This window comes from Triticum aestivum, chromosome 2A (genome assembly GCF_018294505.1).
Source record: "Triticum aestivum cultivar Chinese Spring chromosome 2A, IWGSC CS RefSeq v2.1, whole genome shotgun sequence".
Classification (NCBI taxonomy): Eukaryota; Viridiplantae; Streptophyta; class Magnoliopsida; order Poales; family Poaceae; genus Triticum; species Triticum aestivum.
The window spans coordinates 612,680,322-612,752,410 of NC_057797.1; the positions used below are offsets into that span (position 1 = coordinate 612,680,322).

Below are 72,089 nucleotides of genomic sequence, written 5' to 3' on the forward strand. Positions count from 1 at the left end.
GTTGTTGTTTGGTTTCGCTTCGCTTCATTACCTTGGCCAACACATCCCCAACAGATTCAAAAATCACAAATCAGAATTCAACCTTTCCATGTACAACACATTCCCCTCGATCTGTTTCCTACGTCGATCGACAAGGACGCCCCAGCCGCCTTCGCGGCCCTCTTCGCCACCGTTGAGATCAGAGACGAGCCGCCGCCGCCGCCGTCGCGGATTTCCAGTGACGCCCCGCAGAGCGGCCCACACCCTCGCCAATCAATGGCATCAATCACGTATCAATCGTGCATCAATCACTCTCTACTCCTAATGTCTGAGTTAGTAGGATTGCGTCCACGGTTTACTTTCGTCTGGTTTATTTTCGTCTCACACCCCACCACCATATCTCATGAAGTTGTTTTTTTTACCTTCACAATAAAAACTTTCCTAACCTTTTCAAAGTTTCCTAACTAGACACGTTATAAACGGGAAGGAATTGATAGCACATTACCGATCAATAAAATTTAGTTTTATGACAATCAATTCCAAATCTTAATCTTTACTCTTAATGGAGCAGTTGGTAGGATTGCGTCCACGGTTTATTTTCGTCTGGTTATATTTCGTCTGGTTTATTTTCGTCCGGTTTATTTTCGTCTCATATCCCACCACCATATATCTCCTCACATTGATTTTTTTACCCTCACAATAAAAACTTTCCTAACTTTTCCAAAGTTTCCTAACTAGACACATTATAAACGGGAAGGAATTGATAGCACGTTACCAATCAATAAAATTTAGTTTTATGACAATCAATTCTAAATCTTAATTTTCCTAATGCATCGACCTTTGCCTTTTCTAAGTGGTTGTTTGCATAAGGAGAATTAGCCACGGGTATATCTCTACTCCTAATGAAGGAGTTGTTGTTTGGTTTCGCTTCGCTTCATTACCTTGGCCAACACATCCCCAACAGATTCAAAAATCACAAATCAGAATTCAACCTTTCCATGTACAACACATTCCCCTCGATCTGTTTCCTACGTCGATCGACAAGGACGCCCCAGCCGCCTTCGCGGCCCTCTTCGCCACCGTTGAGATCAGAGACGAGCCGCCGCCGCCGCCGTCGCGGATTTCCAGTGACGCCCCGCAGAGCGGCCCACACCCTCGCCAATCAATGGCATCAATCACGTATCAATCGTGCATCAATCACTCTCTACTCCTAATGTCTGAGTTAGTAGGATTGCGTCCACGGTTTACTTTCGTCTGGTTTATTTTCGTCTCACACCCCACCACCATATCTCATGAAGTTGTTTTTTTTACCTTCACAATAAAAACTTTCCTAACCTTTCCAAAGTTTCCTAACTAGACACGTTATAAACGGGAAGGAATTGATAGCACATTACCGATCAATAAAATTTAGTTTTATGACAATCAATTCCAAATCTTAATCTCTACTCCTAATGGAGCAGTTGGTAGGATTGCGTCCACGGTTTATTTTCGTCTGGTTATATTTCGTCTGGTTTATTTTCGTCCGGTTTATTTTCGTCTCATATCCCACCACCATATCTCCTCACATTGATTTTTTTACCCTCACAATAAAAACTTTCCTAACTTTTCCAAAGTTTCCTAACTAGACACGTTATAAACGGGCATGTACCGATAGCACGTTATCAATTAATAAAATTTTGTTTTATGACAATCAATTCCAAATCCTAATTTTCCTAATGCATCGATCTTTGCCTTTTTTAAGTAGTTATTTTGATAGGGAGGGTTTAGCCACGAAAATCATCCCTCCATCGTCGGCTGCATCCCTCACCCACGTCGCTGTTGCAGGATCTTCATCCGTCATCCTGAGCAATTGGGGCGGCGATGCGGGCGAGCTTCACGATAGTGGGGAGGACCAGGCCGCGATGAAGGCAGGTCATGCGCTCCTCACGCTCCACGAACGGAACCTGCGCACGGAGGCGGTAGCGCGGGGTGGCAGCCGGCAATGAGGCGGCCGCGCTACGTGACGAGCTGGTTATATTTCGTCTGGTTTATTTTCGTCCGGTTTATTTTCGTCTCATATCCCACCACCATATCTCCTCACATTGATTTTTTTACCCTCACAATAAAAACTTTCCTAACTTTTCCAAAGTTTCCTAACTAGACACGTTATAAACGGGCATGTACCGATAGCACGTTATCAATTAATAAAATTTTGTTTTATGACAATCAATTCCAAATCCTAATTTTCCTAATGCATCGATCTTTGCCTTTTTTAAGTAGTTATTTTGATAGGGAGGGTTTAGCCACGAAAATCATCCCTCCATCGTCGGCTGCATCCCTCACCCACGTCGCTGTTGCAGGATCTTCATCCGTCATCCTGAGCAATTGGGGCGGCGATGCGGGCGAGCTTCACGATAGTGGGGAGGACCAGGCCGCGGTGAAGGCAGGTCATGCGCTCCTCACGCTCCACGAACGGAACCTGCGCACGGAGGCGGTAGCGCGGGGTGGCAGCCGGCAATGAGGCGGCCGCGCTACGTGACGAGCTACGGGTCCCCCTTTGTGATGTTTTGGCATCGCTCCTTCATCGCACATCCTCAGGTTCCTCTTGCCCTTCCCTTCCTCTGTCCTCCTCTCCCATCTCTATGCTTTCACGTGCATCCAGTTTTGATTCCTCGTGTGATATATACCAAACATAGGTACGTCAATTCACTTCCTTCCCTTCCCTTCGTCCCTCGGTCCCACGCTCGTGGCGCTGAAGTGGTGGCAACAGGCGATGGCGGTGGTGTCGCTGATGGCGGCGAGGACAGCATGTGGCAGCTCCCGAAGCATGAACACGACCGCACCTCGGGCCTGCCGTCTGCCAAGATATGGGTGAGTTCTCGTGCTGCCAACCATAAACCCTCATGTCCTACAAATTCCTCAAACCCTACCGTCTTGATCCCGTCCACGCTCTGATCCAAAGGACGATGCAGCTCTGGCCGATTGACAATGGAGGTTTGGGATCCTTCCTCTCAGCACCCACTCCTGGAAGAATCAGCGGTGCGCCACGCCGATTGAACCCCGTCGAGATCACTCGCCAAGATTGCTATTCTGAAGTTTATTGTAAAGAAAGTGAAGAGTGAGACAGGATCCGTTTATTTTCAACCGGTTTATTTCCATCAAATTACCCCCACCCCCACGCCCACCCACCGAAACGCGCCCAGCGAACCGGGGAGAGATCCATTGATTTGGCTAAGGTAGGAAAGAATCTATTATTTGTTTGCTAAAGCAAATTGCATTAATGGGAGAGATCCGTTGATTTGGCTAAGGTAGGAAAGAATCTATTATTTGTTTGCTAAAGCAAATTGCATTAATGAAAGAGATCCGTTGATTTGGCTAAGATAGGAAAGAATCTATTATTTGTTTTCTAAAGAAAATTGCATTAATGAGAGAGATTTGTTGATTTGGCTAAGATAGGCGGTTTTGAGTAAAGTTATCTTTACTGTAGACATATAATGACAATTAATCAAGTATCAACATCATTGCATGCTTATTGTGTGGAATGTGTGTCCCAATGTTGACAGAAGGTATAAAAAGATTGTCTTGGAATTATTATTGTCTTGGGAAGATATTGCCCTGAATTCTCATTTCTCATCAGAAATTTAGTATCCATTTTCGTTGATCTTATTTGCAACATGTACAAGTCAGTAATAATCTAAGGGGGTGCCCTACCGGAGAAGATTATGATAGTTGGACAAGAAACTTGGTACTGTCGTGTAAGGTAAAGGTAGGAGAAATAGAAGATAAAAGCATGCATGGTGGGAGAAGGAAGTCGAATGTCGCGTGGTAGCTCAGACATGGAGTGTGGAAGAAAGACAATGACGAGATGTATGTATCTACTAGATCATGACCATGAGATATCATCCCATAGAAATGACCTTTGACTCTCATGTCACATGAATTTTCTCTTTGTATATATATATTTGTTAATCCGTGGCAACGCACGGACACTTAGCTAGTGTATCTTATAATTATCATTTGCATCATCAGACGGCTTCAGTTTCCTTTTTGTCCGAGCTTGAACATCCAAAGATTCCACCTTAGTTAGCTCTGATAGGCCTAATAACGTGGTGGTTTCGTCTTCTCGCGAGTCGGCATCCCAATACCCATCGGCTAGAAGTTCATAAGCGTGCGTGCATCCCAGGCACACGGTAGAGAAAAGGCTGCCTAGTCTTTTTCAAGTATTTACCGGCATGAATTATTCTAGAGATATTATTACGAGTTTCGATTGTTGAAGCAACAAATTAAAAGCATCGCTGTGGTTTCACCCTTCACTTTGTCTCTGTGGTAAAAGTTTCAACGTTCCTGTTGCAATTGCAGTGGCGGAGCTTGACCAAGGTCTTTTGGGGGGGGGGGGGGGGAGCCAAACACACAAAACTTCATAACCTAAGCTCCTTTTCAAATTATTTAAGCCTGCATCTGCCAATCTTTTATGTGTGTGTGTGTGGGGGTGGGGGGGGGGGCTCCGCCGCCTGTAGACTTGAAAAGGACCGAGGCTTGCAAGTTGGAACTGAACCATGGTCCATGAAACAAGTACGAGTAGAACCAAAATACTAGTCAACTAGACCATTGTTGCCGCGCGTTGCTGCACCCGTTTTGTCTCAATAGTTTAGTAGTTAAGGATAGAAAGAAAAATAAATATGTATCCATTTATTTATTATAATGCATTTTCTCACATCATTTTGCAATTTAAGTGACATGCTTCCATCTCTATTGATGTATTACTGGTTTCTAAAACAAAGATACACCAAATAGAATAAGAACTGAAAACTAAGGTCATATATAATGTTTTTTCATAGTTTCGTAGGATCGATTATTTGTCCAAGATTTCTATGATGAGCGCACTGTTACGCCCGTCCATTTATTTGATGGAATAATAGAATGTTTGTAAATATACATATGCAAGAAAATGGAATTAATTCTGGATAACTTATCCATATAATGATTAATAATAAAAATAGATTAGGAAGATAAAAGATTCCTTCTCAAAAATGCAACGCTTCTTGTTTAAAAAAATGATAAACATGTAAGGTTACTGATAATCACACAACAAAGATCTTTATCGAAACCATACAACCAAACACGAAACAAACAAATATTACTGACATTTCCAACAAAAGAGGTGATCAACTTTCTCCTTCGTGGTAACAAAAATATTTAGTACACACCACTTGTTTATTCAAATACCACACATAACTACACATCAGGAATTTCTGGTGGGGGGGGGGAGACTTCATGTGGCAATTCACATAATTGTAAAACTGAATGCATAATGCAAATAGTAAACACCCATTAAGCTTGTACTAATATCTAAGCATGCTAAAACGAGCATGATTCGAGTTGGCGAAAACACACTTAGCTATGACTGATTCCAAGATTTCAATTATAAATATACTTCTAAGGTAGAAGTTCAAGGAACCTGCACAATTTACTGAAAATTATATTGAATGATGATAGACATGAAGGCTCATTCAAGTTGAATAAAACAAAGTTTAACTATGACTCTGTCCAAGACTTCAATTCTGATTATGTACTTCTAAAGTTGAAGTTGAAGAAACCTGCTTCAACAACACCATGCATGGTAACATTTTTTACCTAAAATTATATTGAACCTCATCTCCCATCCAGGGATCACCAAAAATTCTTTATTACCCCTAGATTTTTTTCACACCAAGGTAAGAACAGAGGTTTATAATCCGTGTCAAGTGAGAATCACCAATCCCGTGTTCTACTTGCAATATGTCTTGCTACTCAAAGGCTTCATTTTCATCTTTTTGTGACGATACCATATAAACATATTCACTTGGCTGAATTTCTGTACCCATAATTGGAAGTTTATAAATATAAGAAGGGCATGGTTTAACTGAGAAGAGGTTCAGATGTTACCTTTTTAAGGATCCTGAGTTGAAATACTGTCCAAGCTAGCAGTTGGAATGAACAGGATTGAAAGTCGCATAGTAACTGATCTACAACACTATTTGCATAAAAAAAGAGGAAGACAAGGAACAAAATATTGACAGCTGAGAACCCATAGACAATAAAAGAAAATGTGTACCTTTTGATTTAGCAGTACCACCTTGGCGCTGGGTTCTATGCATTAAGCAACAACAAATGATTATATTCCTCGGTCAAGTGACTGTATGATCACAGGCATCGCATAATTCATGCATTATAAAAGCTTAGCAGATTCCATCAAATCTCTTGGCAGTTAAAAAATTATATTGATTACGCCTGCAATGGACCAACTCATACAAGTAACTAACAAATCGGGGGTCCAATCTAATTTAATTAGCCCTTGATTCAGTAGAAAAAAATTAGCTTACTCCATTAGCTAATCGGTGCCTGCACCGTGATCTGAACGCAGCAGAGAAGAGGCGCTTCCTTCCCGTATAACCCCACGCACGCCAAGAGAATGCAGAGGGAACCGGCTTCCTCTAGTCCTTGCACTGCCCATCCTACCTCCTCTACCTTTTTGACAGCCCATCACCGTCGCCCCTGACACATCTCAAAAGAGCCCCGCCTTCAACGGGTATTCCGCTACGGATGTAACCTGTCGCTTGTATCAACAAACAATACCATGGCATTCAGCGATAATGATACATAAACGTAATCAAAGCAATCATACGCTCTACAGGAATGGTAAATCATGAAAAGGTGAGGTATGGCTGTCCACGTGAAGTACTTACCTGGCCATCACACATTGAAGATTGAGTGAAAGAATTCTCCAATTTAAATTTTAGAATGAGTCTCCAAGATTTGCCCCAAATTGACCATAACTGGGATGAGAACCGCCTGTACAAAATTGGGATTGAGAAGATATTAACAAAATGTAATGGTTGGGTGAAAGAGGGATCGTAACAGGGAAGGAGAAAAATGCAGTTAGAGGGAAACTTTGACAAGGATCATCGGGGAGAGACACAGGAGACGAAGTGGCGGATATACTGAAGCAGATGCGGCCGGGAAAAGTAAATGCAGACCTTCACCGGTGAGTGCGCCCCTCAGTCGCGATGAATGCTCTTTGAAACTGACAATTGATTGCCTACTTCACTACTTCGACTCCAACGAATCAGTTTCTCTCCTAAGCTTCATCGACTTGTTTGGGGCTTGTCTTGTTGTGCCCCCAGCGATGATTTGAGACTTGCTTGTACTTTAAACCTATTTGTTGGATGATTGGTGTTGTTGGGGGGAAATCCTTTTTGTAGCTTCACCGAACAGTCATCTGTCGCTTCGCCTCTACATGCATCAGCGTCTGGTCCGGATGGCTCGAACAAGGCGATCGTATGGTTTCGCTCGTGATGGGGAAGGCCATGTGAGGTGTGACCGCATGGCCCGTGACGGCTTGCTTGCGTTGCCTCACCTCCGTATGGACCCAGTCATCCTCTCGCTGGATATGCCAACCAAGAAGACTGCTCTTCAACCCGCAGCCGGATGCATGTGTTACTGCTCGTACCGTTGCCAAGCGAGGCGCACCGTCTCGGTCGGACCCCAGCGCGGTCGCCATGGAAGTCACTCCGGAGCAGCGGCGGCGGCCGCCACGGGAGGGTTGCGTTCGTGCGGGCCAAAGGAGGGCCGTGTTTTTTTTTTTGAGTAATTAAAAGGAGCACCACGCGAGTCACGACTTGTCAGGCTTTCACATGGACGGGATTTTATAAGCCCATCAGCCCCAATTTAACACAAGGCGTCCAAAATTGCCACCAGAGCAGCGGCCCAGCATAGGTAGTGCTCGATGATAGTGAACGAAGCGCCAACGTGGGATTGAGGAAAATCTGATGACCCAAATTGCCCCAAAGAGAAGATCTGATGGTTGCGAGTGCTAATGGCTTGAGATGGTTGGAAAGATGTGCAGTTATAATATTTCTAAATTTCCCAACCGGCCAAATAAATTCTCGTAACAGTGCCATAAAAGCGTACAACAAAAAGAAGGAAATGCAATCTATACCACCTCAAAAGGAAACTACAAACTCTTGTACACGGTAAGCATAAGATTGCCACAGAGCTCTGGATTCCCATTCCACTCAATGTTCTTCCCCATCACACGACTCCCCTCGCATACTTAACAGCGTGATGCAGTGCCATTTCATGGTCTAGCATGTACAGTCAATATGCAGAGGCAGCATTGGTTCAGTGGCCTGCATTAGCCACACGTATTCATCCATATGGCCATATTTTGTATGCACCAACAGCTCAAGAAGGTTGTGCCCTAGAATGCCACATCGTCTAGTCATACGGCACCATATCTTGGCTTTTTTCGCAAATGGGCACTCACAACTAGTGACACACGACAGATTCTGGACGATTGTCGCATGATGCAGCAGATCAAACCATCCCTGCATCCGCATTGCTGTGAGAAGCAACCGATTATGGTGGACCTACCGGCAGGCGCGTCGTACAACAGACAGTCCACCAACTGCTATCGTGGCGGTATTCTGTCGTCTGTCACGCAGAACATCAGGACGGCCACCTCGCAGTTCAAGATGTACATCAACATTTTCTTCGTCGACGAGCATAGCGACCTCCAAGATGCCAATTGACTTAGCATCGGTGTGCCCGGCTACACATGTAGCAACTCTACCAATGTGGCCGCGACGAGGTCCAAGGTGGACAAGGAGTGGCACGAACAAGTTATGTGTAAACATTTTATTATTTCTTCTTGCCATATCTAAATAATGTTCACAAAATGTGATTTGTAGAACACAACGTCAACACTATTATGGGGTGGACAGGGGGGCTTTGCCCCCCCCCCCCCTCCGCCATCACACTTCATCAAGTTATATTTATTTAATAGTTGTTTATAGTTTAGTGCATGTATCTTATAATCATCATTTGCATCATTAGATGGCTTCAGTTTCCTTTTGTCTGAGCTTGAACACCCAAAGATTCCACCTTAGCTACCTCTGATAGGCCTAATAACATGGTGGTTTCGTCTTCTCGCGAGTCGGCATGACGGCATCCCAATACCCATTGGCAAGAAGTTGATAAGCGTGCGTGCATCCCAGGCACACAGTAGAGAAAAGGCTGCTTAGTCTTTTTCAAGTATTTACTGGCATGAATTATTCTGGAGATATTATTACGAGTTTCAGTTGTTGAAGCAGCAAATCAAAAGCATCGCTGTTGTTTCACCCTTCACTTTGTCTCTGCGGTAAAAGTTTCAACATTCCTGTTGCAATTGCAAGCGCTGTAGACAGTGGCGGAGCTTGACCAACTTCCTTGGGAGGTGTGTGGGGGGGGGGGGGGCAAACACAAACAACTTCATAACCTAAGCTCCTTTTCAATTATTTAAGGCTGCAGCAAAGCTCCGCCGCCTGTAGACTTGAAAAGGACCGATGCTTGCAGGTTGCAACTGAACCCTGGTCCATGAAACAAGTATGAGTAGAACCAAAAGACTAGTCAATTTGCCAACCGGCCAAATAAATTCTCGTAACAGTGCCATAGAAGCATACAACAAAGAGAAGGAAATGCAATCTATACCACCTCAAAAGGAAACTACAGACTTTTTTACATGGTAAGCATAAGATTGCCACAGAGCTCTAGATTCCCATTCCACTCAATGTTCTTCCCCGTCACACGACTCCCCTCGCCATACTTGACAGCGTGATGCAATGCCATTTCATGGTCTAGCATGTACAGTCAATATGCAGAGACATCATTGGTTCAGTGGCCTATATTAGCCACACGTATTCATCCATATGGCCATATTTTGTATGCACCGACAGCTCAAGAAGGTTGTGCCCTAGAATGCCACATCGTCTAGTCATACGGCATCATATCTTGGCCGTTTTCGCAAATGGGCGCTCGCAACTAGTGACACACGACAGATTCTGGACGATTGTCGCACGATGCAGCAGATCAAACCGTCCCTGCGTTGAGCAAAAGTGAACAGCGCCGTTCAATACTCCGTCGTGCGGAGTTCGGCGGCTACTGTCGTCCACAGAGCAGTTTCGAATTAGATGCCATAAGGATAAGAAATAAGATGGCCGATTTGCCATGCACTGTAAAGGAATGGATGAGTAGTGAAGATGTGTTTGGTCTGGAGTCTGGACATGATATATCTTCAAGTAGCAAAGAAAGCCAATGACACCAGCAAACAAGATCAGCAGGTCCCAAGGAATCTCATACAGGTTTGAACAAGAAGGACATTGTAAAAACATTTCTGCAGCAGTAAGGCCGCTGCAAATCAACATCATATCAGACAGGAGGACTGTTCACATTAGCTATTCTTCAATTCAGGAAAGGTAGGTCTGTTTTTTTTTCCTGAACATGATAATCATACTGAAAGTAAAATAATGGATGTACACTGTAATTTTACATTAGCAATAATTTGATAGTAGCGAATCATGGCTCACATCCTTAGGCAGAAAAAGAAAAACATCCTTTGACAGTGTGATGCAGTATATGTTCTTGCTAAAACCAAAAAAACTCGTTGAACAAAGGATTACAGTTTGTACTCGCTCTGTAAAGAAATATAAGAGTGTTTAGATCACTATTTTAACGATCTAAATGCTCTTATATTTCTTTACGGAGGAAGTAATTAATAAACATGCTTGCTTTAGAATATTTTGTTCGAACGTGCAAGGACTCATGTGTCAACCTCAAATTTTGCATTTGACTCTTACTACTAAACATATTCAGACCATATTCACATTAAAATAGTAAACCAATCATGAACATAACTTAGAGACAAGCAATATGATCTAGCAAATTAAGAACTGCTTTAATCTGCATATATTATGATTTTAGCTGTATACATGTCGTAAGTGCCTGTCAAATTACACTCATCCTTCATCTACAATTGTATCAATAAAGTGACACATATATTCCCAAAGGTACTAATTGATATGAATTAAACAACTTGGCACCTTAAAAAGGAGAAGTTAACGAGAGCATATAAATTAGAGAAAAGTAGATGATTATAGAGCATTCAGAAAAACTAGTGAAGGTTCATAAATTCAGACATAGGATGAGCATCCAACCAGTACATGAGAGATATACTCATTCTTCTCCAAAATGCACCAAAATATCTCTAGAAACTAAAGGACATGAAAAACAATTTATATCTTACAAAGACTCCAAACATCTCTGAAAACTGAAGGACATGACAAGCTGAATTCAGGTGGCCATGTATTCAGTCACTAGCAGAAGCTAACACGAGAAACCAAGATACGTGTATACTAAACTTCCAAGACTTCCTTGCCTTTTCCAACATATCTACTAAGCTTGTCACCTCGATATGATCTCTACCTCTCTGGAAAGTGAAATGTGAAGCATAAGACTACTTCATCCCAGGTGGTTACATGTTAACTAAACTAACTATTCTAACCTAAGATGGGACGATGGGTACACTAAAATTTGAGACGCTTCATAATCCTCTCCAAGATATTTACTGAGGCAGAAGGGCATGATTTCTTCAGGTGCACATACCCTTGGCTTGCCAACACTGATGGGGAACGTTGCAGAAAATTAAAATTTTTCCTACGGTTTCACCAAGATCCATCTATGAGTTCATCTAAGCAACAAGCCAAGGGAGTGAGTTTGCATCTACATACCACTTGTAGATCGAGTGCGGAAGCGTTCAAGGGGATGGTGATGAGGGAGTCGTACTCGCCGTGATTCGGATCACCGACGACCAAGTGCTGAAAGGACAGCACCTCCGCGTTCAACACACGTACGGGACGATGGACGTCTCCTCCGTCTTGATCCAGCAAGGAGGAAGGAGAGGTTGAGGAAGACAGCTCCAATGGCAGCACGACGGCGTGGTGCAGTTGGTGCAGAAGTTCTCCGACAGGGCTTCGCCAAGCTTGCACGGAGGAGGAGAGGTGTTGGGGAGGGGAGGGGCTGCGCCTTCAATTGTGTGTTGCAGCCCTCCCCTCACCCCTCTATATATAGGAGGAGAGGGGCAAGAGGGCCGACCCTCTAGGGGAACCCTAGAGGGGGGGGGGGGGGGCGGCGGCCAAAGGGAGAGGGAAAAAGGGTGGCTTGCCCCCCAAGCTAGGGGGGCGCCCCCTTTAGGGTTTCCCCTCCCCTTGCCCTAGCCGCATGGGCCTAGGTGGGGAGGCGCGCCCAGCCCACTAGGGGCTGGCTCCCTCTCCCACACAGCCCATGTGGCCCCCCGGGAGGGGTGGCCCCACCCGGTGGACCCCCGGAACCCTTCCGGTGGCCCCGGTACAATACCGGTATGCCACCGAAACTTTCCGGTGTCCGTTTAACCACTTTCCTTATATAAATCTTTACCTCCGGACCATTCCGGAACTCCTCGTGACGTCCGGGATCTCATCCGGGACTCCGAACAACATTCGGTAATCACATACAAGTCTTCCTAATAACCCTAGCGTCACCGAACCTTAAGTGTGTAGACCCTACGGGTTCGGGAGACATGCAGACATGACCGAGATGCTCTCAGGTCAATAACCAACAGCGGGATCTGGATACCCATGTTGGCTCCCACATGCTCCTCGATGTTTTCATCGGATGAACCACGACGTCAAGGGTTCAAGCAACCCCGTATACTATTCCCTTTATCAGACGGTATGTTACTTGCCCGAGACTCGATCGTTGGTATCCCAATACCTCGTTCAGTCTCGTTACCGGCAAGTCACTTTACTCGTACTGTAATGCATGATCCCGTGACCAGACACTTGGCCACCTTGAGCTCATTATGATGATGCACTACCGAGTGGGCCCGGTGATACCTCTCCGTAACACGGAGTGACAAATCCCAGTCTCGATCCGTGTCAACCCAACAGACACTTTCGGAGATACCTGTAATGCACCTTTATAGTCACCCAGTTACGTTGTGACGTTTGGTACACCCAAAGCACTCCTACGGTATCCGGGAGTTACACGATCTTATGGTCTAAGGAAGAGATACTTGACATTGGAGAAGCTCTAGCAAACGAACTAACCGACCTTTGTGCTATGCTTAGGATTGGGTCTTGTCCATCACATCATTCTCCTAATGATGTGATCCCGTTATCAACGACATCCAATGTCCATAGCCAGGAAACCATGACTATCTGTTGATCACAACGAGCTAGTCAACTAGAGGCTCACTAGGGACATATTGTGGTCTATGTATTCACACGTGTATTACGATTTCCGGATAATACAGTTATAGCATGAATAAAAGACAACTATCATGAACAAAGAAATATAATAATAATCCTTTTATTATTGCCTCTAGGGCATATTTCCAACAGTCTCCCACTTGCACTAGAGTCAATAATCTAGTTACATTGTGATGAATCGAACACCCATAGAGTTCTGGTGCTGATCATGTTTTGCTCGCGAGAGAGGTTTAGTCAACGGATCTGCGACATTCAGATCCGTATGTACTTTGCAAATTACTATGTCTCCATCTTGAACATTTTCACGGATGGAGTTGAAACGACGCTTGATGTGCCTGGTCTTCTTGTGAAACCTCGGCTCCTTGGCAAGGGCAATAGCTCCAGTGTTGTCACAGAAGAGTTTGATCGGCCCCGACGCATTGGGTATGACTCCTAGGTCGGTGATGAACTCCTTCACCCAAATAGCTTCATGCGGTGCCTCCGAGGCTGCCATGTACTCCGCTTCACATGTAGATCCCGCCACGACGCTCTGCTTGCAGCTGCACCAGCTTACTGCTCCACCATTCAACATATACACGTATCCGGTTTGTGACTTAGAGTCATCCAGATCTGTGTCGAAGCTAGCGTCGACGTAACCCTTTACGACGAGCTCTTCGTCACCTCCATAAACGAGAAACATGTCCTTTGTCCTTTTCAGGTACTTCAGGATATTCTTGACCGCTGTCCAGTGTTCCTTGCCGGGATTACTTTGGTACCTTCCTACCAAACTTACGGCAAGGTTTACATCAGGTATGGTACACAGCATGGCATACATAATAGATCCTATGGCTGAAGCATAGGGGATGACACTCATCTCTTCTATATCTTTTGCTGTGGTCGGGCATTGAGCCGAGCTCAATCTCACACCTTGCAATACAGGCAAGAACCCTTCTTGGACTGATCCATTTTGAACTTCTTCAAAATTTTATCAAGGTATGTGCTTTGTGAAAGACCTATGAGGCGTCTCGATCTATTTCTATAGATCTTGATGCCTAATATATAAGCAGCTTCTCCAAGGTCCTTCATTGAAAAACACTTATTCAAGTAGGCCTTAATGTTGTCCAAAAGTTCTATATCATTTCCCATCAAGAGTATGTCATCTACATATAATATGAGAAATGCTACAGAGCTCCCACTCACTTTCTTGTAAACGTAGGCTTCTCCATAAGTCTGCATAAACCCAAACGCTTTGATCATCTCATCAAAGCGAATATTCCAACTCCGAGATGCTTGCACCAGCCCATAAATGGATCGCTGGAGCTTGCATACTTTATTAGCGTTCTTAGGATCGACAAAACCTTCTGGCTGCATCATATACAGTTCTTCCTTAAGATACCCGTTAAGGAATGCCGTTTTGACGTCCATCTGCCATATCTCATAATCATAGTATGCGGCAATTGCTAACATGATTCGGACGGACTTAAGCTTCGCTACGGGAGAGAAAGTCTCATCGTAGTCAATCCCTTGAACTTGCCGATAACCCTTAGCGACAAGTCGAGCTTTATAGATGGTGACATTACCATCCGCGTCCGTCTTCTTCTTAAAGATCCATTTGTTTTCTATCGCTTGCCGATCATCGGGCAAGTCAGTCAAAGTCCATACTTTGTTTTCATACATGGATTCTATCTCGGATTTCATGGCTTCTAGCCATTTGTTGGAATCTGGGCCCGCCATCGCTTCTTCATAGTTCGAAGGTTCACCGTTGTCTAACAACATGATTTCCAGGACAGGGTTGCCGTACCACTCTGATGCGGAACGTGTCCTTGTGGACCTACAAAGTTCAGTAGCAACTTGATCCGAAGTACCTTGATCATCATCATTATTTTCCTCTTCAGTTGGTGTAGGCATCACAGGAACATTTTCCTGAGCTGCACTACTTTCCTGTTCAAGAGGTAGTACTTCATCGAGTTCTACTTTCCTCCCACTTACTTTTTTCGAGAGAAACTCTTTTTCCAGAAAGGATCCGTTCTTGGCAACAAAGATCTTGCCCTCGGATCTTAAGTAGAAGGTATACCCAATGGTTTCTTTAGGGTATCCTATGAAGACGCATTTTTCCGACTTGGGTTCGAGCTTTTCAGGTTGAAGTTTCTTGACATAAGCATCGCATCCCCAAACTTTTAGAAACGACAGCTTAGGTTTCTTCCCAAACCACAATTCATACGGTGTCGTCTCAACGGATTTAGATGGTGCCCTATTTAAAGTGAATGTAGCTGTCTCTAGAGCGTATCCCCAAAATGATAGTGGTAAATCGGTAAGAGACATCATAGACCGCACCATATCTAATAGAGTGCGATTACGACGTTCGGACACACCGTTACGCTGAGGTGTTCTAGGCGGCGTGAGTTGTGAAACGATTCCACATTTCCTTAAGTGTGTACCAAATTCGTGACTTAAGTATTCTCCTCCACGATCTGATCGTAGGAATTTTATCTTTCGGTCACGTTGATTCTCTACCTCATTCTGAAATTCCTTGAACTTTTCAAAGGTCTCAGACTTGTGTTTCATTAAGTAGACATACCCATATCTACTCAAGTCATCAGTGAGAGTGAGAACATAACGATATCCTCCGCGAGCCTCAACACTCATTGGACCGCATACATCGGTATGTATGATTTCCAATAATTTGGTTGCTCGCTCCATTGTTCCGGAGAACGGAGTCTTGGTCATCTTGCCCATGAGGCATGGTTCGCATGTGTCAAATGATTCATAATCGAGAGACTCTAAAAGTCCATCAGCATGGAGCTTCTTCATGCGCTTGACACCAATGTGACCAAGGCGGCAGTGCCACAAGTATGTGGGACTATCGTTATCGACTTTACATCTTTTGGTATTCACGCTATGAATATGTGTAGTATTACGCTCGAGATTCATTAAGAATAAACCATTGACCATCGGAGCATGACCATAAAACATATCTCTCATATAAATCGAACAACCATTATTCTCAGACTTAAATGAGTAGCCATCTCGTATTAAATGAGATCCAGATACAATGTTCATGCTCAAACTTGGCACTAAATAACAATTATTAAGGTTCAAAACTAATCCCGTGGATAAATGTAGAGGTAGCGTGCCGACGGCGATCACATCGACTCTGGAACCATTCCCGACGCGCATCGTCACTTCGTCCTTCGCCAGTCTCCGCTTATTCCGCAGCCCCTGCTGTGAGTTACAAATATGAGCAACAGCACCGGTATCAAATACCCAGGAGTTACTACGAGTACTGGTAAGGTACACATCAATTACATGTATATCAAATATACCTTTAGTATTGCCGGCCTTCTTATCCGCTAAGTATTTGGGGCAGTTCCGCTTCTAGTGACCCTTCCCCTTGCAATAAAAGCACTCAGTCTCAGGCTTGGGTCCATTCTTTGACTTCTTCCCGGCAACTGCCTTACCGGGCGCGGCAACCTCCTTGCCGTCCTTCTTGAAGTTCTTCTTACCCTTGCCCTTCTTGAACTTAGTGGTCTTATTGACCATCAACACTTGATGTTCTTTCTTGATTTCAACCTCTGCTGACTTCAGCATAGAAAATACTTCAGGAATGGTCTTTACCATCCCCTGCATATTGTAGTTCATCACAAAGCTCTTGTAGCTTGGTGGGAGCGACTGAAGGATTCTGTCAATGACTGCCTCATCAGGGAGGTTAATATTCAGCTGGGTCATACGGTTGTGCAACCCAGACATCTTGAGTATGTGCTCACTGACAGAACTATTTTCCTCCATCTTACAACTACAGAATTTGTCAGAGATGTCATATCTCTCGACCCGGGCGTGAGCTTGGAAAACTAGTTTCAGCTCTTCGAACATCTCATATGCTCCGTGATGCTCAAAACGCTTTTGGAGCCCCGGTTCTAAGCTGTAAAGTATGCCGCACTGAACGAGGGAGTAATCATCAGCACGAGACTGCCAAGCATTCATAATGTCTTGGTTCTCTGGGACGGGAGTGTCACCTAGCGGTCCTTCTAGGACATATTGTTTCCTGGCAGCTATGAGGATGATCCTCAAGTTCCGGACCCAGTCCGTATAGTTGCTGCCATCATCTATCAGCTTGGTTTTCTCTAGGAACGCGTTGAAGTTCATGTTGACATGAGCGTTGGCCATTTGATCTACAAGACATATTATGCAAAAGGTTTTAGACTAAGTTCATGATAATTAAGTTCATCTAATAAAATTATTGAATGAACTCCCACTGAGATTAGACATCCCTCTAGTCATCTAAGTGTTACACGATCCGAGTCGACTAGGCCGTGTCCGATCATCACGTGAGACGGACTAGTCATCGTCGGTGAACATTCTCATGTTGATCATATCTTCCATACGACTCGTGTTCGACCTTTCGGTCTCCGTGTTCCGAGGCCATGTCTGTACATGCTAGGCTCGTCAAGTTAACCCTAAGTGTTTTTGCATGTGTAAAACTGTCTTACACCCGTTGTATGTGAACGTAAGGATCTATCACACCCGATCATCACGTGGTGCTTCGAAACGACGAACTTTAGCAACGGTGCACAGTTAGGGGGAACACTTTCTTGAAATTGTTACAAAGGATCATCTTATTTACTACCGTCGATCTAAGTAAACAAGATGCATAAACATAATAAACATCACATGCAATTATATAAAGTAGTGACATGATATGGCCAATATCATATAGCTCCTTTGATCTTCATCTTCGGGGCTCCATGATCATCTTGTCACCGGCATGACACCATGATCTCCATCATCGTGTCTTCATGAAGTTGTCACGCCAACGACTACTTCTACTTCTATGACTAACGCGTTTAGCAATAAAGTAAAGTAGTTTACATGGCGTTCTTCAATGACACGCAGGTCATACAAAAATAAAGACAACTCCTATGGCTCCTGCCGGTTGTCATACTCATCGACATGCAAGTCGTGATTCCTATTACAAGAACATGATCTCATACATCACAATATATCATTCATCATTCATCACAACTTCTGGCCATATCACATCACATGACAATTGCTGCAAAAACAAGTTAGACATCCTCCAATTGTTGTTGCATCTTTTACGTGGTTGCAATTGGGTTCTAGCAAGAACGTTTTCTTACCTACGAATAACCACAACGTGATCTTGTCAACTTCTATTTACCCTTCATAAGGACCCTTTTCATCGAATCCACTTCAACTAAAGTGGGAGAGACAGACACCCGCCAGCCACCTTATGCAACTAGTGCATGTTAGTCGGTGGAACCGGTCTCACGTAAGCGTACGTGTAAGGTTGGTCCGGGCCGCTTCATCCCACAATACCGCTGAAGCAAGATAAGACTAGTAGCGGCAAGCAAGTTGACAAGATCTACGCCCACAACAAAATTGTGTTCTACTCGTGCAAAGAGAACTACGCATAGACCTAGCTCATGATGCCACTGATGGGGAACGTTGCAGAAAATTAAAATTTTTCCTACGGTTTCACCAAGATCCATCTATGAGTTCATCTAAGCAATGAGCCAAGGGAGTGAGTTTGCATCTACATACCACTTGTAGATCGAGTGCGGAAGCGTTCAAGGGGATGGTGATGAGGGAGTCGTACTCGCCGTGATTCGGATCACCGACGACCAAGTGCTGAAAGGACAACACCTCCGCGTTCAACACACGTACGGGACGATGGACGTCTCCTCCGTCTTGATCCAGCAAGGAGGAAGGAGAGGTTGAGGAAGACAGCTCCAATGGCAGCACGACGGCGTGGTGCAGTTGGTGCAGAAGTTCTCCGACAGGGCTTCGCCAAGCTCGCACGGAGGAGGAGAGGTGTTGGGGAGGGGAGGGGCTGCGCCTTCAATTGTGTGTTGCAGCCCTCCCCTCACCCCTCTATATATAGGAGGAGAGGGGCAAGAGGGCCGACCCTCTAGGGGAAACCCTAGAGGGGGGGGGGGGCGGCGGCCAAAGGGAGAGGGAAAAAGGGTGGCTTGCCCCCCAAGCTAGGGGGGCGCCCCCTTTAGGGTTTCCCCTCCCCTTGCCCTAGCCGCATGGACCTAGGTGGGGAGGCGCGCCCAGCCCACTAGGGGCTGGCTCCCTCTCCCACACAGCCCATGTGGCCCCCCGGGAGGGGTGGCCCCACCCGGTGGACCCCCGGAACCCTTCCGGTGGCCCCGGTACAATATCGGTATATGCCACCGAAACTTTCCGGTGTCCGTTTAACCACTTTCCTTATATAAATCTTTACCTCCGGACCATTCCGGAACTCCTCGTGACGTCCGGGATCTCATCCGGGACTCCGAACAACATTCGGTAATCACATACAAGTCTTCCTAATAACCCTAGCATCACCGAACCTTAAGTGTGTAGACCCTACGGGTTCGGGAGACATGCAGACATGACCGAGATGCTCTCAGGTCAATAACCAACAGCAGGATCTGGATACCCATGTTGGCTCCCACATGCTCCTCGATGTTGTCATCGGATGAACCACGACGTCAAGGGTTCAAGCAACCCCGTATACTATTCCCTTTATCAGACGGTATGTTACTTGCCCGAGACTCGATCGTTGGTATCCCAATACCTCGTTCAGTCTCGTTACCGGCAAGTAAACCCAGGCAAATGTCGGGCCGGGCCGGGTTTCGGGCCTGGCTTATAAAAGCCCGACCTTCATTTCCCAAGCCCGAGCCCGGCCCGAAGCCCGAAATACTCCCTGTTTTCAAGCCCGAGCCCGGCCCGAAGTCAAGCCCGAAGCCCGAAAGCCCGACCCGAACGCTGTTTTTTAGTGTACGCACGTGCAAGGCCGGCCCGAAGCCCGAAAGCCCGGCCCGAAATACATAAAAAATGAAGCCCGAGCCCGGCCCGAACTATCTTCCGGGCTGCAAAACTAGGCCCGAGCCCGGCCCGAACGTCAAGCCCGGCCCGGCCCGGCCCGGGTTTTTCGGGCCGGGCTCGGGCCGGGTCGTCGGGCCGGGCTGCCAATGCCCGGGTTTACCGGCAAGTCACTTTACTCGTACCGTAATGCATGATCCCGTGACCAGACACTTGGCCACCTTGAGCTCATTATGATGATGCACTACCGAGTGGGCCCAGTGATACCTCTCCGTAACACGGAGTGACAAATCCCAGTCTCGATCCGTGTCAACCCAACAGACACTTTCGGAGATACCTGTAATGCACCTTTATAGTCACCCAGTTACGTTGTGACGTTTGGTACACCCAAAGCACTCCTACGGTATCCGGGAGTTACACGATCTTATGGTCTAAGGAAGAGATACTTGACATTGGAAAAGCTCTAGCAAACGAACTAACCGACCTTTGTGCTATGCTTAGGATTGGGTCTTGTCCATCACATCATTCTCCTAATGATGTGATCCCGTTATCAACGACATCCAATGTCCATAGCCAGGAAACCATGACTATCTGTTGATCACAACGAGCTAGTCAACTAGAGGCTCACTAGGGACATATTGTGGTCTATGTATTCACACGTGTATTACGATTTCCGGATAATACAGTTATAGCATGAATAAAAGACAACTATCATGAACAAAGAAATATAATAATAATCCTTTTATTATTGCCTCTAGGGCATATTTCCAACAGTCTCCCACTTGCACTAGAGTCAATAATCTAGTTACATTGTGATGAATCAAACACCCATAGAGTTCTGGTGCTGATCATGTTTTGCTCGCGAGAGAGGTTTAGTCAACGGATCTGCGACATTCAGATCCGTATGTACTTTGCAAATTACTATGTCTCCATCTTGAACATTTTCACAGATGGAGTTGAAACGACGCTTGATGTGCCTGGTCTTCTTGTGAAACCTGGGCTCCTTGGCAAGGGCAATAGCTCCAGTGTTGTCACAGAAGAGTTTGATCGGCCCCGACGCATTGGGTATGACTCCTAGGTCGGTGATGAACTCCTTCACCCAAATAGCTTCATGCGGTGCCTCCGAGGCTGCCATGTACTCCGCTTCACATGTAGATCCCGCCACGACGCTCTGCTTGCAGCTGCACCAGCTTACTACTCCACCATTCAACATATACACGTATCCGGTTTGTGACTTAGAGTCATCCAGATCTGTGTCAAAGCTAGCGTCGACGTAACCCTTTACGACGAGCTCTTCGTCACCTCCATAAATGAGAAACATGTCCTTTGTCCTTTTCAGGTACTTCAGGATATTCTTGACCGCTGTCCAGTGTTCCTTGCCGGGATTACTTTGGTACCTTCCTACCAAACTTACGGCAAGGTTTACATCAGGTATGGTACACAGCATGGCATACATAATAGATCCTATGGCTGAAGCATAGGGGATGACACTCATCTCTTCTATATCTTTTGCTGTGGTCGGGCATTGAGCCGAGCTCAATCTCACACCTTGCAATACAGGCAAGAACCCCTTCTTGGACTGATCCATTTTGAACTTCTTCAAAATTTTATCAAGGTATGTGCTTTGTGAAAGACCTATGAGGCGTCTCGATCTATTTCTATAGATCTTGATGCCTAATATATAAGCAGCTTCTCCAAGGTCCTTCATTGAAAAACACTTATTCAAGTAGGCCTTAATGTTGTCCAAAAGTTCTATATCATTTCCCATCAAGAGTATGTCATCTACATATAATATGAGAAATGCTACAGAGCTCCCACTCACTCTCTTGTAAACGCAGGCTTCTCCATAAGTCTGCATAAACCCAAACGCTTTGATCATCTCATCAAAGCGAATATTCCAACTCCGAGATGCTTGCACCAGCCCATAAATGGATCGCTGGAGCTTGCATACTTTATTAGCGTTCTTAGGATCGACAAAACCTTCTGGCTGCATCATATACAGTTCTTCCTTAAGATACCCGTTAAGGAATGCCGTTTTGACGTCCATCTGCCATATCTCATAATCATAGTATGCGGCAATTGCTAACATGATTCGGACGGACTTAAGCTTCGCTACGGGAGAGAAAGTCTCATCGTAGTCAATCCCTTGAACTTGCCGATAACCCTTAGCGACAAGTCGAGCTTTATAGATGGTGACATTACCATCCGCGTCCGTCTTCTTCTTAAAGATCCATTTGTTTTCTATCGCTTGCCGATCATCGGGCAAGTCAGTCAAAGTCCATACTTTGTTTTCATACATGGATTCTATCTCGGATTTCATGGCTTCTAGCCATTTGTTGGAATCTGGGCCCGCCATCGCTTCTTCATAGTTCGAAGGTTCACCGTTGTCTAACAACATGATTTCCAGGACAGGGTTGCCGTACCACTCTGATGCGGAACGTGTCCTTGTGGACCTACAAAGTTCAGTAGCAACTTGATCCGAAGTACCTTGATCATCATCATTATTTTCCTCTTCAGTTGGTGTAGGCATCACAGGAACATTTTCTTGAGCTGCACTACTTTCCTGTTCAAGAGGTAGTACTTCATTGAGTTCTACTTTCCTCCCACTTACTTTTTTCGAGAGAAACTCTTTTTCCAGAAAGGATCCGTTCTTGGCAACAAAGATCTTGCCCTCGGATCTTAAGTAGAAGGTATACCCAATGGTTTCTTTAGGGTATCCTATGAAGACACATTTTTCCGACTTGGGTTCGAGCTTTTCAGGTTGAAGTTTCTTGACATAAGCATCGCATCCCCAAACTTTTAGAAACGACAGCTTAGGTTTCTTCCCAAACCACAATTCATACGGTGTCGTCTCAACGGATTTAGATGGTGCCCTATTTAAAGTGAATGTAGCTGTCTCTAGAGCGTATCCCCAAAATGATAGTGGTAAATCGGTAAGAGACATCATAGATCGCACCATATCTAATAGAGTGCGATTACGACGTTCGGACACACCGTTACGCTGAGGTGTTCTAGGCGGCGTGAGTTGTGAAACGATTCCACATTTCCTTAAGTGTGTACCAAATTCGTGACTTAAGTATTCTCCTCCACGATCTGATCGTAGGAATTTTATCTCTCGGTCACGTTGATTCTCTACCTCATTCTAAAATTCCTTGAACTTTTCAAAGGTCTCAGACTTGTGTTTCATTAAGTAGACATACCCATATCTACTCAAGTCATCAGTGAGAGTGAGAACATAACGATATCCTCCGCGAGCCTCAACACTCATTGGACCGCATACATCGGTATGTATGATTTCCAATAATTTGGTTGCTCGCTCCATTGTTCCGGAGAACGGAGTCTTGGTCATCTTGCCCATGAGGCATGGTTCGCATGTGTCAAATGATTCATAATCGAGAGACTCTAAAAGTCCATCAGCATGGAGCTTCTTCATGCGCTTGACACCAATGTGACCAAGGCGGCAGTGCCACAAGTATGTGGGACTATCGTTATCGACTTTACATCTTTTGGTATTCACGCTATGAATATGTGTAGTATTACGCTCGAGATTCATTAAGAATAAACCATTGACCATCGGAGCATGACCATAAAACATATCTCTCATATAAATCGAACAACCATTATTCTCAGACTTAAATGAGTAGCCATCTCGTATTAAATGAGATCCAGATACAATGTTCATGCTCAAACTTGGCACTAAATAACAATTATTAAGGTTCAAAACTAATCCCGTGGATAAATGTAGAGGTAGCGTGCCGACGGCGATCACATCGACTCTGGAACCATTCCCGACGCGCATCGTCACTTCGTCCTTCGCCAGTCTCCGCTTATTCCGGAGCCCCTACTGTGAGTTACAAATATGAGCAACAGCACCGGTATCAAATACCCAGGAGTTACTACGAGTACTGGTAAGGTACACATCAATTACATGTATATCAAATATACCTTTAGTATTGCCGGCCTTCTTATCCGCTAAGTATTTGGGGCAGTTCCGCTTCTAGTGACCCTTCCCCTTGCAATAAAAGCACTCAGTCTCAGGCTTGGGTCCATTCTTTGACTTCTTCCCGGCAACTGGCTTACCGGGCGCGGCAACCTCCTTGCCGTCCTTCTTGAAGTTCTTCTTACCCTTGCCCTTCTTGAACTTAGTGGTCTTATTGACCATCAACACTTGATGTTCTTTTTTGATTTCAACCTCTGCTGACTTCAGCATAGAAAATACTTCAGGAATGGTCTTTACCATCCCCTGCATATTGTAGTTCATCACAAAGCTCTTGTAGCTTGGTGGGAGCGACTGAAGGATTCTGTCAATGACTGCCTCATCAGGGAGGTTAATATTCAGCTGGGTCATACGGTTGTGCAACCCAGACATCTTGAGTATGTGCTCACTGACAGAACTATTTTCCTCCATCTTACAACTACAGAATTTGTCAGAGATGTCATATCTCTCGACCCGGGCGTGAGCTTGGAAAACTAGTTTCAGCTCTTCGAACATCTCATATGCTCCGTGATGCTCAAAACGCTTTTGGAGCCCCGATTCTAAGCTGTAAAGTATGCCGCACTGAACGAGGGAGTAATCATCAGCACGAGACTGCCAAGCATTCATAATGTCTTGGTTCTCTAGGACGGGAGCGTCACCTAGCGGTCCTTCTAGGACATATTGTTTCCTGGCAGCTATGAGGATGATCCTCAAGTTCCGGACCCAGTCCGTATAGTTGCTGCCATCATCTATCAGCTTGGTTTTCTCTAGGAACGCGTTGAAGTTCATGTTGACATGAGCGTTGGCCATTTGATCTACAAGACATATTATGCAAAAGGTTTTAGACTAAGTTCATGATAATTAAGTTCATCTAATCAAATTATTGAATGAACTCCCACTGAGATTAGACATCCCTCTAGTCATCTAAGTGTTACACGATCCGAGTCGACTAGGCCGTGTCCGATCATCACGTGAGACGGACTAGTCATCGTCGGTGAACATTCTCATGTTGATCGTATCTTCCATACGACTCGTGTTCGACCTTTCGGTCTCCGTGTTCCGAGGCCATGTCTGTACATGCTAGGCTCGTCAAGTTAACCCTAAGTGTTTTTGCATGTGTAAAACTGTCTTACACCCGTTGTATGTGAACGTAAGGATCTATCACACCCGATCATCACGTGGTGCTTCGAAACGACGAACTTTAGCAACGGTGCACAGTTAGGGGGAACACTTTCTTGAAATTGTTACAAAGGATCATCTTATTTACTACCGTCGATCTAAGTAAACAAGATGCATAAACATAATAAACATCACATGCAATTATATAAAGTAGTGACATGATATGGCCAATATCATATAGCTCCTTTGATCTTCATCTTCGGGGCTCCATGATCATCTTGTCACCGGCATGACACCATGATCTCCATCATCATGATCTCCATCATCGTGTCTTCATGAAGTTGTCACGCCAACGACTACTTCTACTTCTATGACTAACGCGTTTAGCAATAAAGTAAAGTAGTTTACATGGCGTTCTTCAATGACACGCAGGTCATACAAAAATAAAGACAACTCCTATGGCTCCTGCCGGTTGTCATACTCATCGACATGCAAGTCGTGATTCCTATTACAAGAACATGATCTCATACATCACAATATATCATTCATCATTCATCACAACTTCTGGCCATATCACATCACATGACAATTGCTGCAAAAACAAGTTAGACGTCCTCTAATTGTTGTTGCATCTTTTACGTGGCTGCAATTGGGTTCTAGCAAGAACGTTTTCTTACCTACGAATAACCACAACGTGATCTTGTCAACTTCTATTTACCCTTCATAAGGACCCTTTTCATCGAATCCACTTCAACTAAAGTGGGAGAGACAGACACCCGCCAGCCACCTTATGCAACTAGTGCATGTCAGTCGGTGGAACCGGTCTCACGTAAGCGTACGTGTAAGGTTGGTCCGGGCCGCTTCATCCCACAATACCGCTGAAGCAAGATAAGACTAGTAGCGGCAAGCAAGTTGACAAGATCTACGCCCACAACAAAATTGTGTTCTACTCGTGCAAAGAGAACTACGCATAGACCTAGCTCATGATGCCACTGATGGGGAACGTTGCAGAAAATTAAAATTTTTCCTACGGTTTCACCAAGATCCATCTATGAGTTCATCTAAGCAATGAGCCAAGGGAGTGAGTTTGCATCTACATACCACTTGTAGATCGAGTGCGGAAGCGTTCAAGGGGATGGTGATGAGGGAGTCGTACTCGCCGTGATTCGGATCACCGACGACCAAGTGCTGAAAGGACAGCACCTCCGCGTTCAACACACGTACGGGACGATGGACGTCTCCTCCGTCTTGATCCAGCAAGGAGGAAGGAGAGGTTAAGGAAGACAGCTCCAATGGCAGCACGACGGCGTGGTGCAGTTGGTGCAGAAGTTCTCCGACAGGGCTTCGCCAAGCTCGCACGGAGGAGGAGAGGTGTTGGGGAGGGGAGGGGCTGCGCCTTCAATTGTGTGTTGCAGCCCTCCCCTCACCCCTCTATATATAGGAGGAGAGGGGCAAGAGGGCCGGTCCTCTAGGGGAAACCCTAGAGGGGGGGGGGGCGGCGGCCAAAGGGAGAGGGAAAAAGGGTGGCTTGCCCCCCAAGCTAGGGGGGCGCCCCCTTTAGGGTTTCCCCTCCCCTTGCCCTAGCCGCATGGGCCTAGGTGGGGAGGCGCGCCCAGCCCACTAGGGGCTGGCTCCCTCTCCCACACAGCCCATGTGGCCCCCCGGGAGGGGTGGCCCCACCCGGTGGACCCCCGGAACCCTTCCGGTGGCCCCGGTACAATACCGGTATGCCACCGAAACTTTCCGGTGTCCGTTTAACCACTTTCCTTATATAAATCTTTACCTCCGGACCATTCCGGAACTCCTCGTGACGTCCGGGATCTCATCCGGGACTCCGAACAACATTCGGTAATCACATACAAGTCTTCCTAATAACCCTAGCGTCACCGAACCTTAAGTGTGTAGACCCTACGGGTTCGGGAGACATGCAGACATGACCGAGATGCTCTCAGGTCAATAACCAACAGCAGGATCTGGATACCCATGTTGGCTCCCACATGCTCCTCGATGTTGTCATCGGATGAACCACGACGTCAAGGGTTCAAGCAACCCCGTATACTATTCCCTTTATCAGACGGTATGTTACTTGCCCGAGACTCGATCGTTGGTATCCCAATACCTCGTTCAGTCTCGTTACCGGCAAGTCACTTTACTCGTACCGTAATGCATGATCCCGTGACCAGACACTTGGCCACCTTGAGCTCATTATGATGATGCACTACCGAGTGGGCCCAGTGATACCTCTCCGTAACACGGAGTGACAAATCCCAGTCTCGATCCGTGTCAACCCAACAGACACTTTCGGAGATACCTGTAATGCACCTTTATAGTCACCCAGTTACGTTGTGACGTTTGGTACACCCAAAGCACTCCTACGGTATCCGGGAGTTACACGATCTCATGGTCTAAGGAAGAGATACTTGACATTGGAAAAGCTCTAGCAAACGAACTAACCGACATTTGTGCTATGCTTAGGATTGGGTCTTGTCCATCACATCATTCTCCTAATGATGTGATCACGTTATCAACGACATCCAATGTCCATAGCCAGGAAACCATGACTATCTGTTGATCACAACGAGCTAGTCAACTAGAGGCTCACTAGGGACATATTGTGGTCTATGTATTCACACGTGTATTACGATTTCCGGATAATACAGTTATAGCATGAATAAAAGACAACTATCATGAACAAAGAAATATAATAATAATCCTTTTATTATTGCCTCTAGGGCATATTTCCAACAAACACATCATCCAATCTATTTGAAGACATGATAAATTCAGCAGAAGCATCTTTTAGCCTGCTATAGTGATGCTGATCAGCTAGAGCAGACGTCGCTGCCACAGTCTGAACATCAAGAGTTTTGCAAAGAATGTCTTCACACATCATCTTCATCCTTTCCATTGCATACCGATCTGCAGCCACTAGTAAGTGCCTGACCATTTCCTTTTTCTCTTCATCATCAAGTCTGCCCATGGAAGGCAATAGATCTGTGTAGATAAAGTGAAGTAATGCCTTAAAAACAGTAGGTTGCATGTCTTCGACGGTTATGTTCTGTCCCCACTTGCCTCTCATCGGTCCATACAACTCTGCCTTGAAGACCGGAGACCGTGCTGCGAGCACAATCTTATGTGCAGGAAAAATCTCACCTTCAACCTCGAATGTCACATCTGCTTCCTCGGCCGCCTCTAGCAATTTTCCGAAATTTTCTGCCAAGTCTGAGGGTGGCATCTGGACCTCAGTTGTTATTGCGGTGGTCTCAACAAGTGGTTCCTTGATGACAGTTAGAGGGTGTTTGTTTTCAGGGACTTATTGGTTTAGGGACTTAAATAAGTCCCTATAAGTCACATCTAAACCAAACAGGAGAAACTTAGGACTTAAAGTGGGCATTTGAAACTTATGAAATAAGACTCTCAAGGAGGGACTTATAGTTATAATATGGTCTTATAGAGACTTATAAGTTCCAGGAACCAAACATGTAGGGACTTTTTAGGGACTTGGGACTTATAAGTTGGGACTAAAAAAAGTCCTAAAACTTATGAACCAAACAGGGCCTTAGATCGCACTCAATTATAAGCCGGTCATCCCGCAGATAAGGCGACTCCTCAAGCTCACTCCTCTTCTTAAAACTTGGAGCGCCCCAACTATAACCGGTCCCAATCCCACTGGTGTTGTGGGATCGAACACTACCGGGGATTTCAAGACTGCGAAAACCGATGACGACAGCCCACTGACGTGGTTGACCAGCCTCAAGTCGTAGAGATGGTGAACTCCTACGAGACTGAAGCGAATGCGCAAGAGTGGCTCCAACAGCATGCCATCCAGAGCCCCGACGACAACGATTACGAGCTCCGCCGCGGCCTCATCCGGCCCCGCGGGCGCCTGTGGATTGGCGCCAACACCGTCGTCCTCCACACAAAGCTTATCTCAGCGCTTCACAATAGTGCCATGAGCGACCATTCGAGCTCCACGACGACAATATTGATGTACCACTGGGTCAAGAAGCGCTTCGAGTGACGGGGCTTAACGATGGACGTTGACAGACTTCGTGCACCAATGCTCCGTGTGCCAACAAGCAGAACACAAACATGTCGATAATAATCGTTTTCGTGTGTCCTATGCGCCATGCCGGCTCAGTCAAGAAGTTGACGAGACGCAGAGCGGTGGAGTCGATTTTCTACGTGCGGTCGCACCATTGTTTGAACTCGACAAGTTGTGGAGGTGATCAACCAAGGAGCTCATTGTTGACCGACTAGATGCATCCACAGATGGATGGTTCACAGAATGCTCGTCCGAAGTCTTGAAACTTTGGACTATACATGGGCAGCACGCAGCAAAAGGTCCACCCGATCGAGCTGTCTACTACTGTGCACCTACTGCCGGGTTTGTACCCTGTAGTTTCAGATTGGACAATACACGGCACCATGCCCTTGTGCAACTTCCTCTTTTCCAATTTTTGCACCATGTCTCACCTGTACTTTGGATTTTTCTTATCCTGTTTTTTCATAAGTTTTTTTTTTTGAGCAAATGTTTTTTCATCAGTTGTACTACTCCGGTGCTTTCCTTTGCTTCAGGAAAGGTGGGCCCACCTGATTGAGGAATGAACGATCAGGAACAACACAAGACCGACTGAACTCGAGCAGCTCTAAATCACTCTGCCTCTGATAGCCTATCTGCTTTTCTGCTTTCAGCTATCAGATTACCAATTGGCAGTCTGCTCGCCAAGTCAACATACAACCTAACCCTGTCAGGCGCCTTCAATTTACTTTTTATCCGAGCTTGAATACCCGAAGATTCCACCCTAGATAGCTCTGTCACTTGTTTTTGTTCAATGCCATGTATGGAATGAAGAAATTACAAGGATATGCTCTTGCTAAAAAAACCGCGTTGAACAAAGGATCACAGTTTGTAATATAAACAGGCTTTCTTTAGAATATTTTGTGCGAGCATGGAGGGACTCATGTGTCAACTTCAAATTTCGTATTTGCTGTATTTTCAGGCCAAAAATAGTATTTCTACTAAACATATTGAGGAGATCATCTTCACATTAAAATAGTATTTTCAGGCCAAAAACCAATCATGACCTTGAGACAAGCAATATGATTTAGCAAACTAAGAACTGCTTTAACCTGCATATATTATGATTTTAGCTGTATACATGCCGTAAGTGCCTGCCAAATCATACTCATCCTACATCTGCAATTGTATCAATAAGGAGGCACATATATTACCAAAGGTACTAACTGATAGGAATTAAACAGCTTGGCACCTTAAAAAGGAGAAATTAAAGAGAGCATATAAATTAGACAAAAGTAGATAATTACAAAACATTCAGAAAAACTAGTGAAGGTTCATAAATGCAGACATAGGATGAGCATCCAATCAGTACACGCAGTAGATATACTCATTCTTCTCCAGAAGACACCAAAATATCTCTAAAACTTAAAGGACATGAAAGTCTATTTATCTCCAAAGATCTCTGAATTCAGGTGGTATTCAGTAACTTGCAGAAGCTAACACAAGAACCAAGACGAGTATACTAAGACTTCCAAGACTTACTTGAATTTTCCAACATAACCACTAAGTTTGTCTCCTCCAAATGATCTCAAGAAAGTGAAAAGTGAAGGATAAGGACTACTTCATCCCGCAGGTGGTTACATGTTAACTAAGCTAACTATTCTAACCCAACATTGGTACACTAAAATTTGAGAAGCTTCATAACTCTCTCCAAGATATTTAATGAGACATCAGGGCATGATTGCTTCAAGTGCGCATACCCTTGGCTTGCCAACACATCATTCAATCTATTTGAAGACATGATAAATTCAGCACAAGCATCTTTTAGCCTGCTGCAGTGATGCTGATCAGCTAGAGCTGACGTGGTCGCCACAGTCTGAATATCAAGAGTTTTGCAAAGAATGTCTTCACACATCATCTTCATCCTTTCCATTGCATACCGATCTGCAGCCACTAGTAAGTGCCTGACCATTTCCTTTTTCTCTTCATCATCAAGTTTGTCCATGGAAGGCAATAAATTCGTGTAGATAATGTGAAGTAATGCCTTAAAAACAGCAGGCTGCATGTCTTCGACTGTTATGGTCTGTCCACACTAGCCTCTCATCGGTCCACACAACTCTGCCTTGAAGACTAGAGACCGCGTTGCGAGCACAATCTTATGTGTAGCAAAAATCTCACCTTCAACCTCGAATGTCACATCTGCTTCCTCAGCCGCCTCTAGCAATTTTCCGAAATTTTCTGCCAAGTCTAAGGGTGGCATCTGGACCTCAGTTGTTATCGCGGCATTCACAACAAATGGTTCCTTGATGACAGTTAGATCACTCTCAATTACAAGACGGTCATCCCGCAGATAAGCCGACTCCTCCAACTCACTCTTCTTCTTAAAACTTGGAGCACCCCAACAATAGCTGGACCCAATCCCACTGGTGTTGTGGCGATCGAACACTACCCGGATGAACTTTCCGAAAATTATGGTTAACAAATTTTGAATACAGTGAACAATTTTTTAATTAAATGATTTTTTTATTTTTTGAACTTGGTGAACAAATTCTCAATTCAAGACACTTTTTGAAAATCGGATGAACTTTTTAAACGCGGATGATTTTTTTGAATTTGATGAAGATTTTTAAAATTATGGTGAACAAATTTTGAATACGGTTCACAAATTTTGAATTTCATGAACATTTCTTGACTTAAGTGAACAAAAAATGTTCACGAAAACGAGAAAAAGAAAAAAAACAAAGTAGAAAAAAGGAAGTGAAGAAGAAACACAAATCAAAAAGAAAAGAAACTAAAACGAAAAAACGAAATGAAAAATCAAAAAAAAAGTGAGAAAGGAGAAAAAAAGGGAAAAAGAAAACTCGGTGCAGCAGGGCTTGGGGGAGGGGGGGGGGGGGGGAGGGGGGGGGAGGTACCTGTGCGGTCGCTGCGTCGATTATCGGTCACACATGTTCAGATTTCAAGATGCACTAAATCGTTGAATGCAAGGGTTAAGAGAAAACTCATAAAATATAAAAGTTCTTGGTCAATTATTGGTCACACATGCACGCACTGCAACTAATACATTGGTAAACAAAATTTTGTGAGGAAAATGAGTCCACTAATTGAGTACTTCTACAAACTATAAAAATTAATCCACCACTTGTCATATATCTTGATTGGTGAGATTTTTGAATTGAGCCGTATAAACCAAAAGGGAGGGGGTATCCTTTACACAAGAAGGAACACAGATAGCGAGAGCAGGCAAGAGTTGGAGACCAGCCACCACTGCACGGCTAAGACACGCACGCCCCAGGCATTGGCCAGCGTGGGTACTGATCTAACAGTGGCATGACACACTTGTGTCCATCAAAGTGGACCCTTCTTGGGAACGCCTAGCCCTTGATAAGGTGAAGTCGCTCGGGTCTTTCTCCAGTGCCATATCCATCTACATGTTCCCACCCCCCAACAGCTTCTCGTTGTAGTTCTTGATCTCCTAGAACATCTCTGTCTCATCTGCAAACCACACATTTTTTACCCACTCTTGCTTCGTAGTATTATACTGCTAGTTAACCATGTCAAGGATTGTGAGCTTACTGATGGTCCAATACTAATGAGGGGTTGGTAGGTGAACCTAAAGATCTGCATCAGGCTCCAAAGGTTGGGGTCACACACCACCAGGTTCCAGTCGCAGGGCCGGTCCTAGCGTTATGGAGGCCCTCGTGCGAATGAGGTACAATGGACATACCAACTATATAACGCAGTAATATAAATATTTTACCGATATATATCGCACATCATGAATATGAAGGCATACACATAAAAGTGTTATTTAATTAGCAAATAAAGTCTCAATACATCATGTATATATGATTATACGATGCAAATGATGATTATAAGATACATGCACTAAATTATAAACAACTATTAAATAAATACAACGTGATTAAGTGTGTCGGGAGGGGGGGCTTAAAGTCAGTCGGCATCTTGGGGGTCGCTATGCTCATCGAGGGAGAAATCATTGATGTACATCTTGAACTGCGAGGTGGTCATCTTGTTGTTCTGCATGACGAACGACAGAATACCGCCACGGTAGCAGTTGTCGGACCGCCTGTTGTACGACGCGCCCGCTGATAGGTCCACCATGATCAGTTGCTTCTCACAGCAATGCAGAGGGGCGCCATTGACAACACTGAATCTGCTGCAGCTGCCTTGCTTTGTCGTCTCAGTGCCAGTCACGACAGAGATGAACTCGCGCCCGGCCCACAACCAACTCAGCCGCCACCCCGGGCGCTTGATGTGGCGGGCAACTCCTATGGCGCGTAAGTCGCCGTGAAGCGACCGCGCAGGTACCCTCCACCCCCACGCCCTACTGCATATAAGTTGGCCGGCCCAGGTACATCATGTCTGACTTTAGGAAGGTTACCGAGTTTTTTCCCCTTTTTTCTCCTTTTTCAATTTTCTTTTTCTTTTTTCTTTTGCTTTTTCATTTCCTTTTTTCGTTTTAGTTTCTTTTCTTTTTGATTTTTGTTTCTTCTTCACCTCCTTTTTTATTCTTTGTTTTTTTCTTTTTTCTCGTTTTCGTGAACACTTTTTGTTCACTGAATTCAAAAAATGTTCATGAAATTCAAAATTTGTGAATCATACTCAAAATTTGTTCACTGTAATTTAAAAAATGTTCATCAAATTCAAATATCGTTTATCCTCTTTTTTAAATTCAATCTGATTTTCAAAAAGTGCCTTTAGTTGAGAATTTGTTCATCAAGTTCAAAAATGAAAAAAATCATTTAATTCAAAAATTGTTCATCGCAATCAAAATTCGTTAAGCATAATTTTTAAAAATGTTCATCAAATTCAAAAAATGTTCCTCCATTTTTCAAAAAGTTCATCCGATTTTCAAAAAATGGTATTGAATTGAATTTTTTATCAAGTTCAAAAATTGTTCATCTGATAAAAAAATGCTCATCCATATCCAAATTCACGAACGTTTTTTGAAATCACAAACATTTTTTCAAATTCGTCAACAATATTTGAATTCAGGGACATTTTTTGGGTCCATGAACTTTTTCAAAATTCGCACTTTCTTTAATTTTGGAACTTTTTTTATATCCCGAATTATTTAAAGAAGAAAAACAAAGACGGAAGAAAAACAAAACAAGAAAATAGGAGGCGCCACGCCGCCGCTCATGGGCTGGCCCAAATGGGTGCGCGGGGGAGCGAGGGGTGTGCGCTGGCCTCCCTATGCATGCCGTGCCAAATAGGGGCACGCGATGTGGCAGTACAGAAATATACATTATTTTTTTATTTTCTTTCAATTTTACTATTCACCCGAGCTCATTTGAGCTAGGAAGCAGAAGAACACTTTCGGAATGCTCACCCTTGCATGAAAATCGTGATTTCTGTCAGGAGCATTGCATTTCAGAAGAAAAACAATCCCAATTATGCACGCCTCGTACACATTAGTGTCGATGGACGGGAAATCCCAATTGATGGTGATTTTCCGTTCGGATCCACTACATCATATTCATTTGTGAGAGACATGGTGAAATTAGCAATCATCAACCGCAAAATCAAGGAAACGCACAAAGCGGTAAGAATCATAAAGGAAAACGGATGAACTACCAGCAAATCCAAACCGGTAGGACAGATAGCACATGAAGATGAACAGGATAAAACCATTCCAGCGCCATCGGTCTCAGGCTCGAGGGCTTCTTCACAAAGAGGCGGCCGACAAGGAAACCTTGAACAATTTTAGATGTAAGGTTGTTTAATTTTATTTTGACTTGTCATATTGTGTTGTGCGGCGTCTTTTTAATCCGTTGTGAGAATGCCTTGTTCGAAAATATATGTCGCGTGCTAGCATTGGTATTTGGAACAAAGGCCCATTGGGAGTCCGACATTCTTGCCTTTGCATTCTGCATAAGCGTGACCGCATGCTCTAGATAGATTCTCGGCAAATGTTAAGACTATGTGTCGCGACGCAAATGGCATGGTCGGCCGTGAGCCCTTGACTAGCCGTCCTGTTGTTTGGACGACGGAGGTCGGCATACCGTGAATGCAGTCCCCGGGTGTTTACGTGAAGGATTACTGAATACAACCCCTAGACCGATTAGGCCTTGTTTGACACAGGAGGTTTTCAAGCCCCAAAGGGGCTGGGGATTTTCGGGGATTTGGTGAATCCCTCCCCTTCACCAATCCCCTTCAATCCCCTACATTCCCTCCCATCCCCAGCCCCAATAAACCCTTTCACATAAAACTGTTGTTTGGTAGGTGGAAAATATCCCCAGCCTTTTCCCTACAAAAATATCCCTACCCTTTGAGTGCAAGTAGAATAAAAAAGTGATTTTTATCACACCAACAACAACAGCAGCACACCAATTCTTTGGCAAGTTCATCACAACAACGCAACAAAAAAAATGTTGTTTGGCAGATTATCACAGCAAAATAATGATGATTTTGCAAGACTTTGAATCAAATAAAACAAGAATGTATCATCTGGGCTAAAGAAAGAGAATCGTGACAACAATTTATAACGATTCATCATAACAGTTCACGCCAGAAGTTCATATTTTTTAAATCATTTTGAGGAATTGGCAACACTCAAAATCATCGTCTCGATCCATCGGAACTGCACCAGGTAGTCCACTAAAACTTTCTTCCTCTTTGGTCGCACAAGCGACTTCTGCAGATCAGCCATGGCTGGAGGCCGACTTCTGAAATAAGAAGAGTATAAAGAAATGTACTTCCAATGAAGCAAAAATATATAGATGCAAAGAAGCAAACATAACTACTTTCAATGGACCGTGTGCATCCATTCCATTCCATTAGATCCCATAACTACTTCCAATGAAGCAAAAATATATAGATGTACAACTAGCTTTATTAGTATTGGATACTAGTAACAGTCCATGTAATACATGTACAAACTGTAGAGAGAAACAAGAAAGTTCTATGCACTCCATACCCAGGTGATAGGTGATCTCGTGCAACTTTTTATGCCAAAAGTATAACTGAAACCCAGAGATAAGAACTGTCACTACCATGTACTGGTGTTTATAGATTGATAATTCTCAGCTACCACTACCAGTACCATGTATTGACCGTATTAATTAGCAGCAGCTAAGCTAGGATGATTCATTGACAATAAGATCGGGGAATAAGAATCAACTAGCAGCTCACATGCACTACTCCTATTTTTCAAAATCATCGTCTCGATCCATCGGAACTGCACCAGGTAGTCCACTAAAACTTTCTTCCTCTTTGGTCGCACAAGCGACTTTTGCAGATCAGCCATGGCTGGAGGCCGACTTCTGAAATAAGAAGAGTATAAAGAAATGTACTTCCAATGAAGCAAAAATATATAGATGCAAAGAAGCAAACATAACTACTTTCAATGGACCGTGTGCACCCATTCCATTCCATTAGATCCCATAACTACTTCCAATGAAGCAAAAATATATAGATGTACAACTAGCTTTATTAGTATTGGATACTAGTAACAGTCCATGTAATACATGTACAAACTGTAGAGAGAAACAAGAAAGTTCTATGCACTCCATACCCAGGTGATAGGTGATCTCGTGCAACTTTTTATGCCAAAAGTATAACTGAAACCCAGAGATAAGAACTGTCACTACCATGTACTGGTGTTTATAGATTGATAATTCTCAGCTACCACTACCAGTACCATGTATTGACCATATTAATTAGCAGCAGCTAAGCTAGGATGATTCATTGACAATAAGATCGGGGAATAAGAATCAACTAGCAGCTCACATGCACTACTCCTATTTTTATCATGCCATTCAAATTTTGCAAAACCTGAAGGCACACTAACGGCTGGATTACATGACAAAATGAAGCATCAATGAATTCTAAAATAAGTACAAACGACCTAGTTGTTACTACAGCTACTTCCTCACTCTTAATACTACACCTAGTTGTTACCACTGCTACTTTCTGAATAAGACATGAGAAATAGAATATATAGAAGAAAGATCACCTCTATTTAACAAGAAGATGAGAAAATCTTCAATTGACTTCCTCTGTCTTAGTTTCAGTATGTGACCAGCAATCTGTGATGGTCTCAGCAGTGGATGTGAAGTTGTAATGGCCCTCGACAATGTGCACTAGAAAAAAAATGAAACTATCAACCAAGTAACTATAACTTCATAGCTAATTTAGATGTATGGATGCCGTTGAACTAACCATCATAGAGATCTCCTAATAGGTTGAAGAGAGGAAAAGGTTTGGACTTGAATTTATTTATCCTCGAACCAAATAACTGTAAAAAAACAAGGGGGGGGGGGGGGGGCGGTAGTTTGGTGATGTTCTGTGCCACCAACCTTACGCATTCCCCGTCATAGCTTGCCATTAGAATCGGAGTTGCACGTCCGTCAATGTGTGTGGCTGAGTGGTTAGCATGGTTCTTCATATGGCTGATCCTGAACTTTGTGGTGTGGACTTTGTTGATGGGCGTTTGTAGTGAAGTCGGATTCGCTTGCTGCAAGGAAGTGATGACGGTGACTGTAATGTGCAAACTCGACGATGTTTCTTCGTAACCCTGTGTGCAATCTATTTGTTGTGTGCCTGATTAGCGGGGTGTGATGGTTTTCACCCGATTTCTTGCCAATTAACCAAGCAACCATCTTATTCTAAAATGATGAAAATGATAAATCGGCTTCCTTGTTTCAAAAATATTTTGTTCCATTTGTTTTGTAGTTTCGCTCTCGCTCCAAAAATGAAAACATCGCCTTCCCACATTGACATACTAGAAAAAGAATGATGCTTCAGTTTTAGGTTCTATAGAACCAATTCTTCCATGATAATGTGATATCATTAGCAAGTTCGTGCATTTTAAAAAATCTCATGAATTTTAAAAAAAATCGTAATTAAAAAAATTCTTGTGTATTTAGAAAACGATCATTACTTACAAAAAGTTCATGATTTTGTAAAGATTTATTTTAGAAACTAGTCACAAACTAAAAGCAATCATATAATTTAAAAAACTTATATAATTTTAAATAATGTTCATCTATTTAAAAATGTGCATATTTCGTTCACATTTTTTTGAAAAATATTCAATTTAAGAAAATGTGCACACAGGTTTAGAAAAGATAAAAAAATTTCTGAATAAAACTGAATTTTTAAAAATATATACTACGTGATTTTACAGGGAAAAACAAAAGGACGGATGAAAGCCAGAAATACGAAAGAAATGAGATAAACCCGCACGGAAACCCGGAACGTTCCCGTAACGAACAACGTAGACACCGAACTGGGCCGCCCGACCACGCCCGCCTGTGCGATTCATCGACTATAAGACGCAATGAGCGTCGGATACGGCCACTCTCGCACCCTACCTCAACTGGAACTCTGGAAGGTTCTCTGATTCTCTCTATCAGATCAGAGAAGGGCAAAAAAAAAAAAAAAACTTAACCGGAAGCGCCGTATCCTTCTCGTCGGCAGCGGCGCGGCGGCAGACGAGCCGAGGGCGCCAGGCGGAGCCATTGGACCCGGCTTCATCCACCGGAGGTGAGCACGATTAGAATCCCACTAATTTGCTCCCTTCCCTTGACTCCTGCCAGAACCCACGAAACCCTAGGGTTTTGGGGGAGCTTTGCCGGCCTGTTTCGGTTCTGGTCTCGGCGAACGGCTTCGCTATTAAGGTCGTTTTTTCAGCCTTTCTTGTTAGTATTTCGCAATGCCCACAGAGGATTTTGGTTTGATTGGTGGGAAGAATGGCCGACCTGGAACTGCCCCCCATCTATGTTGGGTGGAAATCCACGATTCTGGGTCGATTTACCTTCTCTTGATGTGTGATCTGTTTGGGAGTTTGCGACTGCAGGTTTAGCAGCCTAGGTGTGATGGCTTTGGTGCATTGTATCTGTGATTCTGGGGACGTTGTCGCAATACTAGATGTGTTTTTATCCCGGCAGGATTAAAGAACAAACGCCGTTTGGTTCCCATATTATGAGGGCATGTACAGTTTAAGGTGCTTAGACGCGAGTGCTTAAAGGGAGAGAACATACATCATCAAGCATCTGTGCAAAGTTTATCTACTCTAATGCAAACTCCTCTTTGTTCGTACTTAGATTATTTAGCATATATAAATTCGTCCTAATTAAATACATGAGTACTTACCTCTTAAGCATTGGTTCTGACCAGGCACTCATGCTTCAAAATAACCACCAGCGCCATCCTAAGTGGCACGAAAACATTGGTTTATAATTTAACAAGAACCTCTCCAATCACTTGTGCTGTACATGCTCTTAGGTGCATCCTTATGTTTCTTTAATTAGACATGGTACAAATTATGAAGTTACTATGTGGATTCCTCTACCCTGATAGTATGTACTATGATCCAAAATAAGGCTTCCTAAACCAAAATACCTTGCCAAAGGAGAACAGATTATCACTTTAAACCAAAACACCCTGCATTAGCAGTATTGTTAAATGCTTTTGATGGTGAGAGATTTACAGGGATACCACCCAATGCTTGACAGAGGTCATGTGAGAGTTGTTGCCCATTCAGAGCCTTCTGGATATTAGTTACAGGTGGGTGTGTATTGGGGGCTATTTGTTTTGTCTTTTGTTAGTTGGCACAGGGGATTCAAGCAAGGACTGGGTTGAGTTTGGGATATGTGATAGCCCTCTACAGTCCATGTATATGTTGCCACTACTAGTATTGGCCCTATTTGGTTCAGCTTTTATCGACGGATTCGGCTGCCGCGCAGCAGAATCTAAACCAAAGGGCGAACCCAGCAGAATCCGATTCCAGAAATCTGCTGCCAAAATCTGAACCAAAAGCGGAAGCAGCCCAGGATGTGCTTTCCAAAATCTGATTCCGCTGCGGGTCAAAATCTGAAAAAGCTGTATCAGCTGGTTCGCCAAATGACCTACATCCTTTTCACATCAGATTTTTCACAGCTGTTTTTCCACAGCAGATTTTTCACAGCTGCTTTTAGAAATCCACAGCCGAACCAAACAGGGCCAATATACTAGGTCTTGTGTCTGTCATTGTCATATCCATGAACTTTTCTGAGAGATACCTGTAACTTTATTCAAACACCACAACCATATCAATGAACTTGAATTGTGTTCAAAAGGAGTTGGCTGAAAGAGTGTTTCTGGACACATTTCTTAATTGTAGCCACTAGTTCTATGAGAGATACTACATAAATGTATGTACTCCCTCTGTAAAGAAATATAAAAGCATTCTAAATGCTCTTATATTTCTTTACAGAGGGAGTAATAGGTAAGGTACAATGAAATGATTATTCTCAGTCAAATCCTAAAACTAAGTTCTTTAATTTAGGAATTGCTTGCACTACTAGCAATTTTGAGATCCCTATAGAGGGACTGATGAACAGCTGAATACATATAGACATCTATTTACACACCATAAAGTACATTAGGCAATCATATTTTTTTTGAAACAAGGCAAAAGACTTGCCATTTCATTGATTAAGGGAGAAAGTTTTAGACAGAAACCGCAAAGCGGTGAATAAAAGGACTACTCTCGCGGCATTACAACACCCAAATGCTTCGCTCCAGCCAAAGCCCAAAGCGATACCTCCTGCTTGATTTTGCTGATGATGGTCATGGAAGGGGCCGCTGAGTTGCGGAAGACTCTAGCATTGCGCTCCGACCAAACCTCCCAAGAGATGAGCATCATGAGGGAGGCGAGCGTCTTGGGCGAGCTGAGACGGATCTGCAGGTTAGCGTTCCACCATTCTCGGACCGAAGCCCTTGTCACCCAGGTAGACGTGGTGATGTGATGCATGCCGAGCCATGGGAGGACGTCATTCCAAATGCGCATGGTGTAGCGGCACTGGAAAAGCAGATGAGCCGCGGTTTCTTGGGTTTGCTTGCAAAGAGGGCATAGACCGCAATTAGGCCAACCACGGCGGCTCAAGCGGTCCGAAGTCCAAATCCTATCTTGAAGAACGAGCCAAGCAAAAAACTTGCACCGAGGGGGCGCCCACACTGTCCACACCGAATGGACAAGGTCCGAGGTGGTGAGGCCTTCAAATTGAGCCTTGTAAGCCGAGGATGCAGAATATCTCCCATCTTTGGTGAACTTCCAAATAATTGAGTCTTCAACGTCGTCATCGAGGGCCACTGTTGCTAGTTTGTCCCAAAGGTTAGCAAACTGTTGGATGTGTTCAAGGGAGAGGCCATTGGAGCTGTCAATATTCGCAATCCATTGATTGCTGGCCATAGCTTGCTGAACCGAGGAGTTTTTCTTGCGAGAGAGGTTGTAGAGACCGGAAGCTATGTCACAGGGGCACAATCCTCCTAGCCAAGATGAGTTCCAGAACCTCGCTGTCCTTCCATTTCCAACAGTGACTGTAGTGGCCGCCGCAAAGAAATGACGGTCGTCATCCGTGCACGGCAGTCCCATGCCAATCCATGGCTTGCTCTTATCTTTCCACTCAAACCATAACCACCGAAGTCTCAGGGCCCTAGCAAATTTGTTCAGATTAAGTACTCCCAAGCCACCCTTGTTCTTTGGTTTGCAAGCGAGATCCCAGTTTACCTTGCATTTCCCTCCAGAAACCTTGTCCGTGCCCGCCCAAAGATATGCACGGCGGATGCTATCAATTTTCTGAAGGACCTCCACCGGTATGTCAAGAGGAGTGAGATGATATATTGCGATGGCCGTTAGGACAGCCTTGACAAGAACCGTTCGGCCTGCAGCAGCCACATGTCTCCCTTGCCAAGAAGGGAGCTTGCCTGCGATCTTATCTTCAAGATGCTGGAAATGGATTCTCTTGAGACGCTTAACAGACAGAGGAAGGCCAAGATAACGCATCGGAAATGACGAACGGACTGCCGGAAAAGCATGAAGAATGTCGTCCAGATTTACACCATCACATCGAATAGGGGCAACAAGACTTTTAGCACAGTTGGTGACAAGACCGGTCACCTCTTCAAATGAAACCAGAGTGGCAGCCAAGAATTGTATATCCTCCTTAATTGGTTTGACAAAGATGGCAGCATCATCAGCGTAAAGCGAAGCTCGAACGGTTGGGGTTGTACCATACAGGGGATGAAGATGCCCTTGGGCAGTGGCCTTGCTAAGGAGATGATGGAGTGGATCAATGGCGAGGACGAAAAGAAGGGGAGACAGTGGGTCACCCTGCCGAAGGCCGCATCCATGCTTCAGAGGGTCTCCCAACACCTCGTTGATCAACACTCTCGAGGTGGACGTGGACAGCAAAGCAGCAACCCAATCCCGAAATCTGACCGGGAAGCGAAGATGTTGGAGAAGATCCATGAGAAAGTCCCAACGCACAGAGTCAAATGCCTTCTTGATATCAAGCTTGAATAGGAGAGTCGGGCTGTTTTTTCGATGCAATTTTCTCGCCAAATTTCTGACATACATGAAGTTGTCGTGGATGCTTCTCTTTTTTATGAAAGCGCTCTGGGCATTTGAGACAAGGTCGTGCATATGTGGAGTCATCCGGGTAGCCATCATCTTGGCAATTATCTTCGCTATAGCATGGATGAGGCTAATGGGGCGAAAGTCAGTGATTGATTCCGCCCCATCCTTCTTTGGAACGAGAGCAATGTTTGCAGAGTTGAGCCAGTGCAAATTTTCAGAGCGTAGGTTGGAGAAGTGGTTGACCACGAGCATGATATCACCTTTTATGATTTCCCAACATCCCTTGAAAAAGGCCCCTGAGAAGCCATCGGGTCCAGGTGCTTTGTCGCTGGGAAGATCAAAGATTGCCTTTTTCACCTCCTCCTCCGTGAAGGCCGCGCCAAGGTCCGCGAGGTCGCACTCAGGGGCCGGGATGTTGGCCCAGTTGAAATCGGTGTGACGCGGCTGACCGCGTTTTGTGACCTTCGCGAAATGCTCTTGAATGATGGACTTCTTATGGTCATGGGCAGTAACCCATCCACCGTTGTGCTTGAGGCGGTGGATGAAGTTCTTCCTTCTTCTATGATTGACCCGAAGGTGGAAAAAACGAGTGTTGGCGTCTCCATCTTTGAGGTTGGTAATTCGCGAGCTTTGTCGCTTCCGCGCACGCTCCATAATGGCCAGGGCCACCACCTTCCGTTTGAGGCGTTTCCGTAAATCTCGCTCGTCAGAGCTAAGGGGCCGGAGTTCTTGAGCCACATCCAGACGAAGGATGACTTCCAGAGCCATGTGGATTTGCACCTTAGAATGCGCAAAGATCGTCTTGCTCCATCTCCTCAATTTTTGACTAGTTTCTTTTAGCTTGTGAAAAAGGATGTGGTAAGGATCAGTGTGGTTACTATCCTTATTCCAAGCTTCCTGGACAACCTCCTTGAACCCAGGCATTTTGATCCAAAAGTTTTCAAAGCGGAAGGACTTTGATCTCTTCGGGCCGTTGTCATTTGCGAGGAGGGGGCAGTGATCGGACAATGAAGACGAGAGCGCGTGTAGAAGGTGAGTGCCAAAATCGAGGTCCCAATCTTCATTACAGAAGAAAGAGTCGAGCTTGCTTAAGGTGGGGTCACTCCGTTCATTACTCCAAGTGTATTTTCTGTTTTGTAAATGAATCTCTTTGAGCTCACAAGTGTTCAGTGCATTGCGGAAGCGGACAAGTCTGCTCCGGTCGACGTTTGCTCTATTCTTGTCTCTGGCACGGTATATCTGATTAAAGTCACCAGAGACAAGCCACTTTGAGCCATGGGGAGGTTTTTCGCCGACCAACTCCTGGAAGAAAGCATCCTTCAGGTTGCTTCTTGTTGGTCCATAGACCGTTGTTAGCTTAAAGATTGTATTGGATTCTTTGATCGTGACGTTGCAGGAGAGGAAGAAGACTCCGATGGAAACATCCTTCACGTCCACAACATCGTTATCCCAAAGAAGCAAGATGCCACCCCGTGTACCATTAGCAGGGCGCTGGGCAAAATTCTTTAATCTTTGACCTCCCAGGTATGAAGCGATGAAAGGGTCGACAAGCTCTATCTTGGTCTCCTGCAGACAGACCAAATGACATGGAGTAGCTAGGATTGTTTCTCGGATTGTTGATCGACGGCCAGGACAATTTAGGCCTCGGACATTCCAGCTTAGAATACTAAGATTTTGATTTATCATGGGAAACTTGGGATACATCAGAAGTGAAGCAGCAGTTGGCCACAACAAAGCAATCATCAGCCTGGCACTCAACATTCAGCTCACACATACTGAGACGAGACAGGCACTCAACATTCAGCTCACACATACTGAGACGAGACAAACTAATCGGCACAAAAGCCTCGCCAAGGCAGCAGATAGCAGACGCCGACGTCGACGATTGCAAACAGGTGTACACACACATAAGAAGAGGGGTTGACACTATCATGGAAACTAGAGCACTTCTTCTACAGGGGCTGCAAACGCTCCAGTCACTCCGCCGAGCCGGACGCGTCCCCCATCACCGCCTGCAGCTCCGGACCCGCCTCACCACCATGAGCCACCAGGGCATCCTCGACGGCTTGCGCCAAGTCACAGTCGAGGTTGAACAACGCCCGGAGAGCCGCCACTGTGATGTCAGGGAGCTGCCCTTGGAACATGGCCACAAATTTGTCAATGGCTTCCTCTGTGACTTGTTGGCCTTCATCCACGACGCCCATGCGCTGGCATAGCAGCTTCTCCGCCATCTTCGCAATCGGCATCTTTCTCCCCTTTGCTTGGAGACGAGGGCTGGAGCGAGCAAGGTTGAAGCCTACGACTCCAGCCAGCGTCTTCCTTCTCCTTGTCGGTGGTCTTGGCCTTGGGGAGGGCGAGCTTGGTGCAGCGAGCAGGGGTGGCTGGCAGGCGACAAACAGGGGAGAGCACGGCGGTGTCCCCGCATTGCCAGCAACCGGGCTGACAGCCGGGACAAAGATCGGGGTGACCGGCTCAGCCTCAGCTTCGGAGGAAGGAGATGGAGCAGCAGCTCCACTGTCTTGCACTGCAGGAGAGGACGGGATGATCTCGATGATGTCCAGGGTCGTGGTACGGGGAGGTGTTGGCGTCGCCAGAGCAGGGCACACAGCTGCCTGTCGTTGCTTGGCGCCAAAACAGGGAGCGATCCACCGCAGCCAAGAGTCCTGGCCTGGCACAGAGGTGAGCTGAATCACATCACAGGAGGTCGAGCATGGCGAGGAAGGGGGCGAGCGGCCACGGGTGTCTTCGTTGACCGGGCTAGCAGCCCCCCCCCCCCCAGAGCGCCCAGGGCGTGTCGGGCAGTCCGCAGGGCGGCAACGGCCGCGTCTACCAGAGGCTGGGATGACGGCGCCGTCCGAGAGGCGCTGGACCAGCTTGTTGTCGATGGAGCGCGCGTCGGGGGCCTCGTGACGGTGACGTCGCCCGTCACGGCTACGGTCGTCCCGGCGGTCCTCTCTGCTGTCTCGGCGCCCATCGTCATCGCCAGGAGGAAGGGCGCTCGTCGCGCCCACGGCGGCCACGGTCACGGTCGTCGTCTCTTCTGTCGCGGTCGTGGTCGCGATCCCTGTCGTGGTCGCGGTCGTGGCTGTCGTGGCGTCTCCCAGCTATCTCCATTCTGTCCCGCATCCTGGATTCACCATCGATGACCCCATAGCGAAAGGTGAACGGATGCGAGGAACGAGGCCGGCGGGGGATGTTGCCATTGGCGTCGGGGGTGAAATCCTCAACCAGGTTGAGGTGAACCAGGACGCGCCGCTTGAGCCCACGCCGGCCAACAGCAGCGCTTGGGCCGTTGCTGTAGCCCGCCGGCTGGTTGTTAGTGACCGTCAGCCGGAGAACCTTGGGGATGGCGGAGGGGTTGGCAGACCATGCCCAGAGGTCGAGGGAGGAGGAGTCATCTCTCTTGACTGTGGTGATGTCGAAGTAGTGCAGGAAAGTGTCGGGGCCGAGCACTTGCGTTGCCACCTCGTCGCACCATGCGTTGAGCGGCAGATTTTCAATGCACAGGTGAACATGGTAGTACGCCTCCACCAGATCAGCGTGTGCCTCCGGCCTCCATTTGGCGGTGTGGAAGTCCAGCCCGCCGTGACTGAAGCGGCCCGGCGAGGCGGTGACTAGGTCGCGGTGGTGCTGGTGGGAGAAGAGGACGAAGAAATCCTCTGGATAGTGCGGCACCACCTTGATGAAGTTGCGGTTGATGACGAATTTGGTGGCGATGGCGTTCCTGACCTCCTCGGCGTTGATGCGTGGTCGACTCCCTCCAAGCCACACCAGCGCACCCAGGGTGGAGAGGTTGACGGCGCTGTCTTCCATGGCCTGGGTGGAGGTGATGACCACATGCCCCTCCTCAGGGCGCAACGATGGGTCTCCAACGAGCGGCATCGCGGTGGGCGGCGAGGCTTGGGTCAGTGAAGACTCTGGCGACCGAGGCGGAGCAGCACAGGTCGGTGGAGACCTCGGCGATGCGGTCGACGCAGCTGGTGAGAGCGAGGGCGAGGGGACGGGCGAGGCGTTGCAGTCACGGGCGCGGTGGCCACACTGCTTGCACGTCCGGCACCTAAAAGGATTTCGGCAGTCGATTTTGCAGTGGCCGACCTCGAGGCATCGATGGCAGGTGCGGAAGCGGTGGTGGACGAAACTTCTTCCCGTTGGAGGGGAATAAGAAGCAGAGACCCTCCTCTGCTTTGAATGCCGGTAGCTGGGCAGCGCACGCCACCAGTACGGCGCCTTGACGGGTTGCCAACCATCCTCGGAGTAGACGCCGGGAGACGCGGCAGGCTCGGGGCTCGAGCGACGCGACGTCCGCGCCGGACGCCGGCAGATCTTGAAGGCGCCTGCAGGAGCAGTCTTGAGGCATGGCCTGTGCGCGCCTTGAATGGGGAGGGGAGGAGTTGAATCCAGCACGACAGCATTCAACGCAAAGCAAACCGAGCGCTGCAGAACCTCGCCTCCCTCCGCATCGGAGGTCGCCAGCTGGGAGTCAGCGACGTAGGAGGAATCAGAGGAAGCGGGTCGCCGTGGCGGCGAACCCAGATCTGATAAGCACGGTGCCAGCAGCGGCGGACACGGGTCGGCAGGAGTGCCTCGACGCACGAGAGGCCACGGAAAGCCCGGCGGGAGGAGCGGGGACGACGGGGGGCTGGCCTGCGGGCTGATCTGGAGCGGGGCAGCAGCGGCGGCGGTGGCTGTGGCCGCCGGAGTAGCGCGTCGCAGGAGCGTGGGCGTGGGTGCGGGCAACATTTTTTCCGATGAAGAGGGAATTAGGCAATCATATTTGTTGATTAAAAAAATGCATGTATAGAAGCTTTTGTCTGTTTTATGTGCAAGCTGCGGGGGCGCCTATATGTGTGTGTCTGTCTACTAGCACTATATACGACTTCTTATGGTTTGCCTGTTAAAGCTGACTAGGGCTATATGCGACTTTTCATGGCTTGCCTGTCAAATTAGAGGGGGAACTGAACCCAGTTAGTTCTCAGCACATTTGTGAAGGCTTTAATTTTCAACAGCATGGTAGGCTTATTTTATGTTCTGTGTGGTTGTAGCCTGCCTGCATGTAAACTTGTCATGGCTAACAGTATGTAATTTAAAGCAGATGGAAGCAAATCAGCCACAAGGATTTGGAGTTGAACAGAAGTCAGGACCAGAGCAAACTGATGAGATGCTAGGATCACAGGTTAACCAAAAGTTCACGGAAATGTCCCTAGACGACGCTGCTGTGGAAGCTGGCATTTTTCAAGAAAAGCAAGATGATCCAGAGGCAAGATTGGAGGTTCATCAGAAGTTTGCTGAAATGTGCCTAGACACTGCTATGGGAACTGATATTAACCAAGAAAAGCAATCTGATCAAGAGGCAAGATCGGAGGCTGATCAAAAACCTGCAGAAACTATCAGGCAGTGCACAGTTGTGGAATCCAATGTTAAGCCAGAAGAGCAGCAGGCTGCTGCTAATCCAGGTGTCATTTACCGCTGCAAAAAGTGTCGGAGGATGGTAGCAACACAAGAGTACGTCGTCACGCACGAGGTAGGCCTAGGAGAGGCAGGCTTCTTAAAGCGCAGAAACGATGCGGATGAGAAGAAGCCTGAATGCAGTGCCTGCATCTTCGTGGAGCCCATGAAGTGGATGCAGGCTGGTGAGTTCCTCAACCTTACCTTTGTTTGTTTCTTACCTCCTTTCTCGGTCCAGCGTATCTTTTTGATGCAAAAACCTGATGTGTTGGTCTATCCCGTGACGTTTGCAGTGGAAGAGGGGTACGTTTCGAACAAGCTGTGGTGCATGGGATGCAAGACCCGGCTGGGATCGTTCGACTGGGCAGGCATGCAGTGCTGCTGCGGAGCGTGGGTGATCCCGGCTTTCCAGCTGCTCAAGAGCAGGATCGACGAGTCTCACATGTGATTTTACTCGGCCAAGTGGCCTTGCCATTGCTGGGCGAGTTAGTGGTTAGCGGTGATACTGCAGCAGCATATGTAGGAACTAGGAACTGATACTGTCAGATTTGTTTCTCTGTATAAAGTGCGCTTATCTTGTCCACCACATCAGCTTTGCCCAGCGTCTGTTTTGATTAACGGCTCTTAACCAGTACGTACTTCCTTCGTCTCAAAAAAGAAGACCTATAAATTTATAAATTTTCTCTTAAGTCAAATGGTATAATGTTTGACCAATTTTGTCGAAAATTGACCAATTTTGTCGAAAATTTATCAACAACTATGGTACTACCAACCTAGTATCATGAAATAAACAACTTATTGCCGAATTAGAGCCTCTAGCAGGGCACCAAACATGGCCCACGTATAGTTTTCTCGGTCGAGGCGCCAAATATTTCACCCGGAGCCCCTCAAACAAGTGTACCGAAAAAGGTTTTCCCGTTTTGTATTCCAAAGCAAACCATCATTATACACATCGCAATGCTGGGGCGAGCAACACATCAAGCCCAAAAGAAAACGAAGAAGAAACAAATGCCAACAGCGGCAACTCGACAAAGCGCGGAAGAACTGGGACCTCTGCGCCCTCTGGAAACACACCACCATAGCTCGGAGCTTCGATCAACCGCGTACTAAGCAGCACCTCCAAGAAGGAATGTGACGCTGACGACGCTGCTGCCTTGGACGAGTCCTAGGGTTTCCCCCAATACGCGGAGGGAGGTGGGGGATGGTTACTACCGACACCCTCCAAGAAGGAATAGTGCCACCCGCCGGTGTCACCGCATCAGAGCCGGACGAACCGGCAAGGATTTCTCCCACACACCAAACTCCACCGTCCAACCGGAGCCGACCAGCCAAACCACCGCCCAACACCATGCGCAGTCACGGTTGCGCCGACGCCCATGCCGTCTTACTGCGAACACCAACACGAGGCCAAGAAGACCGGAGAAGAGCCGAGCGACGGGAGCAGCAACACCAAGGCCGAGCGGGAGGGAACCACCTCCACTGCCATCGTGCCAGAGGCCCGCGCCTCCGGCACCGTCGCGATAGCCGTCCGGACACAACAGCGGGGCATACCAAGCCACCCCTGGCATGGCCAGGCCCGAAACGGGCCCGCTAAGCCCCGCCGGCCACACTGCAGCAGGCTGGCGTCGACGCTGCCAACACCCTCCGTTCATCGCCGCTCCCCCGCCTCCCGGGAGTCACGCCGTAGACCCGCCCCACCCCGCCGCTGGCCCGCCCAGGCCCAAATGGGGCCCGAAGGGCCCAGATCTGGGTCGAGCGCCGCCGCCTGGCCGCGCCGCTGCGCCACCCCGCCGCCCGCCCACGCCGCGTCAGGAACCCCGCTGCCAGCCAGACCGCCGCCGCCTAGGAGCACCCCCCTCCCGGTGCAGCTCTGCCCTGCGCCGGAGAGCCACCGGGAGGGGAAGGTCAGGGGGCCGCCGCCACTAGCGTCCCCGGGGCCAGGCCAGTCGCAGGCGCCAGCGACGACGGCGGGGAGGAAGGGGAGAGGGGGGGGCTGGGGGAGGTGGAGGTCGCCACGGCCGGTCGCCCGCGTAGGCGACGCGGTCGCAAGAGGAGAGGGTAAAAGGAAGTGTGTCTTTTAGGCTCCGATCACACGTGTCCTCACACAAGTGTATATGAGACCTCTTTCTTTATTTGGTTAGAGTATCTCAAGTTGATCCCTTAAAAAACTATAAAATTTTGTTTTTAAGGAGTTATATTAAATCGAATCTAGCCGAACCCTTATCCGGTTTATAACACATAAAATATTGTAAGCGGATGTGGCTAGAAAATTTTTGGCCCTCTCCACGCCTCCAATGTCCACCCGTAGTTGTCGTCACCCATTGCTGACCTCCAGACGCACTCCAATTCGCTCGGCGGTCGCCGCCGCCGTCATTGAAATTGACCCATATTGCCGCCAACACTGCCGCTATCCCTTAGATGAAAAACTCACCTCCGCACTTGGTTTGTTCCAAATTGGAGCCGACAGACACTGAGATGCCGTTGACATCAGGGAGAAAATTTGGAGGACAAAGTAGCGTGAAGAGTGCTTGTATATAGCATTTCAATTTTTTTTGTTTTTCTGTCCAGTATCTTTCTATACAAGTAGAGTATATCTGATTCCAAAAAAGATGCGGAATTTTTCGACTTTTTTTGCAGTTACTAAATTATTTTCCATATATAGGGTGCGCTGACACCCGGTGTATCGTGGTATTTCCCACTCTCACTGCTCTTATACAGGGGAAAATGCTTGGGTAGTCTTGTGTCCCGTGGTCACATTGCTCGGGTTTTCTCTCTATTTGATAGCTCGTAAGTCTGGCACATTTTATGGCTTTTCAAAATGGAGACTTGTTTCTGGTCCAGCTTGCACGGTCTAACATGAACAATAACTCTAACATTTTGCCTCTCGCCTAATTTAGTATTTTGATCCGACTTGCGCGGGAGTTCGATCGAAATGACAATACCTCTTATTTCCGGAATTAAATTGCAAAAACGTCTTATATTTAGTTATAGACGTAGTACTAAATAGTAACATCATTTACTTTCACATAAACAATCAACCGCAAACCAAAAAGCTAGTTACACTTGCACATGTCGTTGATGTTGAGGGCCCGCAACCATTCGGACCATACTATCCGAACCTTGGAAATCATCCAACGCCGACCTGTATCGGTTCGTGGAGTGGTCCGAACGCGATTTCTCCCGCAAACCGGAGACAAACGGGGGGGGGGGGGGGGTTGCTGGAGTTCGGACACGCGAAACGTCGCTCTTCGCTCCCATGCCCACCCAAAAGGAAGGTCAAGCCCGCGCTTTTGTGGCATCCCACATTTTTTTCGCGTCAAAATCCCTCACTCTCTTCTTCCACTCCCCGCCGCTCTCCGCCCAATTCCTGCTCTTTTCTCCCACCCTCTCCCTCCCCCGTCGTCGACGTATGGAACCGTCGGAGAACATGTCGGAGATGGAGCTGGTGGAGGTGTCGAAGGATCCGAGCATCACGCTTGCCCGGAAGATTAGCTCGGAGACGCAACAACGCATCAAAGCGAAGGCCGCAAAGAAGGAGAAAATGAAGAAGTGTCTGGCCGCCAGTGGGCCAGGTGGTGGCGATGGGCATGGTGGGCGTGGCGGACGGGGCGGTCGGCGAGGCCATGGCAGACGCCGCCAGACGGGCGCGCCCACAGTACAGACGGCGCCATGGCCGGAGCCTTACAAGCCTCCGTACTACTACGCCGCCAAGCAGCTCACAAACCCCCACCGGTATGGCTCCTTATATCATCGATTTTAGCGAGGCGCCGCTCTTCCCCAAGTATTCTTCACCATCGCTCGTCTGGACAAGGACGGTGGGCAGAGAGCAGATGGGTGCTCGAGCGTTGTTTGCTGCAATGCCGAGAGCAGGTGAGACGGCGTACGACACGGATAGGGAGATGCTCGATATCATCCACGATGGAGGTGAGGGAGGAGGAGGGCTATGAGGACAGGTAGGTGGAAGACTCGGATCTCACCGAGTCCGGTAACTACCAGCAACAACAGTCCTACACCCTGACGGCCACGCAGCAGTCCTACACCAAGACCGGCGATGGCACACATCAACATCAACATTGGGCCGCCGAAGAGCAACATCCGGAAGGGGGGGAGGGGGAGGAGGAGGAGGAGGAGGGGGAGGACGGCTACGACGATGATTCAGATGATATGGCCAGCGATCCGAAGAATAAAGGTAGAGGAGAAAGCTTCAACATTCCGGAGGACAAGATGATGTGCGACGCATGGTTGGCCACTAACCTCGATCCTGTCCATGGCACAGAGCAAAAGGGCACAACCTTTCGGAGGAACATTCACATATGGTTCCATGATCACAAGCATTTCACGCCCTACTCCGATGCGTTGATCCACAACTGTAAGTGAAAATCCCTCAACTATCGATGGTACACCATCCAAGAGGCCGTCTCCAAATATTGCTGGCATTTGAAGCATCTCATGGCACGGTGGCCTAGCCTTGGACGTACGTGATTCATTTTCTTCATGTATGTCAACAAGGTAGTAAGACCCATTATGCAGATTCTTACTAATGACGAAGGGTTGTCCTTCCTAGGGTGGGGAGAGATTATGCATCCCAGTCTGTTATTGTATCAGACGAAGCACTAAGTTACCTTCAAACTCTATGGCTGTGATAGCGACGTAGGTCTTGTTGATATATCGCTGATCTTGGTGCTGCTACTTCAATGTAGGCAGTAACCCTTGGAGAATCATGGCGGATATCATTGGGCAATACGGCTTCTACACCATACACCAGGAAAAATGGCGTATAACCCGTCGACCTGTTGGGAGTAGTCCGTATGCATGAAACTTATCGAGAGGGTTATCAAAAGAAGGATTATGTGCTCTTTGTTCTTGCCTTTCTGGTACTCACAATGATATCTTCCCCTTATTTTTTTGCACTTATGTATAATTTTCAAATTAATGAACCCATTACTAGTATTTATCTTGTTTTATATGTGTGTACATATTGCGTATCTACAGAATCTGTAATCATGATATTTTGGATACTCAATTATTTGATTGCATGATCCACGTAAGCTATTCTTCATGCATTCACACAATGTATTTGACCAGACAAGTATAATAGCAAAGTTTGTGCTATTACAGTATCACGATATTGATAGCATTTTATGATAGAATATAACTACAAGACCATTGCCAATTATTCGGTTGTGACTATAAAAACTAGCATTATGATGTAAATAATATGAAATAAATAACATTAATTTATATAAAATAGCATACAACAATTAGCTAGAATCAGCAAGATTTGGAAACAATAGTAATAGTAGAAATGCATGAATGCGAGATCATTATCTAAGATCTTGTTGTGGCTCTCTATATATAGCAACAAACAGAGGAGTTTATTGGCAGTGAGCAACTAGGAACATAAGAAGAAGCAGAAATAGAAAAAAGTAGTTCCTTCATTCTCATGGCACACACTAACAGTACAAGATGGCCAATGGTGGTGCGCTCCATGGCTATTGCTTTCCTGGTGCTGGCCATGATGTTTTTTACCTTCCCATCCTGCCATGCGCGCACTCGTATGTTGCAGTATATACCCCTATTTTGTTGTGCATCCTATTGTTCAAATTGAACAACCTATCTCTAATATATCTTGTTTGATTTGTATCTACAGCTGCATCTACAAAATATTTATATCATGGATTTTGCAAGACTCTCAATCCCTGCAATAAGGACAGCTGCTATGATCTGTGTACAAGTAAAAGACAAAACTACGCATATTCCTATTGCAAGGACGATGTTAAGATTCCAACGTGTTGCTGCACATACACTGATGGTTCTCCTGCTTGAGTCATACAATGTTGAATACATTTATATTTGATTTCAATAAAGATGTTTTTAATCAATCGAGTTAATTAGGGAGGTCATAGGGCACTCTCAGTTCCCATTTCACTTGTACCAAAAAGCATGCCACCAAGGTTTACATATACTTGATGACCCAGGCACCAACTGGCGCAGAGACGAAATGCAGCCCATAAGTAGTTGAGTATAGTAGCAAATTTTTGATTAATTTGATCCAGGAAATAATCGTGAGCATGGCATTAACAATGTTGAACATATATTGATATTCGATCATGTAAGCATATACTACGCAAACAACAGACACATCTATGTATGGTGCTTGCTAGTATGGCTAACAAGAAATGATCAAGAGCGGGGAGAAACGGAATATTATAGTATGTTTTTCTAATTCTTGATTTACCAAGTTTTTTGACAACCACGGTATTCTTTTTTTAGGAACATTAGCAGGTGCTCTGCTTTTTCATTAAGTAAGGGCAAGAGAATTACATGTTACAAAAGAGGTCAAGTCTAAAAGGAGAGTCCGTTTGCAAGAGCAGTGACGGCTATACAGGGAGTAGAAACGCTACATCTCTCGCGCCTCCAGAAGGAGGCCAGTGCTTTCTCTGATATATATAGATGTTTGTAGCGCCGAGACTGCATGCTGTTGGAAAATGTGGCCATTGCATACTTTCCAGATGTGCCAAACAGTGTAGGCCGCAGTGGTCTTGTCCATGCGGCACAAATTGCTCCACATCCGTTAATAGTTGTCTTGGATAGGGCTGCTCTGGATGCTTGCTGAAAATTGGTTGCTGTGCGCATCCAGACCTCTTTGACGAAAGGGCACAGCAAGAAAAGGTGAGAGGTGCACTCCAGCGATTGATCACATAAAGGGCAGACCGAATGGTTTGGCCAACCCCTAGCACTGAGCCGATCAGAGGTCCACAGTCTATTTTGTAGCAGCAACCAAATAAAAAATATGACCTTGGGTTTGATCTTGAGTCTCCAGACTTGATTCAACACAGGAGCTTGGATGCGGCGGACGAATTGCACCGCGTAGGCAGAGGAGGCAGTGTATTGACCGCCTGCCGTGAGATTCCAGCGTATACTGATGCGTCTCCAACGTATCTATAATTTTTGATTGCTCCATGCTATATTATCTTCTATTTTGGACATTATTAAGCTTTATTATTTACTTTTATATTATTTTTGAGACTAACCTATTAACCGGAGGCCTAACCCAAAATTGCTGTTTTTTGCCTATTTCAGAGTTTCGCAGAAAAAAAATATCAAACAAAGTCCAAACGGAATGAAACCTTCGGGAACGTTATTTTCGGAACGAACATGATCCAGGAGACATGGAACATACGTCAAGCAACCAACAGGGAAGCCACGAGGTAGGGGGGCACGCCTACCCCCCCAGGCGCGCCCTCCACCCCCGTGGGCCCCCTATTGCTCCACCGACGTATTCCTTCCTCCTATATATACCTACGTACCCCCAAACGACCAGATACGGAGCCAAAACCCTAAATCCATTGTTGTAACTTTCTGTATCCACGAGATCCCATCTTAGGGCCTGTTCCAGAGCTCCGACGGAGGGGGCATCGATCACGGAGGGCTTCTACATCAACACCATAGCCTCTCCGATGATGTGTGAGTAGTTTACCTCAGACCTTCGGGTCCATAGTTATTAGCTAGATGGCTTTTTCTCTCTTTTTGGATCTCAATACAATGTTCTCCCCCTCTCTCGTGGAGATCTATTCGATGTAATCTTCTTTTGCGGTGTGTTTGTTGAGACCGGTGATTGTGGGTTTATGATCAAGTTTATCTATGAACAATATTTGGATCTTCTGAGTTCTTTTATGTATGATTGATTATCTTTGCAAGTCTCTTCGAATTATCAGTTTGGTTTGGCCTACTAGATTGATCTTTCTTGCAATGGGAGAAGTGCTTAGCTTTGGGTTCAATCTTGCGGTGTCCTTTCCCAGTGACAGTAGGGGCAGCAAGGCACGTATTGTATTGTTGCCATCGAGGATAACAAGATGGGGTTTTTATCATATTGCATGAATTTATCCCTCTACATCATGTTATCTTGCTTAAAGCGTTACTCTGTTCTTATGAACTTAATACTCTAGATGCATGCTGGATAGCGATCGATGTGTGAAGTAATAGTAGTAGATGCAGGCAGGAGTCGATCTACTTGTCTCGGACGTGATGCCTATATACATGATCATACCTAGATATTCTCATAACTATGCTCAATTCTATCAATTGCTCAATAGTAATTTGTTCACCCACTGTAAAATACTTATGCTCTTGAGAGAAGCCACTAGTGAAACGTATGGCCCCGGGTCTATCTTCCATCATATTAATCTTCCAACACTTAGTTATTTTCATTGCCTTTTATTTTACTTTGCATCTTTATCATAAAAATACCAAAAATATTATCATATCATATCTATCAGATCTCACTCCCGTAAGTGACCGTGTAGGGATTGACAACCCCTTATCGCGTTGGTTGCGAGGATTTATTTGTTTTGTGTAGGTGCGAGGGACTCACACGTAGCCTCCTATTGGATTGATACCTTGGTTCTCAAAAACTGAGGGAAATACTTACGCTACTTTGCTGCATCACCCTTTCCTCTTTAAGGGAAAACCAACACAGTGCTCAAGAGGTAGCAAGAAGGATTTTTGGCGCTGTTGCCAGGGAGGTCTATGCAAAAGTCAACATATCAAGTACCCATCACAAACCCTTATCTCCTGCATTACATTATTTGCCATTTGCCTCTCATTTTCCTCTCCCCCACTTCACCCTTGCCGTTTTATTCGCCCTCTCTTTCCCGTTCGCCTCTTTTCCGTTTGCTTGTCATTATGGCTAGTCCCTTTTCTTCTCCGTTGTCTCCCGAGAATGAAGTTCTAAATTTTAAGCAAATGGAGGGAGAAAATCTAAAAGACGCTTGGTATAGAATTTGCAATGCTCAAAATAGATCTACCAGGAAGCAATCTACTTCCGTTCTTCTTCGCAATTTTTATGTAGGCGCTACTGCTTGGTACAGATGTATCCTTGATACCATTACCGGAGGGAACTTCTTGGGTAGCCATACTTTTGATTCTTATAATGCTATGATAGATTTGTTTGGCTCACCACCTCTTTTGGTTAATGGAACTATGTTAACTTTGGAGCATGTAATGCAAAGACTTGAAATTATTGAAAATAAGGTTGCTACTGTAGAGTTAATTGAAAATTTGGATAAAAAGATCCACAACGGAATCACTCAATATGGATCTAAAGTAGGAGTCACTTTGAAAAATATTAAAGGAAAGGAACCTATAGTTAATGAGAAAATAAATCAGGATTCCACTAGAATCGATAAACTTGAGGATATTATTACCAACTTGGGAACCGCTTTTTCTTCCGTAAATAATACTCCAAGTCCTCCCACTAAAATTGCCAAGCTTATGTATGTTCCTAAAAGTAAGGGTGAATCCTCTAGTAAGGAAACTGTGGATCTCAAATCTATAAGTATTCATCCCAATCTTTTTGCTATCATGAAGGAACCATTTGTTACAAATGAATTTTTCGTTCTTGTGCCTAAAAGTTTGATAATCAATAAAAATAAAGAAATTCCTAATAATGATAGATGCCTCATTGAAGAATTACCTATCAAAGATGGCAATATCTAGATCTATCCTTGCTTTTTATGCCTAGCTAGGGGCGTTAAATGATAACGCTTGTTGGGAGGCAACCCAATTTTATTTTTATTCCTTGCTTTTTGCTCCTGTTTAGTATAAATAATTTATCTAGCCTCTGTTTTGGTTGTGTTTTTTGTGTTTAATTAGTGTTTATGCCAAGTAGAACCGTTGAGAAGACTTGGGGAAAGTCTTGTTAATCTTGCTGTAAAAAACAGAAACTTTAGCGCTCACGAGAACTGCTGCCATTTTTATTTGGAAAGTGATATTTAGTTAATTCTTTCTGAAGATGATTAATAGATAAATTACTCACGTCCAGCAATTTATTTTAGAATTTTTGGGGTTCCAGAACTTGCGCTAGCTACAGATTACTACAGACTGTTCTGTTTTTGACAGATTCTGTTTTTCGTGTGTTGTTTGCTTATTTTGATGAATCCATGGCTAGTAAAATAGTTTATAAACCATAGAGAAGTTGGAATACAGTAGGTTTAACACTAATATAAATAAAGAATGAGTTCATTATAGTACCTTGAGGTGGTCTTTTGTTTTCTTTCGCTAACGGAGCTCACGAGATTTTCTACTTTAAGTTTTGTGTTGTGAAGTTTTCAAGTTTTGGGTAAGGATTTGATGGATTATGGAACAATGAGTGGAAAGAGACTAAGCTTGGGGATTCCCATGGCACCCCAAAGATAATCTAAGGACACCAAAAAGCCAAAGCTTGGGGATGCCCCAGAAGGCATCCCCTCTTTCGTCTACTTCCATCGGTAACTTTACTTGGAGCTATATTTTTATTCACCACATGATATGTGTTTTGCTTGTAGTGTCTTGTATGATTTGAGTCTTTGCCTTTTAGTTTACCACAATCATATTTTCTGTACACACCTTTTGAGAGAGACACACATAATTCGGAAATTATTAGAATACTCTATGTGCTTCACTTATATCTTTTGAGTTATATAGTTTTGCTCTAGTACTTCACTTATATCTTTTAGAGCACGGTGGTGGATTTGTTTTATAGAAAGTATTGATCTCTCATGCTTCACTTAGATTATTTTGAGAGTCTTAAATAGCATGGTAATTTTTTTAAATAATCCTAATATGCTAGGTATTCAAGATTAGTAAAAACTTTCTTATGAGTGTTTTGAATACTAAGAGAAGTTTGATGCTTGATGATTGTTTTGAGATATGGAGGTAGTGATATTAAAGTTGTGCTAGTTGAGTAGTTGTGAATTTGAGAAATACTTGTGTTGAAGTTTGCAAGCCCCGTAGCATGCACGTATGGTAAACGTTATGTAACAAATTTGAAACATGAGGTGTTCTTTGATTGTCCTCCTTATGAGTGGCGTTCGGGGACGAGCGATGGTCTTTTCCTACCAATCTATCCCCCCTAGGAGCATGCGCGTAGTGCTTGGTTTTTGATGACTTGTAAATTTTTGCAATAAGTAATGTTGAGTCCATGGATTATACGCACTCTCATCTTTCCATCATTGCTAGCCTCTTCGGTACCGTGCATTGCCCTTTCTCACATTGAGAGTTAGTGCAAACTTCGCCGGTGCATCCAAACCCCGTGATATGATACACTCTTTCACACATAAACCTCCTTATATCTTCCTCAAAACAGCCACCATACCTACCTATTATGGCATTTCCATAGCCATTCCGAGATATATTGCCATGCAACTTTCCACCATCCCGTTTATCATGACACGTTCATCATTGTCATATTGTTTAGCATGATCATATAGTTAACATAGTATTTGTGGCAAAGCCACCGTTCATAATTCTTTCATACATGTCACTCTTGGTTCATTGCATATCCCAGTACACTGCCGGAGACATTCATATAGAGTCATACCTTGTTCTAGTATCGAGTTGTAATCATTGAGTTGTAAATAAATACAAGTGTGATGATCATCATTTAATAGAGCATTGTCCTAATGAAAAAAAGAGAAAGGCCAAATAAAAAAAGAAGAAGGCCCCCAAAAAAGAAAAATGAAAAGGGACAATGCTACTATCTTTTTTTCCACACTTGTGCTTCAAAGTAGCACCATGATCTTCATGATAGAGAGTCTCTTGTTTTGTCACTTTCATATACTAGTGGGAATTTTTCATTATAGAACTTGGCTTGTATATTCCAACAATGGGCCTCCTCAAGTGCCCTAGGTCTTCGTGAGCAAGCAAGTTGGATGCACACCCACTAGTTTCTTTTGTTGAGCTTTCATACATTTATAGCTCTAGTGCATCCGTTGCATGGCAATCCCTACTCCTTGCATTAACATCAATCGATGGGCATCTCCATAGCTCATTGATTAGCCTCGTTGATGTGAGACTTTCTCCTTTTCTGTCTTCTCCACATAACCCCCATCATTATACTCTATTCCACCCATAGTGCTATACCCATGGCTCACGCTCATGTATTGCATGAAGGTTTATAAAGTTTGAGATTACTAAAGTATGAAACAATTGCTTGGCTTGTCATCGGGGGTGTGCATGATGAGAGCATTCTTGTGTGATGAAAATGGAGCATGACTAAACTATATGATTTTGTAGGGATGAACTTTCTTTGGCCATGTTATTTTGAGAATCATAATTGCTTAGTTAGTATGCTTGAAGTATTATTATTTCTATGTCAATATTAAACTTTTATCTTGAATCTTTTAGATCTGAATATTCATGCCACAATTAAGAAGAATTACATTGAAATTATGCCTAGTAGCATTCCACATCAAAAACTCTCTTTTTATCATTTACCTACTCGAGGACGAGCAGGAATTAAGCTTGGGGATGCTTGATACGTCTCCAACGTATCTATAATTTTTGATTGCTCCATGCTATATTATCTTCTGTTTTGGACATTATTGGGCTTTATTATTCACTTTTATATTATTTTTGGGACTAACCTATTAACCGGAGGCGCAGCCCAGAATTGCTATTTTTTGACTATTTCAGAGTTTCGCAGAAAAAGAATATCAAACGGAGTCCAAACAGAATGAAACCTTCGGGAACGTGATTTTCGGAACGAACATGATCTAGGAGACTTGGACCCTACGCCAAGCAACCAATAGGGAAGCCACGAGGTAGGGGGGCGCGCCTACCCCCCCAGGCGCGCCCTCCACCCTCGTGGGCCCCATGTTGCTCCACCGACGTACTCCTTCCTCCTATACATACCTATGTACCCCCAAACGACGAGATACGGAGCCAAAACCCTAATTCCACCGCCGTAACTTTCTGTATCCACGAGATCCCATCTTGGGGCCTGTTCCGGAGCTCCGCCGGAGGGGGCATCGATTACGGAGGGGTTCTACAACAACACCATAGCCTCTCCGATGATGTGTGAGTAGTTTACCTCAGACCTTCGGGTCCATAGTTATTAGCTAGATGGCTTCTTCTCTATGTTTGGATCTCAATACAATGTTCTCCCCCTCTCTCTGGAGATCTATTCGATGTAATATTCTTTTGCGGTGTGTTTGTTGAGACCAATGAATTGTGGGTTTATGATCAAGTTTATCTATGAACAATATTTGGATCTTCTGAATTCTTTTATGTATGATTGGTTATCTTTGCAAGTCTCTTCGAATTATCAGTTTGGTTTGGCCTACTAGATTGATCTTTCTTGCAATGGGAGAAGTGCTTAGTTTTGGGTTCAATCTTGTGGTGTCCTTTCCCAGTGACAGTAGGGGCAGCAAGGCACGTATTGTATTGTTGCCATTGAGGATAACAAGATGGGGTTTTTATCATATTGCATGAATTTATCCCTCTACATCATGCCATCTTGCTTAAAGCGTTACTCTGTTCTTATGAACTTAATACTCTAGATGCATGCTGGATAGCGGTCGATGTGTGGAGTAATATTAGTAGATGCAAGCACGAGTCGGTCTACTTGTCTCGGACGTGATGCCTATATACATGATCATAACTATGCTCAATTCTGTCAATTGCTCAACAGTAATTTGTTCACCCACTGTAAAATACTTATGCTCTTGAGAGAAGCCACTAGTGAAACCTATGGCCCCCGGGTCTATCTTCCATCATATTAATCTTCCAACACTTAGTTATTTTCATTGCCTTTTATTTTACTTTGCATCTTTATCATAAAAATACCAATAATATTATCTTATCATATCTATCAGATCTCAGTCTCGTAAGTGACCGTGTAGAGATTGACAACCCCTTATTGCGTTGGTTGCGAGGATTTATTTGTTTTGTGTAGGTGCGAGGGACTCGCGTGTAGCCTCCTACTGGATTGATACCTTGGTTCTCAAAAACTGAGGAAAATACTTACGCTACTTTGCTGCATCAGCCTTTCCTCTTCAAGGGAAAACCAATGCAGTGCTCAAGAGGTAGCATATACCATCAGCGTGGTCCAAAAGCTGAGTGTTGGAGAGCAGGTTCCAGAGGGAGAGAAATTGGAGAAGCAGCTCAGTTGAGTTGATGCGATGAAGGCCTCTCATCCATCTACCATTGTGCAGTGCGTCTTTGACCGAGAGGTTTTTCCTAAAGGCTAACTTGAAAAGCTCGGGGAAGGAGTCTTTGGCCGCAGTGCCCAACAACCAGTGGTTAGACCAAAATTTTGTGGCGGCTCCATTCCCCAGCGTGATTGTAGTGCAGGCCGAGAAAAGTTGAAGGTCGTCAGGGCCACAAGGGGTCTCCGACCTACACCAAGGGCGATTTGGCGAAGCCCAAGCAAACCAAGGCCAGCGCAGTCGGAGAGAGCGGTTGTATGCTTTCAGATCTTTGATACCCAGTCCTCTGACCTCTTTAGGAGCACCTATTCTTTTCCAGTTGACTAAACACTTTCCCCCATGGCATTCTTCATCCCCACTCCAGAAGAAATTCCTCCTTAGCTTATCCAGCTTCTTGATAAACCAACAGTCCGGTGCAAAGATGGTGAGGAAATAAGTTGCCAAAGCAGTCAGAACAGTGTTCAGAAGGATAAGACTTCCCGAACGGTCCATCAATTTCCCCTTCCAGGGAGCCATTTTGGTAGCAGCTTTGTCGAGGACAGGTTGCAACTCCACTCTTCTCGGTTTACCCACACTGAGCGGGAGACCGAGGTACTTGCAAGGGATTGTGGCAGTAAACCGGGTAGGCTACACATTTTGCAGGGTTGCATTTCAGACCAGAGGCATCACCGAAGAGAGAGAGAATGCCTTGAAGAGCAAAGATCTCCGATTGCATCGGGTTGATAAAGTGAGTCGCATCATCTGCGTAGAGGCTCGTCCTAAGCCTAGCATTTGTAACAGGTAGAGGAGACAACACACCAGCCTCCGTGGCAAGCAAGAGAAGCCGCTGCACGGGTTCCATGCCTAGAATGAAAAGCATTGGAGAGAGCGGATCACCTTGCCCGAGGCCTTGTTTGTGGGTCAAAGGCGAGCCCGGACAACCATTCAGCATCACATGGGAGGAGGATGACGCAAGAAGTATAGAGATGATGTCTCGCCAGCGTTGCCAAAAGCCGAAAGCATCTAGCACCTCTAGAAGGTAGCCCCAGTGAATGGAATCAAAATCCTTAGCAATGTCCAACTTCAAAAAGAGGAGGTCAAGCTTGTGGCAATGGCCTCTTCTGATGACATTCTGTACATAAAGAAACCTGCCTTGGATTGATCTCCCTTTAATGAAAGCGCTCTGGCAGTCTGAAATAAGATGGGCCAGCTCAGGGGCTGCTACCTCTTGAGCATGCGTTGGTTTTCCCTTGAAGAGGAAAGGGTGATGCGGCAAACTAGCGTAAGTATTTCCCTCAGTTTTTGAGAACAAAGGTATCAATCCAGTAGGAGACTACACGCAAGTCACCTAGTACCTGCACAAACAATCAAGAACCTTGCAACCAACGCGATAAAGGGGTTGTCAATCCCTTCACGGCCACTTGCAAAAGTGAGATCTGATAAAGATAATAAGATAAATATTTTTGGTATTTTTGTTGTATAGATTGGAAAGTAAAGATTGCAAAATAAATGGTGACAGAAATTGGCAAGTTGACGGGAAACTAATATGATGTAAAATAGACCCAAGGGCCATAGGTTTCACTAGTGGCTCCTCTCATGACAACATATATTACGGTGGGTGAACAAATTACTGCCGAGCAATTGATAGAAAAGCGCATAGTTATGAGAATATCTAGGCATGATCATAAACATAGGCATAACGTCTCTATCAAGTAGACCAAAATGATTCTGCATCTACTACTATTACTCCACACATCGACCGCTATCCAGCATGCATCTAGAGTATTAAGTTCATAAGAACAGAGTAACACATTAGGCAAGATGACATGATGTAGAGGGATAAACTCAAGCAATATGATATAAACCCCATCTTTTTATCCTCGATGGTAAAAATACAATACGTGTCGGTTCCCTTTCTGTCACTAGGATCGAGCACCGCAAGATTGAACCCAAAGCTAAGCACTTCTCCCATTGCAAGAAAGATCAATCTAGTAGGCCAAACTAAACCGAAAATTCGAAGAGACTTGCAAAGATATCAAATCATGCATATAAGAATTCATAGAAGAATCAAATATTGTTCACAGATAATCTTGATCATAAACCCACAATTCATGGGATCTCGGCAAACGCACCACAAAAAGATTACATCGAATAGATCTCCAAGAACATCGAGGAGAACTTTGCATTGAGAACCAAAGAGAGAGAAGAAGCCATCTAGCTAATAACTATGGACCCGAAGGTCTGTAGTAAACTACTCACACATCATCGGAGAGGCTATGGTGTTGATGTAGAAGCCCTCCGTGATCGAATCCCCCTCCGGCAGATTGCCGGAAAAGGTCCCCAGATGGTATCTCACGGGTACAGAAGGTTGCGGCGGTGGAAAAGTGGTTTTGTGGCTCTCCTGGATGTTTTCAGGGTATAAGAGTATATATAGGCGAAAGAAGTAGGTCGATGGAGCTCCATGGGGCCCACGAGGGTGGGGGGCGCGCCTACCCCTTGGGCACGCCTCCCTACCTCGTGGCCGCCTCGTTGCTTCCTTGACCTCCACTCCGAGTCTCCTGGATTGCATTTGTTCCGAAAAAGATCCTCGTGAAGGTTTTGTTCCGTTTGGATTCCGTTTGATATTACTTTTGTGCGAAACACTGAAATAGGAAAAAACAACAATTTGCACTGGGCCTTCGGTTAATAGGTTAGTCCCAAAAATAATATAAAAGTGCATATTAAAGCCCATTAAACATCCAAAATAGATAATATAATAGCATGGAACAATAAAAAATTATAGATATGTTGGAGACGTATGAAGCATCCCCAAGCTTAATTCCTGCTCGTCCTCGAGTAGGTAAATGACAAAAACAGAGTTTTTGATGTGGAATGCTACCTAACATAATTTTCAATGTAATCTTCTTTATTGTGGCATGAATGTTCAGATCCGAAAGATTGAAAACAAAAGTTTAATATTGACATAAAAACAATAATACTTCAAGCATACTAACCAAGCAATTATGTCTTCTCAAAATAACATGGCCAAAGAAAGCTATCCCTACAAAATCATATAGTCTGGCTATGCTCTATCTTCATCACACAAAATATTTAAATCATGCACAACCCCGATGACAAGCCAAGCAATTGTTTCATACTTTTGATGTTCTCAAACTTTTTCAATCTTCACACAATACATGAGCGTGAGCCATGGATATAGCGCTATATAGGTGGAATATAATGGTGGTTGTGGAGAAGACAAAAAGGAGAAGAAAGTCTCACATCAACTAGGTGTATCAACGGGCTCTAGAGATGCCCATAAATAGATATCAATGTGAGTGAGTAGGGATTGCCATGCAACAGATGCACTAGAGCTATAAATATATGAAAGCTCAACAAAAGAAACTAAGTGGGTGTGCATCCAACTTGCTTGCTCACGAAGACCTAGGGCATTTTGAGGAAGCCCATCATTGGAATATACAAGCCAAGTTTTATAATGAAAAATTCCCACTAGTATATGAAAGTGACAACATAAGAGACTCTCTATCATGAAGATCATTGTGCTACTTCGAAGCACAAGTGTGGAAAAAGGATAGTAGCATTGCCCCTTCTCTCTTTTTCTCTCATTTTTTATTTGGGCCTTTTTTATGGCCTATTTTTTCATTCGGAGTCTTATCCCGACTTGTGGGGGAATCATAGTCTCCATCATCCTTTCCTCACTAGGACAATGCTCTAATAATGATGATCATCACACTTTTATTTACTTACAACTCAAGAATTACAACTCGATACTTAGAACAAAATATGACTATGTGAATGCCTCCGGCGGTGTACCGGGGTGTGCAATGAATCAAGAGTGACATGTATGAAAAATTATGAACGGTGGCTTTGCCACAAATACGATGTCAACTACATGATCATGCAAAGCAATATGACAATGATGGAGCGTGTCATAATAAACAAAACAGTGGAAAGTTGCATGGTAATATATCTCGGAATGGCTATGGAAATTCCATAATAGGTAGGTATGGTGTCTGTTTTGAGGAAGGTAAATGGTGGGTTTATGATACCGGCGAAAGTTACGAGGTACTAGAGAGGCTAGCAATGGTGGAAGGGTGAGAGTGTGTATAATCCATGGACTCAACATTAGTCATAAAGATCTCACATACTTATTGCAAAAATCTATTAGTTATCGAAATAAAGTATTACATGCATGCTCCTAGGGGGATAGATTGGTAGGAAAAGACCATCGCTCGTCCCCGACTGCCACTCATAAGGAAGACAAACAAAAAATAAATCATGCTCCGACTTCATCACATAACGGTTCACCATACGTGCATGCTACGGGAATCACAAACTTTAACACAAGTATCTCTCAAATTCACAACTACTCAACTAGCATGACTCTAATATCACCATCTTCATACCTCAATACAATCATAAAGAATCAAATTTCTCATAGTACTCAATGCACTTTATATGGAAGTTTTTATTATACCCATCTTGGATGCCTATCATATTAGGACTAATTTCATAACCAAAGAAAATTACCATGATTTTCTAAAAGACTCCCAAAATAATATAAGTGAAGCATGAGAGATCAATAATTTCTATAAAATAAAACCACCACCATGCTCTAAAAAGGTATAAGTGAAGCACTAGAGCAAAATTATCTAGCTCAAAAGATATAAGTGAAGCACATAGAATATTCTAATAAATTCCGATTCATGTGTGTCTCTCCAAAAGGTGTGTACATCAAGGATGATTGTGGTAAACTAAAAATCAAAGACTCAAATCATACAAGACGCTCCAAGCAAAACACATATCATGTGGTGAATAAAAATATAGCCTCAAGTAAAGTTACCGATAGACGAAGACGAAAGAGGGGATGCCTTCCGGGGCATCCCCAAGCTTAGGCTTTTGGTTGTACTTGAATTTTACCTCAGGGTGCCTTGGGAATCCCCAATCTTAGGCTCTTGCCACTCCTTGTTCCAAAATCCATCAAATCTTTACCCAAAAACTTGAAAACTTCACAACACAAAACTCAACAGAAAATCTCATGAGCTCCGTTAGTATAAGAAAGCAAACCACCACCTTAAGGTACTGTAATGAAATCATTATTTATTTATATTGGTGTTAAACCTACTTTATTCCATCTTCTCTATGGTTCATAACCCCCGATACTAGCCATAGATTCATCAAAATAAGCAAGCAACACACGAAAAACAGAATCTGTCAAAAACAGAACAGTCTGTAGCAATCTGTAGGTTTCGAATACTTCTGTAACTCAACAAATCCTGATAAATTAGGACATCCTAAATAATTTTTATATTGATCTACTGCAGTTGGAATTGGTATTTTATCGCTCTCTGGTAAAAAATGAAAATTATTCTCGTGAGCGCATACTTTCTGTTTTTTTCAGCAAGATCAAATAACAATCACCCAAGAAGATCCTAACGGCTTTACTTGGCACAAACACTAATTAAAACATAAAAAACACAATAATAGCAGAGGATAGATGAATTATTTATTACTAAACAGGAACAAAAAGCAAGGAACAAAAATAAAAGTGGGTTGCCTCCCAACAAGCGCTATTGTTTAACGCCCCTAGCTGGGCATTGATAATTTCAATGATGCTCACATGAAAGACAATAATTGAAGCACAAAGAGAGCATCATGAAACATGTGACAATCACATCTAAGTCTAACATACTTCCTATGCATAGGCATCTTATAGGCAAACAAATTATCATAGGAAGCAAAAACTAGTATATGTAAGGAAGCAGAAAGAAGCAATAGCAATCTCAACATAATGAGAGGTAATTTAGTAACATGAAAATTTCTACAATCACATTTTCCTCTCTCATAATAATTACATGTTGGCTCATAAGAAAATGCAACAAAATAGCTACCACATAAAATATTTTCAACATGATCCACATGCATGCAAAGTTGACACTCTTCCAAAATAGTGGGATTAACATTAACTAAAGTCATGAGCTCTCCAAACCCACTTTTATCAAAAATTTCATAAGATGAACATTCTCCAAACATGTGGGATCTAAAGTTGACACTCTTCCAAACCCACTTTCAATAATATTGCAAACACTGTTATCAATCTCATATTCATCACGGGGCTTAAATAAATTTTCAAGATCAAAAGAAGAATCACCCCAATCATGATCATTGCAACAAGTAGTGAACATAGCAAAACTAGCATCCCCAAGCTTAGGGTTTTGCATACTATTAGCACAATTGACATTAATAGAATTTATAATAACATCATTGCGATCGTGCTTTTTATTGAAGATCTATCGTGAATCACTTCATAAAGCACTTCTGCACAATTTTCAGATTCATGAATTTCAAGTAAAACCTCATAAAGATAATCTAGTGCACTCAACTCACTAGCAATTGGTTAAACATAATTGGATCTTTTAAAAAGATTAGCAATAGGATGAGGATCCGTATCAATAGATTTTTAGCAAGCGAAGATGCAAGGAAATAGAAGGCACATGGTAACACGAGCAAATAGAAGGACGAACGGAAGAGGGGCGAAGAAAAGACAAATCTTGTGAAGTGGGGAAGAGGAAAACGAGAGGCAAATGGAAAATAATGTAATGTGAGGGAGGAGAGTTTATGATGGGTACTTGGTATGTCTTGACTTGGCGTAGATCTCCCCGGCAACGGCGCCAGAAATCCTTCTTGCTACCTCTTGAGCATGCGTTGGTTTTCCCTTGAAGAGGAAAGGGTGATGCAGCAAAGTAGCGTACGTATTTCCCTCAGTTTTTGAGAACCAAGGTATCAATCCAGTAGGAGACTACACGCAAGTAACCTAGTACCTGCACAAACAATCAAGAACCTTGCAACCAACGCAATAAAGGGGTTGTGAATCCTTTCACGGCCACTTGCAAAAGTGAGATCTGATAAAGATAATAAGATAAATATTTTTGGTATTTTTGTTGTATAGATTGGAAAGTAAAGATTGCAAAATAAATGGCAACAGAAATTCGCAAGTTGACGGGAAACTAATATGATGTAAAATAGACCCGGGGGCCATAGGTTTCACTAGTGGCTCCTCTAAAGATAGCATATATTACGATGGGTGAACAAATTACTGCGAGCAATTGATAGAAAAGCGCATAGTTATGAGAACATCCAGGCATGATCATAAACATAGGCATCACATCTATATCAAGTACACCGAAACAATTCTGCATCTACTACTATTACTCCACACATCGACCGCTATCCAGCATGCATCTAGAGTATTAAGTTCATAAGAACAGAGTAACGCATTAGGCAAGATGACATGATGTAGAGGAATAAACTCAAGCAATATGATATAAACCCCATCCTTTTATCCTCGATGGCAACAATACAATACGTGTCGGTTCCCTTTCTGTCAATGGGATCGAGCGCTGCAAGATTAAACCCAAAGCTAAGCACTTCTCCCATTGCAAGAAAGATCAATCTAGTAGGCCAAACTAAACCGAAAATTTGAAGAGACTTGCAAAGATATCAAATCATGCATATAAGAATTCAGAGAAGAATCAAATATTGTTCATAGATAATCTTGATCATAAATCCACAATTCATCGGATCTCGGCAAACACACCGCAAAAAGATTACATCGAATAGATCTCCAAGAACATCGAGGAGAACTTTGTATTGAGAACCAAAGAGAGAGAAGAAGCCATGTAGCTAATAACTATGGACCTGAATGTCTGTGGTAAACTACTCGCACATCATCGGAGAGGCTATGGTGTTGATGTAGAAGCCCTCCATGATCGAATCACCCTCCGGCAGATCGCCGGAAAAGGTCCTCAAATGGGATCTCACGGGTACAAAAGGTTGCGGCGGTGGAAAAGTGGTTTCTTGGATCTCCTAGATGTTTTCAGGGTACAAGTGTATATATAGGCGAAAGAAGTAGGTCGGTGGAGCTCTGTAGGGCCCACGAGGGTGGGGGCGCGCCTACCCCCCTGGGCGCGCCTCCCTACCTCGTGGCCGCCTCGTTGCTTCCTTGACCTCCACTCCAAGTCTCCAGGATTGTGTTTGTTCCAAAAAAGATCCTCGCGAAGGTTTCGTTCCGTTTGGATTCCGTTTGATATTCCTTTTCTGTGAAACACCGAAATAGGCAAAAAAACAGCAATTTGCACTGGGCCTTCGGTTAATAGGTTAGTCCCAAAAATAATATAAAAGTGCATATTAAAGCCCATTAAACATCGAAAACAGATAATATAATAGCATGGAACAATAAAAAATTATAGATACGTTGGAGATGTATCAGGGGCCAGTACTTTTGCCAAAATCTTACAAACAATCTTTGCAATGTCGTGCATGAGGCTGATCGATCTGAAATCATTGGGGGAGTTCGTGATATCAGACTTCGGGATTAGGATAATGTTGGTAGAATTGAGCATGTTCCAGTGGTCCGCTCTGAGGCGGAAGACCTGGTTGATTTCTCTACAAAGATCTGCATTGATGATGGCCCAGAAACACTTAAAAAACTAGCAGTGAATCCATCTAGCTGTGACGCGCAGTCCGAGTGAAGTACAAATACACCCGCCTTGATTTCCTGGAGGGAGAACGACTCGTCAAGGTGTTGTAGCTGCGCTCTAGGCAGATTTAAAGCAGCCTAGTTTAGGCCCACCGAGCGCTGATGGAAGGAACCCATGATGGAAGAGAAGTGTTGATGAAAAATGTTGGCCTTATCCGCGTGCTCATTAAACGTCCCATCAGATCCAACCAGGCTAGGAATATGATTTTTCTGCCTATGACCATTTGCCCAAAGATGGAACAACTTTGTATTTGCATTGTCCACTCTAATTCTTAGGAGTCGAGCTCGCTGCTTCCATCTAATTTTCTCCAGAGCAGCCAGTGCAAGTAGCCTTGCTTTCAATAATCTCCTTAGATCCCACTAAACTTCAGATAAAGGTCTGGCCCCATAGAAATACCCAGTTGGAAGATCACCTCGTTTGCCACTCCAAAAGCCAGGTCAGCAGCGGCGTGATTAGCTTTGATCCATTTCTTCAAGGCCGCAGTGGTCCTGGCCAACTTAATATGCAGAGCCCGGATAGCATCAGTTGCCTGTAGTTCCTTATGCCAAGCCTCTTGAACAATCTTGGTGATGCCCTCCATCTTGTGCCAGGCCTCTTCAAATCTGAAACCTTTAAACCTGGGCCAGATCATGCAAGATAGGACCAGAGGGCAGTGATCAGATATATCAGTGGAGGCAGACGACAGCTGATAGTTGGGGAAAGCCTCCTCCCAAGGAATGGAGGCCAGGACTTGATCAATCATGGTGAGGGTAGTTTGCTCTCGCTCGTTCGACCAAGAGAAGCGACATCCATGCAGATGGAACTCCCTAAGCTCAAGCTGAACGATGATGTTTCTGAATCTGCCCATGAGTTGTAGGTTCATGCTGTCATTGCTTTTCTCAATAGCCCTGCAAATCATGTTAAAATCCCCGACAACTAGCCATTTGTCCAAAACCATATCCTTGATTCGGACAAGCTCATGCAGCATCTCAATTTTCGCAGCTGAGTCTTGAGGGCCGTAGGCAACAATGATGGACCAGGACATTATTGGGGAACGTAGTATTTCAGAAAAATTCCTACGATCACGCAAGATCTATCTAGGTGAAGCATAGGAACGAGCGGGGAGAGTGTGTCCACATACCCTCGTAGATCGAAAGCGGAAGCGTTTAGTAACACGGTTGATGTAGTCGAACGTCTTCGCGATCCAACTGATCCAAGTACCGAACGTACGGCACCTCCGCGATCAGCACACGTTCAGGTCAGTGACGTCCCTCGAACTCTTGATCCAGTTGAGGCCGAGGGAGAGTTATGTCATCACGACGGCGTGGTGACGGTGATGATGAAGTTACCGACACAGGGCTTCGCCTAAGCACTACGACGGTATGACCGAGGTGTGTAACTGTGGAGGGGGGCACCGCGCACGGCTAAGAGAAACTTTTGTGTGCCTTTGGGGTGCCCCCCTCCAAGGTATATAAAGGAGGGGGAGGAGGAGGCCGGCCAAGTTGTGGCGCGCCAAGGGGGGGAGTCCTACTTGGACTCCCAGTCCAAGTAGGATTCGCCCCCCTTTCCTATTCCAAGAAGGAGAAGGGGGAAAGAGAGGGAGGAGAAGAAGGAAAGGGGGGGGGCGCCCCCCCAACCCTAGTCCAATTCGGATTGGGCTTTGGGGGCACGTGCCTCCACCTGGCCACCACCTCCTCTCTTCCACTAGGGCCCATGAAGGCCCATTAACCCCCCGGGGGTGGGTGGGTGGGTTCCGGTAACCCCCTAGTACTCCGGAAAATGCCCGAACCTATCCGAAACCATTCCGGTGTCCAAACATAACCTTCCAA

The 72,089-nt window shown here is 44.9% G+C and overlaps 1 protein-coding gene, 2 long non-coding RNA genes and 1 pseudogene across 4 annotated transcripts; 3 read left to right on the top strand and 1 right to left on the bottom strand.

Moving 5' to 3' along the window:
• Positions 1–1,992: 1,992 nt before the first annotated feature.
• Positions 1,993–3,303, top strand: LOC123185698 (uncharacterized). Its single transcript, XR_006493467.1, has 3 exons — positions 1,993–2,556; positions 2,655–2,829; positions 2,931–3,303. It is a non-coding gene; the product is annotated as an uncharacterized lncRNA (long non-coding RNA).
• An 8,033-nt stretch (positions 3,304–11,336) lies between these two features.
• LOC123191778 (BTB/POZ and MATH domain-containing protein 2-like) lies at positions 11,337–28,780 on the bottom strand (annotated as a pseudogene).
• Positions 28,781–38,322: 9,542 nt separating this feature from the next.
• On the top strand, positions 38,323–48,441 carry LOC123189749 (probable inactive dual specificity protein phosphatase-like At4g18593). Of its 2 annotated transcripts, none has more exons than XM_044602242.1 (3): positions 38,323–38,494; positions 47,443–47,980; positions 48,089–48,413. In XM_044602242.1, the coding sequence occupies exons 2-3, from the start codon at positions 47,443–47,445 to the stop codon at positions 48,241–48,243; spliced, it is 693 nt and encodes a 230-aa protein (XP_044458177.1). In that variant the 5' UTR covers positions 38,323–38,494; the 3' UTR covers positions 48,244–48,413. The 2 variants fall into 2 exon arrangements, with proteins under 2 accessions (XP_044458177.1, XP_044458176.1); XM_044602241.1 differs by having other exon boundaries at positions 38,329–38,494; positions 47,440–47,980; positions 48,089–48,441.
• A 4,742-nt stretch (positions 48,442–53,183) lies between these two features.
• On the top strand, positions 53,184–53,686 carry LOC123185699 (uncharacterized). The gene is made up of 2 exons (XR_006493468.1): positions 53,184–53,350; positions 53,446–53,686. It is a non-coding gene; the product is annotated as an uncharacterized lncRNA (long non-coding RNA).
• The last annotated feature ends 18,403 nt before the right edge of the window (positions 53,687–72,089 follow it).

Bases quoted from the DNA above. Each gene is read 5' to 3' on its own strand.
- LOC123189749 (XM_044602242.1), top strand. From the start codon at position 47,443: ATGGAAGCAAATCAGCCACAAGGATTTGGAGTTGAACAGAAGTCAGGA. The intron at 47,981-48,088 runs GTGAGTTCCTCA...TGACGTTTGCAG, and splicing joins CATGAAGTGGATGCAGGCTG to TGGAAGAGGGGTACGTTTCG.